Source organism: Meles meles, chromosome 13 (genome assembly GCF_922984935.1).
Source record: "Meles meles chromosome 13, mMelMel3.1 paternal haplotype, whole genome shotgun sequence".
Lineage (NCBI taxonomy): Eukaryota > Metazoa > Chordata > Mammalia > Carnivora > Mustelidae > Meles > Meles meles.
The window spans coordinates 39,328,132-39,399,179 of record NC_060078.1 but is presented as its reverse complement, the minus strand read 5'-3'; the positions used below and the strand labels follow the sequence as shown (position 1 = coordinate 39,399,179).

Below are 71,048 nucleotides of genomic sequence, written 5' to 3'. Positions count from 1 at the left end.
TGTGGTAGGTCAGTTAGTCCTGCAGCATGGGTGACAGTGTCTGAGGGGGGCCTTTGGCCATTTGCACACTCCTGGAATCCCCTCTGTCTCCAAGTTCAGGAATGCTTGTGGCCATTAGTAGCACTGAAGCTTGAAGGATCTCTGATCCACTCGTGATGATTGCTTAAAACAAAACTCTATGCCCAATGAATCTGACACCTCCAAACACTCATTCTGACAACTGCCCAACATCGATAATTTTACAGAAAGCAGAGTTTCAAGAGTCAGTTTGTCAGATCTCATAGGGACAATTAGGAGATCATCTCATGAAGACTCAACCAAAAAGCAAGTGTGCTCACTTCCTCTAATGTAACAGCCTCCTAGGATCCTCCCCCAAGCCATGCTTGCTTCCTGATCACATCACAGGCATTTTTCTCTAAGCATGTGCATCCAACTCTCTAAGTTGAACAGTCATGTGTGAACTTCCTATCATGAATCCTCTTATAAAACTATCCCTCTGCCAAGTATGGACAAAAAAAATTTTTAAAATAAAGATTAAAAAGCAGTTTGAGGGCACCTGGGTGGCTCAGTGGGTTAAAGCCTCTGCGTTCGGCTCAGGTCACGATCTCAGGGTCCTGGGATCGAGCCCCTCATTGGGCTCTCCGCTCAGCGGGGAGCCTGCCTCCCTCTCTCTCTGCCTGCCTCTGCCTACTTGTGATCTCTGTCTGTCAAATAAATAAATAAAATCTTAAAAAAAAAAAAAGGGCAGTTTGAACTTGAGAAACCCAAGTCATGGATCCAGAAATGTAAAGAAAACACAGTATAAAAAAAAGAAAGAAAGAAAAGAGGAAAACACGGCCTAAGAATGTTTATGTATCTGACCACCCAGTTCTTTCCTGGTTATTAACTTATTCAGATTTTCTACTTATTTGTATGGAATCACTGATTTGTATTTTCCTCACGATATTTCTAGTTCATGAAACTTCTACAACAGAATATCATTACTCCATTGTATTTGCCTATACTTTTATCCTTCCAAGCTACTTAGGTCTTCCTGTTGTCGAGCAACCAATCAATCAAGTGATTTATGGACAATAACAGAAGAGAAATATGATAATTGTGTGTACAAAAATATCACAATTCTAATAATTTCATACAGCTGATGATTCACCAATCATTTCCAAAATTGTAGCTGAGATTTCGTTCATGATGGGGCACATGGCAGGCTCAGATGAGCACGTGACTCTTGATGTGTGAGTCCTGAGTTTGAGTCCCATGTTGGGTGCAGAGCTTACTTAAATAAATAAAAACTTATAAAGATATTGGCTCATGCAACAAATAGTTGTGAAGCAACCACTAAAGCTGTGAGGTATTATGCCAGTTGGGGGGACCCTATCAAGTCCTTTCTCCTGCACTTCAGACCTGTTTGTCCCAACTGTTCACTTCTTATCTCTTCCTGAAGGTTTTTTTTTTTCTTTAAATATTTTATTTATTTATTTGACAGAGAGAGAGGTCACAAGTAGGCAGAGAGGCAGGCAGAGAGAGAGGGAGAAACAGGCTCCCCACCAGCAGAGAGCCCGATGCGGGGCTCGATCCCAGGACCCTGAGATCATGACCTGAGCTGAAGGCAGAGGCTTAAACCACTGAGCCACCCAGGCACCCCTCTCTTCTTGAAGGTTTAACTGGCAAACCAAACATCGTGTGTCCAAAGTGAAACTCCTAGTGCTTTTGTCTGTCATAAAACCTCCATTCCCTGTCCTTAGTAATACATGTAAGTCATACCTCCACTTCCTTGTTTTTTACTTTGGTTCATTAGCTTATTTGGACATCAGATGGAGAATTGAGTTCATTATGCTCCTCAGTTTATGGTACATATTAATCTTCAGGTGGGGAAAGTTCCCTCTCTTGCTTGATTGATTTTTTTCTATCTCCATTTTTTTCATGCTTATTTTTCTCATGACTATAGACAACCATCTTAATTTTCAAAAAATACCCATATTTTTATGTGATTATGTTCTTGGAAAATGACCGCTGCTACTTTATGTTCATTTGTCTTTAATTTACCTAAATGATACCATTATATATCTCATTCTGTTTCTTAGAAACAGAAACAGATATTTAGCAGAGAAGAGATAATAAGTAGCCCCCGAGGAAGGAAAAAACACTGAAGGGAATTGTCATCTGGTTAACTTAACTTCCCCTGATGTCTCATTAAACTTCTTACAGTTGAGTCCTTTGTATATCTGTGTCCAATAAAAAGCAAATTTTACTTTAAAAAAAAAAAAAACCCTCCATTCCCAGGCCTTCCCTATATTAATGCAACTTCAATCTTCCATTTGCTTAAGCCAACATTTTGGAGCCCTCTTTATTGCATATGCTATGAGACAGAATGCAGAGCTCTCTTAGCAAACAATCGAGTCTTTCCATCTTGTCTGTACTACAACCAGGGGCCTGGTCCAAACCACCATTGTCCTCCTGATTCGAGATAATTGCAAGATGTTCTTGACTGGTCTCTGCTTCCAAACTTGCCTCATATGTGTCAGATTCTCCCAGGAAACATAGAACATATTCATACCCACATTGAGATGAACAAGAAAATGACCCAGATGTCAATACTTTGTCCCATGTGATGAAATACTATTAAGCTTTTTCTAATTCCTTGCATTCTCCGTATTGTCTGCAAAGATATAGCAAAACTTTGAATATTTCACTTACATCAATCGCATATATTTGACAATACAGTTGTTCAGCCAGTTTTTTTCGAATGATAAAATCAGGGTAAGGAGTTTCTTTGAATACGTGATTAAGTAGGCACAATTCATCCTTAGTGAATTTGCGTCTTGGTTTTCTGTTTACTCTTCTCACTTTTGTTTCTTTTACTTTGTTATGACCATCTTCATTTGGGAATCCTGAAAAGTCTGTAAATGGAAAAACAAAAGCATTGGGGGAATACTGATAGTATCTAAAGGGGAAAAAAGGATCATTCACTGGCTAACCATTCATAAAATAAAATTTTTAGAAAGTAAAACCCTACCTCATACCTATTTATAAGGTTGCTAATGAGTTAAATGCTTATCTTTGAGCCAGGATATGGAAGAGTTTCTTTAGCCCAAGAGTCATACACTATAGGGGAAAAGACAGATGAGAAAATGTTCGGCCTCATTAGTAACTGAAGAAATACAAAAATAAGCCAGCTCACACCCATGCAATAATGGGTGTGATATAATAATCTACCCACAATGTAGATGTATAGGGGTAGGGTGGGGGAAGGAAAACAAAGATTAAATAGGAAATCTGCATTCCCATGTTGGTATACTTTGTTGAAAACTGTTCTAAGAGACAAGGAGGACATTATATAATGATAAAGGGTCAATTCACCAAAGAGCTAAAACAATTCTAAATATTTATGAACCAAACCTCAGAGCTTCCAAATATACATAGCGAGCATTGACAAAAATTGAAGGAAGAAACAGGAAACACAATAACAACAGACTTCGATGTTCCAGTTTCAATAATGGATAAAAAAAACAAACAAAAGAACAACAAAGAAAGAGGGGACTATTTGAACACCACTATAAGCTAATGGGACATGACAATCCAGAACACTCTACACCCAATAGCAGAATGTATGTCTTTCTCAAGCACACAAGAAGCATTCTCTGGACCACATGTCAGACCACAAAATAAGTCTTAAATTCAATAACATTGGAATCATACTCCTCCCCACTCCCAAGCATAATGGAATGAAACTAGAAATCAATCTCAGAATGTAAACTGGAAAATCCACAAATCTGAAAACTAATCAATACATTCAAACAACCAAAGGGTTAAAGAAGCCACAGTGAAATGAGAAAATACCTTAAAAATGTATTTTTACATTTTACATTTTGGTGTTACAAAAATGTAACACCAAAATTTATGGGATACAATGATAGCATTGCTAAAAGAGAAGTTTACAGTTCTAAGCAAGCATATTTAAAAAGATCTGAAATCAACAATCTAGCTTTATACCTCAAGAGACTAGAAGAACTAAATCCAAACTCAGAAGACAAAGGATCCAATGAAGATGAGAGCAGAGATAATGAAATAGAAAAAAAAAATTGAAAAGCAACAAAACAGTTGTTTTTCTTTTGAAATTGATAAATGTTTCCCTAGATTAAGGGAAAAAAAAATAAACTCAGAAATGAGGCCACTACAATTAATGTCATGAAAATAAAAATGTCTGTAAAAGAATACCATGAAGAAATGTTTACACGAACAAATTGGATAACCTAGAAGACATGGATAAACTTCTGGAAACACACAACTTACTAAGACTGAAAAACACTGCTGAAGCAAATGAAACAAAATACAACAAATAAACAGGTATATCTGTGTTCATGGATTGGATGCCTAAATACTGGTAAAATGTCTGTACTATCCAAAGTGATTTTTTAAAAGATTTTACTTACTTATTTGATAGAGAACAAGAGAGCACCAGCAAGGGGGAGTGGCAGAGGGAGAAGCAGTCTCTCCGCGGACCAGGGAGCCCTATTCGGGGCTTGATCCCAGGACCCTGGGAATCATGACCTAAGCTGAAGGCAGATGCGTACCCAATAGAGCCTTCCAGGTGCTCCTACCCAAAGTGATTTACAGATTCAATGCAACCCCTCTCAAAACTCCAATAGCATTTTTTTGTGTGGAAATAGAAAAATTCATCCTAAGATTCATTTGGAATCTCAGGAGACCCTGAATAGCCAAAACAGCCTTGAAAAAGAACAATTTGGAGATCTCACACCTTCTGATTTCAGAACTTACCACGAAGCTACAGTAATAAGAAGTGTGGTGCAAACATAAAGACAGAGAGGTAGACCAGTGGAATCGAATAGAGAGCCCAAAAATAAACCTCACATATATGGTCCAACAATTTTTGACAAGGGTGCCCAGATCGTTCAAGGGGAAGGCATAGTCTCTTCAACAAATGGGGTTGGAAAATTGGATATCCACCTGCCAAAAAATGAACTTGGACTCTTACCTTACATCATATACAAGCATTCAAAAACAGATCAAAGATTTCAACAGAACTAAAAAACAGAAAACTCCTAGGAGAAAACGGGGACGAAATCTCATGACATTGGATTTGGCAATCATTTGTTAGGACATCAAAACCACAGGCGACAAGAGGGGAAAAAAAAATCAGACTACATCAAAAATTTAAATTATGTATCAAAAGACAGTCAACAGATTGGAAAGGCAACCTAAGGAATGGGAGAAAATATCTGCAGATCATATCTAATAAAGGGTTATTATCCAGAATACATAAATAACTCCTTCGACTCAAGATTAAAACAAATGTGATTTAAACGGGCAAAGGACTTGAATAAATATTTCTCCAAAGATACACAAATGGCTACAAGCATATGAAAAGATGTTTAATTTTACTAATCACTAGAGAAACACAAATTAAACCCTTAAAAGAAAACTTTCATCATAGTTTGTCTCTGCCCAACATGTGGCCTTTATTTTTTTTAAGGATTTATTTATTTAAGAGGGAGTGTGTGCGAGTGAGCAGGGGGAGGGCAGCAGGAGTGGGAGACAAGGAGACTCCCCACTGAGCAGGGAGCCCAAGGCAGGGCTGGTTCACAGGGCTCTGAGATCATGACCTGATCTCATGACCAAAATCAAGAGCCAGAGGCTTAAACGACTGAGCCAGCCAGGCGCCCCCCAATATGTGCCCTTTAAACTGTTGAGCACAGTTTCTACTTTCTACCAGACCCAGTTTCTGCTTCTGAATTCCTGAACTCACCAGAAAGTTCTTTTTCTTCCTTCTCACCTTCATTGTTTCTTCTTTCCCAGGTGAAAACATGGCAATGTATTATTAAGAGCAAGGCTAATTTGCGACAACATGGATGGAACTAGAGGGTATTATGCTCAGCGCAATAAGTCAACCAGAGAACGACAATTATCATATGAGCTCCCTGATATGAGGAAGTGGAGATGCAACGTGGGGGGTTTGGGGGTAGGAAAAGAATAAATGAAACAAGATGGAATCGGGAGACAAACCATAAGGGACTCTTAATCTCACAAAACAAACTGAGGGTTGCGGGGGGAGGGGAGTAGGGAGAAGGTGGCTGGGGTTATGGACATTGGGGAAGGTATGTGCTATGGTGAGTGCTGTGAAATGTGGAAACCTGGCGATTCACAGACCTGTGCCCCTGGGGCTAATAATACATTGTATGTTAATAAAACAATTTTTTAAAATTATAAAAAAAAAAAAAAAGAGCAAGGCTAATTCTCAGAGAAGCCCCTGGCATTTGGGATCAATGCTTTCTGAAAAAGTGACTCATACCCTGCCACATGGAAGCACTGTCTCCCACCTACAAGGTTGCCAGCGGCTCCCTCTAGTCAGAGAACGAAAAACTGCCCCCACACATTTCCAAATACTGGCCCTAGGGACTCGAGTCCTTCCTTACTGCTGCTGGATGAGTTACTGGACCTCTTTTGTGTCTCCATTTCTCCACGTCACAGGGTGTAAGCAGATCTATAGCATGGAGCCATGAAGAAAAAATTAGATGTACAATTCATCCAAAGCATTTTGAATAAATCCCGGCTCATATTAAGAACACAATAACTGTTGGCCCTTTTCTCCCAGAAACTCATATAGGGGAACGGTGTGACCATATTGAATTCCAGACCACCTATAACCCAGAGCCAAAGATGTTAGCTAACTGGAAGCAGGAGAGAAAGGAAGGCCACAACAGAGCATTCTGGAGGCTGATTCCTAGCCCTGGGTCTCCATCCCTATCAACACAGCAGATGTCAAAAAAGCCCCAGGCTTCCCTAACCTGGTCTGAAATAATCCCCAAAAGACCTACAAAGGCCACGGATAGCTTAAAGAGAAAAATTACCCTGGAATTTCCAAATCCAACCTTTTCATCTAAGAGCCCCTCCCTACTATGCGAGTGAAGAGACAGATGCGGAGTCTGTCTGCAGGGAGGGGATCGTCCAGGGAGAACAACTGATAGCTCGTGTGTAACACGCAGACACTTCCACTTGTGGGAATGAAGACTAGATTAGCGGCTATAGGGGAAAAAAAGTCCAGTGGACAAAGCAGGTCTTGAAAACACTATTAATGATGGTAATTTTCTTCCTGTTTCCTGTGTTTCCTCAGAAGAGTATTAGAAAAGGAGGGCAGTACGAAGTGACCCCTGCAAAACCTGGAAGCTAATGAACCCTCAGCAATGTTGTTCATCTCCTCTGTGCTGAGCCCAATCCTACAAATCAACAGAAAGGGCCAGAGGGAATCAGGGAAAGGAGCCCCCATTTCTCATTTTTTGTAAAATCCATCTCTCTGGGCCAAACCTTTCCTGTTTTGGGGTGACGATGAGCATATCATTTCACCCCTTGAGACAGTGCTCTCCCCAAAATTATTTGCTCCTGGTGTCATAATTCCTATTTAGGGTGCTAGGGAAGTTATTATGCACCTCGGTTACCTTGGGGAGTAACAGAAGTTGGAAGACGGTAAGGGCGTTGCCCAAGGGCAGGAGCAAAAAGAGGCAGAGGCTGAAGGTCGAATCTGGCTTTCACAGCAGACACACAGGGCTGGGCTCCGCAAACCGTCGGGCCTCGCAAACCCCAGGGCCTCAGGTCAGTAAGGAGCCGAATGGATTCCCACATTAACCAGGTCCAAGTTGGCCTAAGCCCAAGGGGCAATTTCCTTCATGGGAAATATAAACAAAGTAGTTGAGCTCCGGAAGTTTTATTTAAATCTTTGAACCAAGGCTGGGAGGAAGAGGCTGGTGTAAAGTAAAAGTAAGCACTGTTTTTAAAAACTCCATCACTTTCCTACTCACTGCCCTTGAGACGAGTCAAGGATCTCCAGCTTGAGGGCTTGTTCGGAGCTTCTAGCAGGGGTGCCCACCCACTGGTACAGCCTTCACTGAAGAAGGGCCCTCCTCCACCGGGGAAGGCGGACCTGTCCAACGGAATGCGCAGCTTAGGGAGGGACGCACATGGAGTGTTTAAGGGAGGAAGGGGCACATGCCTGGCAGCCAGACCAGCCAAGAATCAAGCCTGGTGATCAGTGGGGTGAGAGATGTCAGCCCAATCACTCTCACATCCAGAATTTTCCTCCTGAGCCTCTGGTGTGAGACTCCAAGTTCTGCAGGGTTTAGGAACACACGACACTAACAACGGACCGAGAGAGCACTCTGTTCATGGCAAAATGGTACTCAGGGCCTTTGGTTAGGGAGACCATCTGGAGATGGCCAAGACTTGGGGCAGGGGGTAGGGGTAGATCTGGTTTGAGGTTTGACCACATTCCCTACCCCCTGCCGCTCACCACCAATCTATATAAAGACTTCCCAGTGTCTCTGAAAGGCAAAAGGGCACACTCATTAAAAATAAAACCTCAGGGACGCCTGGGTGGCTCAGTTGGTTAAGTGACTGCCTTCAGCTCAGGTCACGATCCTGGAGTCCCACACTGGGCTCCCTGCTCAGCAGGGAGCCTGCTTCTCCCTCTGACCCTCTCCCCTCTCATAGTCTCTGCTCTCTCTTCTCTCACATAAATAAATAAAATCTTTTTAAAAAAATAAGCAAAAAATAAAAACTCAGTAAAAGCAGCAAGCAAGCAGACTTTTTTTTGTATCATCACAGACCCTTAGAAGCAGGGCTCTGGAGTCCACCTACCAGTGCTCTGAGGCTGATGGCCCACGGGGCAGGGCTGAAGGCTACTGTCCTCCCAGGCCACACTCTGCATCTTTGGCTGCTCTCCCAACGCTGGGCTGAGGGCCATTTCTACAGCAGTTTCATGGAAGGCTCCGCATCCTACGCCACCACTGCTCTGGGATCACTCTGATGCAGTTTTGCCGAGACAGGGATGATGATGGGACCCGTGGACTCCTGGGTCCACCAATAGGTATCTGAGTGGCCTCTGACAGATGACTCACACGTCCCTCACTAGCGTACCACCCAAAAGACACAAGGTGCAGCTGAACAGACCACAGAGCCTTCTCGCCTCCTTTAAGTGTTCATCTAGAAAAAGAAAATCAAAGTCAAGATCCCCGTATTTTCTGAAGTTACTTTCTCCAAGAACAGGAGGGTCAATCAAATCTCTTCTACATCCCAAGCTTGCAAAGTTCCAAATGATCTCTGAACTTCACAGGACATCAAATGCTTTGTGAAGTAGGAAAAACGGAAATCCCAGTGCCACTTCATTTCTCTTGGGCCATTTTTTTTTAACTTTTTAATCCCATTAAGTTTTCACCATACACGAAAATTAAAATACATGAAAATTAGAAGAGTCTGATGAACCCAGCGATCCCGTCACTCAACTCTGCGATCCAGCAACACGGCCCATCTCATTTCACGGAGCAGCTACCCCTTCCACTCGTCTCAACAGCCCCTCCTTATTCCGAAGTGAAGCCTACACATACTGTTCCACCCTGAAATTCTTCTGTACACCTAAAATAAAAATCTTTCTCCAAGACCAGTTCCTTATTGTCTGTTATTTATTCAGGTTGGGTCTCCTTTTCCTAAATCCCCCCACCCCAAGTTTTGTTGAGATATAATTGACAAGAAATCCCTTTTATGTGACCAAAGGTTCATCTTGAAATATCCAAGCATCTCAGAACGTCCCACGCCTGAATCTAGCCCAGAGCACCACAGTCACATCAGTGACAGGAACTGTCCCCGGCCTCTAGGCCTGCACTTTGAAAAAAGGAAAGCTCAAAGCCCTACGACACACTAGAACATCAAGGAGGCTGCCTCTCGCAGAGAAACTCACCACTGGGAGCCTTGTCCAGCCTCTACTCCGGAGCCTTTCCGAATGATAAAGTGACCGAGAGCAGCTGAGCCGTGCTAATAAGCCCCCGACGTGCCCACCCTAGACCCACCTTACAACGCAGCCCCGCCCCGGACATGCCTCTGGATCACATCCCCAAATCCGCCTTTTCAAAACCTGATTTCATTCTTTAAAGCACCACCTGAAGCTAATTTTATTTAATCCTCATAATACCCTGACAAAACAGGCCTTATTTTTTCCCCACTTAGACCTGAGGACACTGGGGGCAAAGAGAAGTTTAGACCCCAGGGTGAGCCTCTGACAGGGGCAGTCTGACCTCTGACCTCCTGGTTGTCACTATCACCTGATTATGTGACAGAGGGCTGGCCGCGTGAGGACAGAAGCTTCAAACGGTTCACACACAATCCACAGTGCTTGGTCTAACCCCGACACGGGTGAGATTGGAGGCAGGAGAGACCAGAGATCAATGCTGAATAAGGATTATGCGCGTTAGATCATTTGCTAATTCCTCTTAATCCCTAAGGCAGTCCTTTGAGATAACAGAAATCTCCATTTTACAGATGAGGAAACTGCAGGCCACTGGCATTTTCTGCACAACTGTACAACCTTCCCAAATGTGTAGGAGAAAGTTTTTTATGCTCTAGGTGTGGGCAACGCAAGGTCTATTTGACAGCTGTTTCAGATTCTTTTGTCAGAATTCAGAGGGGCGCCCATGGACGCCTGTCTATTTGACCAATCTGCTACAAATTTACATGGCAGGCCCAAAGAACAGATTTTTCATACATTAACTTAAATTGTAGAGCCCACTGGCGATAGATATTCCTTATACTCGATATACACATGAGAGGACTCTGAAGCACAGAAAGGTCAAACTCTAAAAATAGGGAAATGCCTGTGAAACATAAAGTAGATAATAGTAAGGGTTTTAATTGGGCAAATTAAGGGGCTCGCAGTTGGCTCAGTCCATAGAACATGAGACTCTTGATCTTAGGGTCATGAGTTCAAGCCTCACAATCAGCAGTTCCGCTCAGAGTTTAGTAAAAAAAAAAAAAAAAAAAAATAGCGTTAATTGGGCGTATTAATGGCTGAGGTGGAACTGGAGCCCAGTGTTTCTGACTTGATCCCAAAGTAGATCATGCCTCACCAACCAAAGCGAAGAAAGCATGAGGACCAACAGACTCGAAGGGCAGATGAAATCATGGGAGGTCATGTGAGCGAGTTATGGCTGTAGATGGGTCCTCTGCTGGCTTTGATGGCTCCCCCAGTCTGTTGGGGGCAGTAAGTGGATGCTCTGAGGTGGTTGAGGGACTATGTGCGGAGCAGGAAGGGTTGGAGGAGTCTGGAGACTATGAGAACAGAGCAAACCAAAATAAGGTTGTACCTAAACTGATTTTTCTGGACTTTTTTTTTCTTCCCAGTAATACGAAGTTCAGTTCCAAACTGGTTTTTGTTTTATATTTTCTCTCAGAACTTTGCATTCACAGGTGTCCCCTACCTGAAGCTGCTTCCCAAAAGCACTTTTACCAGACATCTCACTTCCTTATATGACTTGCCTTACATTCTTTCTCACCTCCAGTCCATCTGGCCTCTGCTCCCACTCCAGTTTTGGACGTCACTGGCAAAGTTCAACAAGTCAGCCCTTACATTGCCCAATCTTATGGTTAATCTTCCTCCTTAAGTCATCAAACATTATTGGCCAACCTTTTTTTTCTTTTTCCTGAAAACTCTCTTGCTTCCAATTCTTTATAATAAGCTTGGCCTCAAGGGATAGCCACTGAGTCCTTTTGAACTTTTTAAAAAATATCGCAAAACAGTGAGAGCCCAACACACAACAGGTGCTCTGCATGGAGGCCCGTGATATGGCTGTGAACTTGCACATCCAGTCTCTGTGCTCAGAAAACCAGCATTCAGGTGAACTTTTAGTACTTAACTCACAATTATCACCAGCAAGGCAATGTTAGAACATACCAGAATGCCTAACAGGCACTTTCATGACCTGGCCACTACTTCTTTCAGCTGTTCATTTTTTTTTTTTTTAAGATTTTATTTATTTGACAGAGAAGAGAGAAATCACAAGTAGGTAGAGAGGCAGGCAGAGAGAGAGGGGGAAGTAGGCTCCCCGCTGAGCAGAGAGCCCAATGTGGGGCTCCATCCCAGGACCCTGGGATCATGACCCGAGCCAAAGGCAGAGGCTTTGAGCCACCCAGGGACCCCTTCTTTCAGCCTCGTCTTAAAGACTCCACGGCCTCCTGCAAACTCTTAGCTCCAACCAAGCCAGGCTACTTGTAGCCACTGTGACTACTCTCTGCCTTCCTGGCCTATAGATCTGCCTCTTGAACTACAAAAGTTAAGTTTCAGGCAACTTTAAAAGAAAATAACCAAGGGCAAGGGCAACTGGGTGTCTCAGTCTGTTGAGCATCCAACTCTTGATTTTGGCTTAAGTCATGATCTGATGGGTCTTGAGATGGAGCCCCACATCTGGCTCTCTGCTCAGCAGGATGTCTCTTGGAAATTCCCTCTCTCCCTTTGCCCCTTCCCCTGTGTTCTCTCTCTCTCTAAAATCAATCTTTTTGGGGAGCCTGGGTGGTTCAGTGGGTTAAAGCCTCTGCCTTCGGCTTGGGTCATGATCCCAGCGTTCTGGGATTGAGCCCTGCAAAGGCTCTCTGCTCAGTGGGGAGCCTGCTTCCCTTCCTCTCTGCCTGCCTTTCTGCCTGCTTGTGCATGCACTCTCTCTCTGTCGAATAAATAAATAAAATCTTAAAAAATAAATAAATAAAATAAAATCAATCTTTAAAAAAAAAAGTTAAACTTAAATGCCCCCCAAATATGGTGAGTCCTGTTTGCTTACACCAAAGATGAAAGATTTTCCCTCTACACAGATATGTGAAACAGAGTATTTCATTCATTCATTTACTCCATACACATTTCTGAACCCCTTCCCTGCACCACAGTCTTCTTTGCAGAGATCAGCAACAATGTATTCATTATATCCAAGTCTGGGTCACTTTTTCTTTGTTTTTTTGTGTTTTGTTTTGTTTTTATTTTTACAGAGACATTGCATTTGCTCTTAGGTGATACTCTTTTCTTTTTCTTTCTCAATGTATGTGCTCAAAATGAAATTATTAGGTATTTTCACTTCCTTCCACCTCCTTCCCCATACTGAAGTACTGGTTGTTCATGAGAAGTTGATCTCCGTCACATTGTATACAACGTGCAGCAGTATTAAAAATAAAGAGTAAAATTATTTACAGGCGTGAAGATACTTGCAAAGGCTAACCAGTCCTGGAAATCAACACCTGGATTTGTGGAATAAAAAATAAAGGTTTGCAAGACGCCAGGGTGGCTCAGTCAGTTAAATGCCTGCCTTCAGTTCAGGTCACGGTCCCTGAGTCCTGGGATGGAGTCCCGTGTCAGGTCCCCTGCTCAGCGGGGAGTCTGCTTCTCCCTCTACCCTTGCCCCTGCTTGTGATCTCTCTCTCTCAAATAAATAAATAAAATCTTATATAAAAAAAATAATTTCCTTATTTAGGTATTAAAGCCACAGTCCATAAACTTGGTGAATTTGGCAAACTGCTGATCCAGCAAATTGGCTTTGAGCATTTTGGGTCTTGTTGACTTTACGTAAATTGCCCATTCAATGAACTGAATTTTCTCAAACTGAGTTTTAGCCATTTGCTCTCCTCTTCCTCTCATAACACAGCACTTAGCTGACTGACGTGTAACAACAGTAAGAAGACTAACCATGAAACATTTATGGAATTTTAACTTTATACCACTTTTAAACTAACCACTTCCCAAGCACATATAAAAAAAATCAGAGTCCCTGTAATGCACGCTGGGTGTTATGTAAGACTGATGAATCACTGACCTCTACTTCTGAAACCAACAATATGTTACATGTTAATTAATTGAATTTAAATTAAAAAAATAATGCATCAATATTAATTCATTAATTCTAATGAACGGACCATAAAATTGTAAGATATTAATAATAAGGGAACTATGTAGGAGGGTGGGGGATAGGGGGTGAATATGAGAAACTCTGAGAACTATCTGCTGGGCTCTTCTATAAACCTAAAATGGAATTTAAAAAAATAAATAAAGAGATAATAAATAATAAAAAACATTTAAAACACTGAAAGAGTAAAAATAACAAATAATTATTTGGAAAAAAAAATAGAAGAATCAGGGTCCCACAGGCAGGATCCTGCACAAAATCTAATCAACAGCAATTAACAGCCTTGTCTGAAGAGTTGTGCGCAGGACAAACACACCCTCCTACCCCCTTGCCTTCCCCACACCCTACCTGTTATCTCTGCCCACTTCATTCATTTGTTAATTTCATGGCCTGAGGACATCTCTGTTTGCCACCCCTGAATGCGGGATATCAAAGTTTAAAGCAAATGGTCAGTTGGTATTAAAAGATTAAGTTATGCTGCTCAGAGTAAGTCTTTATTGATTTGCCTGTCTTCCGAGAACTACACTGTCCCCACTTGGACTGCATTTGTCTTGTTTACCGTCGTATCCAGGGCCTAGCACTGTGCTTGACATCAGAAGGGTCTTCAGAAATATTTACTATTTGAATGAAGATGGAACATTTTCTCCATCCCCATACTACTACTTCATTTATCTTTCAACTTCCCTGCTTCCCTTGCTTCCAATTTTACTTCCATCCAACGTATACCATCTTCACTCCACAGAGTGAAAAAAATATATATTTTTTAAAAATTTAAAAAAATCTTCACTGACTCATCTTGCCAAAGGGATCAAACTCCTCGGTTTGACACCTAATGACATTCACGGGACCCTACATGCCTTTCCAGCCTCCCCTTCACATTGTTCCTTCTTGCAAAAACAACAAATTGCTTCTAATTCTCAGGACACTCAATGCTCTATCTGGATCCCAGATGTTTGGATTCCCCTCCCCATTGTGATCCCCATTGCTTTATCACCCCCTGCTCACCCATCTCATCAACACTCCTCCCGGGGTACTATTATCTCTGTACTTCACGGTCCTGCAGTGGTTGTGTATTTGTGTAGGGAGGAGAGTAGAGTTTAAAAAAAAATCCCCAAATAGATCATAATTCCCCAGTCATCATAATTTAAGGACTAGTTCATTTTTTTCTTCCTTAATTTTAAATGTTACCTTTAACATAAAGTAAATGGTTTGATATATGTCAGATCTATCTCTGGAGTATCATTTTCCATTGATTTATTTGATTTGGGTCTTAAATTTCAGATGTTTTAGATTATTATAGTTCTTTATAGTGTGTCTTAATACATGGTAGGCCAATCTTATGGGAAAAAAATAGTATCTTATTTAGGCTTCATTTTGCACATCCCAATTGCCACAAAGGTTGAGCATCTTTTCATGTTCCTTGGTCAGTCGAGTTTTCTCTTTTAAGGACATCTGATTCATGCCCTTGACTTATTTATTGATGATATATATAGAAACATTCCTTCTTCCAAGTCTTTCAACTTTATGATGCCATTCATAAGAATGAAGTTTTTAATTTAGATGCAGTTAAAATTTCTATCTTTCCCTTTATCATTTTTAATTTTAATATTTTGCTAAGAAGTTTCTTTCCCCATATTTTCTTCCTTGTCTTCAATGTGTAGGTACTAATCCATCCGAAGGAGAGAGAGAGACACTGTAAAGGATGAGAGATTTCTTTGCCAACCCAGAGAGGATGGCAACATAGGACAAACAGAGGATGAAAACTTTAGCTACTTGTGTCTCGTGTGAAGATGGTGAATTAGAAAAGACAAAATCCTTTTTTTTTTAAGAAATATTTGTCTTTTTCATAGTTTTTTTTTTTTTTTTTTTTAAGATTTTATTTATCTGACAGGCAGAGATCGCAAGCAGGCAGAGAGGCAGGTGGATTGGGGGAGGGGGGGAAGCAGGCTTATTGAGCAGAGAGCCAGATGCGGGGTTTGATCCCATGACCCTGGGATCATGACCTGAGCTGAAGGCAGAGGCTTTAACCCACTGAGCCACCCAGGCACCCAAGGACAAAATCCTTTTGAATCTCAGCTGACATCTCCAGTTGACTGTGGGTTCTTTATGGGTTGACATAAACAACTCACATCTGACTGCCGGTGTCCTGGTACCTTCATCTGGATTCCTTTTGTGCACATGATGGTGAGAACTGTACTTTGTAGAAAATTGTAGGTCGAATTTGATAGAGATTGCATGTGGGTAGAAGTGGTAGTGGTGTAGAAAATGGTTGGGGTCTGGAGCCGATGGCCAAGAAAGAATTCTTAAGACATGTTTGGTGCAAAATGCAGTTTTATTAAAGCATGGGGACAGGACCCTTGGGCAGAAAGAGCAGCAGTGGGGTCAAGAGGGTGGCTCATTATATACTTTCAAGCTGGGAGGGGGTCAGGGACAGCACAAGCCTCCAAGGACCCTGAAGGGGCTAGCTACAGTTAGGAAAATATTGTTTACTATTTAGTAAAAACTCTGTTTTTAATTAAAAATTAAATTTTAATTAAAAACTTCATTCTTATGAATGGCATCATAAAGTTGAAGGAGACCCTTCAGATGTACATCAGTGGGCCCTAAGCTTACAGGATGATTGTTAACCTGTATCTTGGGGGGCTGAGATAAAAAAAGTTTCCAAAGGAATTTTTGTATTCAAGTAGACTCTCAGAATCCTGGATGTTGGGCTAAGATTCCCTTTTGCTCTTTGTGAAGGATCAACATGGAGGCAGCTGAGTCCCTAGAGGAATGTCACTCTGCCTGTTTCAAGCACTTGTCCATGGGTTCTAAGTAGTGAGGAAATCTAATAATTTCTCTTCTGCCTTTGTTTCCTACATCAGTAGAACATAGGAGGGAATGGCCCAAGGAGGGCAGAAATTAAGCCACGGTTTAATCCAAAAGATAAGAAGTGATGTTAATCAATAGAACTCTTGGCAGCTGACTAGATATGAGGGCAACCAAAAGCAGGGCTTGGGGGGCGGGTCAGGGTTCCTGAAAGAAGGAAATCAATATGAACATGATCAGGGGAGCCTTGGTGAGGACTGACTCTGAGGATAATAGTGGAGTTGTCTTTGGAGTGTGTGTGACACCTTGTAGAGATGACCGGCAGGCAAGTGGAGGGAGGCTAAGTCTGGAGACATTGTTTTAGTCATCTAGATGGAGGCCAAAATTGAATCCCAACAGTTCTATAAACACAGGGAGAAGATCATACAGAAAAATCTGTATCAAGGGGACAAGAAGTAAAAGAAAAGCTGAGAAAGCAGAGGTATTCAGAGAGAGAGGAGAACCATGAAGGTGGCGTGATGGGAAGAAATTAGGACTAAGAAAAACTGTTTAGGATTGGTAACCCAAATACTGACAGGCATTGCAATTTATCTGGGAAATGGACTGTCTCACCTATTCTGGAATTCATTCTATTAAACATAGCACCCAACATACTCTTGTAAAAAAAAAAAAATAAGCAAAGAGAGAACCTTATGTCAGTGTCTCAGTCGTTAAGCATCTGCCTTCGGCTCAGTTCATAATCTAGGGTCCTGGGATTGGGCCCCACGTCGGGCTCCCTGCTCAGCGGGAAGCCTGCTTCTCCCTCTCCCACTCCCCCTGCTTGTGTTCCCTCTCTCACTGTCTCTCTCTCTGTCAAATAAATAAATACAATCTTTTTAAAAAGGTTATGGAAATACTCCACACTTGGTCCAATCCACAGCATGGTCCTGAAGAGTGCCAGAACACTCTGCTGTCACTTGATTTCCAGTATTTCACTTACATGACTTCTGACATTTCTCTGTGCTGTTTCTTCTTCTTTCATATAAAGGGCAATAATCTACCACTTAGACTTGTTTTCATAATTAAACCAGCTAATCCTTTTTTTAAAAGATTTTATTTATTTATTTGGCAAAGAGAGAGATCACAAGTAGGCAGAGAGGCAGGTGGGGAGGGGGGGGAGCAGGCTTCTATTCCGGGACCCTGAGGTCATGACCCAAGCGGAAGGCAGAGGCTTAATCCACTGAGCCACCCAAGCGCCCTAAACGAGCAAATCCTTCTAAATACAGTAGTTAGAACGATTTTTCCAGCAGAGTAAGCACTCAGTAAATACAACCTGTTTTTTGTTTTTTGTTTTTTTAATCAGCTATTGTTTCTACCCGCTTTTAAGGTCCAAGAGAAACAGCTTTTTTCATGAAGCCTAATGCCTCCCGGCTCACATAGATGCTACAGTATTTACCACAGGGCCTGGACGAAAGGTTCAGTAATTATAACCAAAACTATTATAATTATAACCAAAACTCAGAAAATATTATACGCCAGACACTTTTGTGAGTGCTGTTATTACAGGTATTGATTTGTTTAATCCACCAAAAGCGCTGAGGTAGGAACGGATAGGATATATCCCCATTTTACAGATGGAGAAACTAAGGCCCCATATCAAGACTTAATATTTAAGCTAACTGCAGTTTCATTCTCCCCTCCCCTTATGTAATCTTTAACCAAACAAGGGAATTTCTTGGGCAACACTAGGAGATAATCCCTCTTACCCTTTAGCTGGGCGATACTCCCTAAAACAACGCAATCCTTGCTAATAAATTCATTTTCTTATACCCTCTCTCTGCCTTTATTAAAAAAACAACAAAACACTTTCCTTTCCGCAGCTCAGCAGAGCTCCTTTCTACTTGCTAAATGGTTGCTGCCCCATTCATGAATCCTTCTCTAACGCCAATTCGATCTTTCAAATTACTGTTTAATTTTTTTTTAAGATTTTATTTATTTGACAGACAGAGATCACAAGTAGGCAGAGAGGCAGGCAGAGAGAGAGGAGGAAGCAGGCTCCCTGCTGAACAGAGAGCCCGATGTGGGGCTCGATCCCACGATCCTGGGATCCTGACCTGAGCCGAAGGCAGAGGCTTTAACCCACTGAGCCACCCAGGTGCCCCACTCAGTTTAATTTTTGTTAACAGTGACTAGTGTACGCTTAGGCCCAAATGCGTAGGAGAGCTAGGACTTAGACCCAGGTCGTCTATCCCACAGGCCCCGCTCCTAAATCCCGCGCAGGGTGGTTCCACACATCTTCATTAACGGAGAGGCAGAGCATCACTTCTCCCGGACTCGGTTATTGGAGGCGGAAGTATCATCTACTCCAACACCTTTCTCCTAAACCCGGGTAAGTGCCACTCACAGAGGGGAGTCTCCCAACCCGGCGGGCCAGAGCCCAGCGAGCCCGGTTGCCGGTGTTCCCCACCCCGCGGGGGTCTTAGGGTCCAGGGAAGGAGGCGGGAGCGGGGAGCGGGGAGGAGCGCCCGCCGGAGCCCCGCCCCGCCTGCCCCACCCCCGGGCCGCGGAGAGCCCAGTCTCGAGTTCTCGCAGATGTGCCGCAACAATGGGGACGGCGGCGGGCGGTAAGGCGTACTTCCAGAGAGGCAGTCTGTTCTGGTTCACTGTCATCACCCTCTCCTTCGGGTATTACACGGTAAGGGCAGCTCCAGCGGAGCGCAGTCCGAGAGCAGCGGGCGGTCGCCGCAACGCGGAACCCCCGTCAGCAGACCGAGGGGTCGCGCAGGCGCAATTCGGTTCTGCGCGTCCGGAGCCCAAGGGGAGAGAGGACCAGGCAGGGGAAGAAGACGCCGGCGCACTTGTCTGCGCCTTCCGCCTCTTGCCGCAGTCCCGCGAAACCAGTTGTTCAGGCTTTCTCGGTATGGGAGTGGGGGCGGGCACTGCTCCCCATCCCAAGACTCAGTAGGTCTTTCAAGATGGTGGTGACGAGGTCCGAGGTCGGCAGGCCTGCTGCCGCCTACTTCCGTCCGGCAAGACGTTTGCCTTCGCTGGTCACCGTTCTGGCACTGGGCTATTTCGCGGTGAGGCGTGCGGCTGGCGTGGCGCATCTCTTTTGGCCCGCCGGGCCCTCGTAGGGCGAGAGGCGCCCTAGTAGCGAGGTTTTGCGGCTGCGCCCTCTGCGGTTGCCTAGGTTACTAGCGTGCGCGGGAGGTCGGTGGGCTTGCTGGTTGGTTTCTGCTCTAGCGTCTTTTCCTTTGCGTCCTCGTCTCTCCGCGGTCACTACGACTCAACCGAGAGAGAGCGGAGTTCGCCGAGGGGGAAGTCACGCTGACAGGCTGCGGTGGGCGGGGTCGGGCAGGATAGGGGTTCCGAAGCAGAGGGCGCGAGGCAGTTGGGAAACGGGGTTTGGAAAATGGGGTTAGACCTAAAGGAGGGATAGGGCGTTTGTCAATGTCGTGGCGTAGATGTGGAATTAAGAAGACAGGATCTCTGCTGAGAGGAGAAGCGACTTTTGTCCGGCTGACAGAGTTCGTTTAAAGGATGATAGGGAAGACACCTGAAAAGTAGTTGGGAACTAAGTTGGGGAGCGACCTAAGTGAAGAGAGGCTCATCTGTTTAATCTTGACCAGGAGATCCTGGACACTGGGGCTTAGAAATGTGTTGCCGGGTCCGCAGTGGTGTTTGCTGTCAAGTCTGCTCCGCTTGGCTCTGATTTCCTCATACGTAAAATGGTGTTGAACTGAAATGTTTCAAAGGTGCGTTTCTGTTCTACGATTCTGTGTTCCTGACCAGAAAATAGATGGAGGAAAGCTTTGGGGACTGCAAATCGGGATACCATGGAGCTGGCATTATTGGGATATTATGAAATTGGGTAGCATTCAATTTAGGATATTATGGAGCTAGCAGGTGCTGCCCCTTCCTTTTGGTTTTGGAGGGTGCAGTGATATTTTATGCTTTCTTTAAATTTGAGATGCGTAAGACGTAATGGGAGAAGGAGTACAGCTCTTGGCTGAGATCTGAATGGGACAATAAATTTTGGACCTGTTGGCACTTAATTCTCAGAAAAACCTCAGCTGGCAGTGATTATAATATAGAGACTAAGGGGAAGTTGCTCAGATGACAAAAACCTAATGGGATTAAGTATTTGCTATTAGCACTTCACAAGCTTGACGTTCTTATTTTCCAACTCTGTGAAGTGGATCATTCCCAGTTTTATTTTTTTTAAGATTATTTATTTATTTGACAAAGAGAGAGGTCACAAGTAGGCAGAGAGGCAGGCAGAGAGAAAGGGGGAAGCAGGCTCCCTGCTGAGCAGAGAGCCCCCTGTGGGCCTCGATCCTAGGACCCTGAAATCCTGACCCACGCGGAAGGCAGAGGCTTAACCCACTGAGCCACCCAGGCGCCCTCATTCCCAGTTTTAGATGTAGAAGTGAAAGAAGGAAAAAGGATTTGAAATTAAATTGTTGTTTGGCTCAAGCCATAGCTTCTGCAATGAAGAAACTATCCAGGGCACAGGAACCTAAAGTTTATTAACAATCTGTATAAAATAATATTTTGGGTGGAATTCACTTAGTATAGAAGTCATCCAGCCTGGGTACTGAGTCTGAAAACCATATAGCTTCCTCCCCATAAATCTCCCCCTGGAATAGCTTTTATAAAACAGCAGAAGTGGAGAATGAAAGCACAGATGACTTGGTTCAGAGTTTGTTTCATCACTAGTTTTTTCTTGTAGAATCAGGATTGTTTCATAGTCTCTCAAAAATAAACATTTGCCGATATAAGTGACTTAATAGGTATTTTGTGTTTCTGGTTCTCTTGCAGTGGGTTGTTTTCTGGCCCCAGAGTATCCCTTATCAGAGCCTCGGGCCCTTGGGGCTCTTCACTCAGTACTTGGTGGACCATCATCATACCTTCCTGCACAATGGGTAAGAGGGCTCTGGAAATGGGATGTGGACCCTGCAGCTCAGTCTTGCTGTATATCTAGAAGGCCTACACTTGCCTTAAGCTATGTGAGAGTGTTGCTGGTTCATATTAAGGCACCTTTTTGAGGTTTCTGTGTTAGATTTCATCACCTTAAACTAGGCTGACTTTGTTTCAGGTATTGGCTTGCCTGGCTGATTCACGTGGGAGAGTCCCTGTACGCCATGGTTTTGTGCAAGTAGGTGTTTTTAATAGCGCTTTATCGTTTTTCTCTTGGATCTAATATAAGTTGAGAGTAGCCACATTTAAATAATCATCCAGCTGGGGCTCAGGAGCCTGCTGTGGGGAAGAGAGTATAGTTGGTGGCTTCTCTCCCAGGCCCCCTCTTTTTCCTATTTGCTAGCAACAGCAGCTTGTGGCCCATTGGGGTGGGAGCAGTTAGGGGAAACAGGGTCAGGCAGCTAGGAGCTATGGATGTTGCATACCAGGTGGTGGCTTTTTTTTTTCCCCAGGGGTCCTGGTGGAGTTTTGAGAAGCCAGCCATCATTAGGGATCCCCCTTCTGTAGTTCCCTTGATGGTTCCTTCAGATGCTTCCTCCAGCCCGCCACGGGCTGTTTCCTTTCGGGATCTCTGATTGGGGGGAGTTTTTCCCTCCCTCCTCCCTCTTTCCTTCCTTCCTTCCTTCCTCAGAGAGAGCGAGAGAGCACAAGCATGGGGAGCAGCAGAGGGAGATGGGGAAGCAGGCTCCCTGCTGAGCAGGAAGCCCTCTTTTTCCATGTCTGGACCAGTGAATTTACCTCATTCATTTTTTTGGTGGCGCAGTATTCTATGATGTGGATGTGCCTTAGTGTATTTCACACCCCCTCCCCATAGACTTTTAGGTCTCTCATTTTTATTATTATAAGTAATACTGCAAGAACATGAATTTCTCATACATCATGGCCCTTCCATTGTTGCTGATTAAAGGAAAAGCTCTCAACATTTTGCCTCGTGTTTTTTCTAGGGTCATGCAGACCACCTCTGTCAGAATAAGGAAGTTCCATCCTATTTCTGAGTTTGCTGAGAACTTATATTCAGAACGGAAGCATTTTTCAAATGCTTCTGCATTTATCAGGATGATCATATGATTTTTCTCTTTTAATCTATTAGTACAGAAAATTGTATCATTTCTGCATATATTGTTTTTAAATTTTGTTTTAAATTAGAAGTCATCCACATGAGACTTTATATACAGATGAGACTAGCAAGCCATTCACTGTAGTTGGGTCATTTTCTTTTGAGCTTTGTTTTAAGTGGTTTAGCTTGAATGACTGCAACAAGGTGTCAGCCTTTTACTACGTACTTCGTGTATGTTATTTCATAAATCATCTCAAAACTTGCTGAGATAAATACTGATCTTCCTATTTTTCTTTTTCTTTTTTTTTTAAGATTTTTTTTTTTTAATTTATTTGAAAGAGAGAGCACAAGGGATGGGGAGGGGGAGAAGCAGACTCCCAACTGAATGGGGAGCCTGATGAGGAACTCAGTCCCAGGACTCTGGGATCAGGATTCTGAGCTGAAGGCAGACACTTAACTGACTGAGCCCTGATACTCCTGTGTTTCAGAGGAGGAAACAGATTCTGAGAGAGAATGAGTGACTTTCCTAGCGTCGCAGCCAGTTGTTGACAAGCTAGAATTTACATTAGCTCTACTTTCAAAACACTTCATCTAAAGCCATCCTGGTTCTGGAGCTTTTTAACCTTATCTGCTCTTCAGAATCTCATGAGAAATGGTTTAATAATATCGTGCCCTAGGCAGTAGCCACACTGCATCCGAGGGAAGAGTGTACCATCCTAAATGCACAAGAAAAATGAAAATAAACCGTGCGAGTTTAGAAGCTGGAGGAAAATAGCAAAATAAACCTAATGAAAGTAAATAGAAGGAATACTTTTTTTTTTTTTTTTTTTAATGGAAGACAATAACTCTTTCGAAACCGCAACATTAAAATTCTGGTGGCTGAGTTTTTCTTTTTGTTTTTTTTTTTTTTAGGTCTAAAGGCATCACAGATGGTCGGGCTCAACTACTCTGGTTCCTACAAACTTTCCTCTTTGGGATAGCATCTCTCTCCATCTTGATAGCTTACAGACCAAAACGCCAGAAACAGACTTAAAGAAGATATCCAAAAGCTTTCTTTACACTTTTGACATTCAGCTGCACTGTTTTGGGGTGAGGAGGGGGATGCTGAGTTTACTTATCTTTCTACTTTTCCAGCAATTTAAGACCCTTTAGTTATTCATTATTCTTTCATATGCTCTGATTGAGCTTGACTAGATGGTAGGAGAGGATTTAAACTTCCCAGTTCTGTAAACTCACCTGTTTGGCCAAGGGCTTCCAGCTACCTTCTTGAGGTTCCTGGCGGTGTTCGTGCTCCTTGTGTCATCTGGTTTAAGCTTGTACTAAAACGGCTTCTTGGTATAACTTTGCTCCCACCTTCTGACCGAGACACCATACCCTTACTGCCCCATCTTAGCTCTCCCTTCTCCCAATGTTTTCCACCTTTCCGAACCAAAACAGAGTGACATTTCCACAGCACATCAATTCCACACGCACTAGGCACCTGGGAAGCAGGATCTTATCCTCTCAAACTTCATCTCTCACACACCAAGAAAGATAAGGAAGATAAGCAAGTGCATGGAATGGGCCAGGCCCAGCAGTAACCTGGAGGCACAGAGGACATGCTGGGTACCTAGAGGAGAGGATTGGAAATGCCTTCCCTGATTGAGCTACCCAGAAGCCATCCTTCTCTCCGCATGGCCCCAAGGACACAGCACTCTGTGGTGTGCAGGGGTCTGATGGCCACTGCTAGATGGCTCCTTCCAGTCAGGATCACATCTTAGCCTTGATTTTTTTTTTTCAGCACCTGTCCCATTGCCTTACACGCAGGTGTTCTGTCAGTGTTTTCTGAACCACAGACCGAAAACTGTATTAACTTTCCATTTGTTCAGTATCATTCCAGTGGTTCTATGAAAACTATAGAACCTACTCAGTGTATTTCCTTCTCAAAGAAAAGCACAGGACTGCCCTTGACTGGTGGTGCCCCCTTTCTCAGGGTCCCTGGTAGGAAACCTGTGTCTTTTTCACACTTTCCCATTCTTAGTCATTTTCTCTGTACTCTGTATCATCTCCCTCCAGCTCTGGCTTACTCAAACACAGATGTTCCTGAGCTAGAAATTTGAACTGGAAGCTAGTGACTACCTCTCCCATTCATCTGGGTAGAACTTTTTAACTACTGACTGGTCAGGGCAGGAGGGTCACTGACTCTGTTCCCTGACCTTGGCAGAATGACTCTGTCACCTAGGAGCCACTAGGGTTCGTTGCTTGGAGGACCACCTAGGCAGTCCCTAGTTCTCTAGGGACTAGACCGTATCTTCCTTCTATGATGCAGTAGGGCACGTTTTCTATTTTAAGCAAACATTTTTGAGAGCCCTTTGCCGCCAAAAAGAGACCCCACGTAAAAGTACAACCCTGAAACATTCTGGACTATGAATTACTTTTGGGGGAGATGACTTTCTATAAATAAATTTCAGTTTTTCCTGTTTTTCTTGTCATGAAGGGATTGCCTTTTGGTAGAGAAAAAAATTTTTTTTAAAGATTTTAGTTATTTGACAGAGCACAAGCAGGGGGGAGTGGGAGAGAGAAGCAGGCTCCCCACTGAGCAGGGAGCCCAATACGGTGCTCAATCCCAGGACCCTGGGATCATGACCTGAGCCAAAAGCAGACACTTAACCCACTGAACCACCCAGGTGCCCCAAGAAGAAAATTTTTAACCATCGAGTTAAACATGGAAATCCAACAGAGTTTTTAAAAGCATGGTCCTCTTGAAAAAGAAACAGTAGTGACAGTAATATGAATGGTGACAGCAACACTATGGCAGATTGAGTGAAATGAATTAACTTGAATAAATGCTGTGAATTGTCTTCTCTATTCAAATGCTTTTTTTGTATGTCCATTTTGTTATACTGTCATTTGATTCTGCTTTTTTCCAAGTAGATTCTAGTATGGAACTGTTTGTACAGTTCAAATATCAAGACTTTTTTCACTGATAAGATAGCATGCCCTTGTTGTAGAGCATGTGACCCTCATTGTATTTACAGAGCTGCCCCGAGCCCACTTCACTCCACGCGCACTGTCTCACGGGTGGACATGAGTGTCTCCTTTCATTGCAGCATTTGTCCTCCTTTCGTTTTCATTTGTTTAGCACCTGATGCAATCCATGCAGCAAGTGAGAGGAGTACTTTTACTTCTTAAATGCCAGAAGTATAAAATCCTATCATCTCATTTGGGGTATTATCATGACTTAAGCAAAATAGAATCTTTTTTTTTTTTTTTTTAAAGATTTTATTTATTTATTTGACAGAGAGAGAGATCACAAGTAGGCAGAGAGGCAGGCAGAGAGAGAGGAGGAAGCAGGCTCCCTGCAGAGCAGAGAGCCCGATGCGGGACTCGATCCCAGAACCCTGAGATCATGACCTGAGCCGAAGGCAGCGGCTTAATCCACTGAGCCACCCAGGCGCCCCAGCAAAATAGAATCTTAATGAGCAAATGGTGAGGGTCATTTTATAGTCCCATAAACTGCATCCCATCGAGGTGAAGTAAGCCATCTCAGAGTCCAGACTCCAGCTGGAGGTTGTGTTTCTCCCATCCTCTGCAGCCCAGGAGCGTAGACGTTAAGTCTGTGAAGCAAAAAATGAACAGAAATGGAGACATTGTCTTTGTACTGAAGCTGTAATGGGGATGTGGGAGAAACATCCTTGTTGAGTTCAAATAAGAAAAGACCAGAGGCATCTCAGTGGAAGCAACTCAGGAAGGCAGACAAATTAAACTATTTTCTTACCTCCTGCGCCTACCCCGAAGATGTCAGGAGCCCATATGGTTTGGAAGAACAAAAAAGAAAAGACTGATGGAAAAACCCATGACTAATGACCTCAGCACTTCAAGGGTAATAGGCCAGTGTGCAGTGTTTCCTTGTAAACATCCCGCTTGTTCAGGACCCCATGCGAGCCACGTCTAAACATGTTTTTTAAGCCAAGGTTTTAAAACAAGGCTTGGGCTTAAGAGGTCGTATTCCAGGTATGTAAAGAGGTTCTTGAGCAAAACAACTTGCCATTTGAGAGCCCTACATATTTACGTGGAGGGTCTGAAAACACAGAAGAGAAGTTGGAGAACCTGCCTTTGATAGAGAACACAATGTGGTCACATTTTTATCTCTGCCTGGGCCCTTTCTGGAGCCTTGTTAATCAAAGCTCTTGGTTCAGCATAAATGTCAGTTATCTCGTTCTCTTATTGGCACAGGCAAAAAGTTGCTAATAGGGCAGCCGAGTAATAAATCTGTAAATGTATGAGACCTCTCTACAAGGTGGAGTATCCACATCAAATTGGGAATGTTGGACAGTGAGAAACTATAATTTTATTTCACACTTCTCTATGACGAAGAATCTATCCTGATCCCACATTAGATACTTGAAGATTGTATCCAAAATACTGTATCTGAAATTTCTTCTTTCTTAAAAATAATTTTGTCAGAGCGAAAGAGCACAAGCAGGGGGAGTAGCAGGCAGAGGAAGAAGCAGGCTCCCTGCTGAGCAAGGAGCCCAGTGTGGTACTTGATTCCAGGACTCTGGGATCATGACCTGAGCTGAAGGCAGATGTGTAACAGACTGAGCCACCCAGGTGCACCCCCCCGCCCCCGTATTTGTAATTTCTATAAACATTTTAAGGTGGCTTCTAAACTTTCTTAACAGGATTGAGTATATTCATTGCCTCATTTTTGTTTGTAGTGAATCAAGAAGGTGGATTAGGGAAAATGCGTTTGGCACCCTAATACTATTCAGGGAAATGTTCATGACGGTGTCAGGGGTGGGACAGTGCATTGTATGCATGGAGGTCTCGGTCCTTGGATGCCCCATGAAAAGATTTACGTGGGTTTCCATGCTCTAATAAAGACAACCAGTGGGATAGTAGCAAGCACAAAGCAGTTTATTACAGTAAAGTGTGCTCTCAAGGTGGGAGAGCAGGCGGGTTCCTTTAAGTTGTTTTGGAATTGGATATTACTGGATCTATCTGGGCTGCAAAGAGCTGTGAAGTACAGTGGGGTGGTCTCTATAGGAGGCTGCTTCCAGTCTTTTGGGAAACTCCTCCCACAGTTTGGGTAGGGAAGTTTTTGACCCTGCAAGCTTGGTTCCAGAATGGTCTGGGGAGGCTTTCTCCGGGGGCGGGGGGGTGGGGCTGTACCCGCAATGCAAGTGCATTACAATGAGTCTAGGGGTTACCTTGGGGCAGAAATGGAAGAGGAGAGCACATGTTCTGCACCTGTGGCTCCTGATCTATCAAGCCCAAGGTCTTGGAAGCCACAAGGTCAGGATATTGAGCTCCCAGGCTTACCATGTGTAGCATTTTTAATCACCATCCCTGCCTCCAGCTCCAGTCTCTATCATTCCCCTTCAAGGACTTGGGACTTGGCTTCAGGGGCATTTCTTCCACTGCTCAGATCTAGCTTTTCTCTAAGGAAAGAACTTTTCACTTTTTCTTTGTACAAAGCTGTTGAACAAGATGTTCCTAGTAAACAGAAATTAGTTAATAAAAATTGCCACCAAAATTTGAAATCTTGATGTTACTATAAATGAGGGTAATGGCATCTATAATATAGAGAAGCATTCCCTAGGCCTCAGGCATGTGGGGACCACCCCCACAACACTAGTCAGGTCTACACTACACCATGAGACCCTCCGTAAGAAGAAAAAAAGAGGCCTAGTTAGCTTTTTATAAGGTTTCTGTGCATATCAATGAGACAGGAAAAGGACTCATAAATAATTTACTCATAGATACACTGAAAAATACAAAAGTATATTATGTTATATATTTATTATTATATATCCACAAATATACCTTTTTAAGGATATTCTAAAAAAAGAAGGCAACAGGGAAAATCCAATCTTATTCTTTTATCTATCCTTTATTTACCCTTTTATTTACCCTTACCAGTAACAGATATCATTAATTTTGATTTATCTCTCCTGTGTGTAATTTTGCAAATGAAAGCAAATACATATTTTTATTTTGCCTTTTCCTTAGGTGTCAGTTCCTCCAATAGATACCCACCATGGAGTAGATTTTCCAGACAAAAATGGGCCAAGGCTCTTTCACAAAACATCTGACATAGGATTTGGGGGGCCCATCCCCAGGAAAGTGGTATGTCGAGCTAAGAATGAAATTTTGAAAAACTTTCCACTTTTTAACCCTCTAGAGTCCTCTAAAATCTCAATGAAATGAAACTGTTCCCCTGATATAACCTCAGAAAACATAAGTTGAATGAATTTATTTTAACTTTCTTACGACTGGGAAATGAAATAATCCAAAAAAAAAAAAAGACAAGATCTAATAAAGAAAATGCTCCTTGAGGCGCTTGGGTGGCTCAGTGGGTTAAAGCTTCTGCCTTTGGCTCAGGTCATGATCCCAGGACCCTGGGATCAAGCCCCATATCAGGCTCTCTGCTCAGCAGGGAGCCTGCTTCCCACCCCACTCTCTGCCTGCCTCTCTGCCTACTTGTGATCTCTGTCAAATAAGAAAAAGCTCCATAAGAGGTAATCCTGCAGGGGTGCCTGGGTGGCTCAGTTGGTTAAGCATTTGACATTAGTTTCAGCTCAGGTCATGATCTGAGCGTGGTGAGATCGAGCCCCACATCAGGCTCTGCACTGAGCGCGGAGCCTGCTTAAGATTCTCTCTCTGCCCCTCCCCTGCTGGAGCTCTCTCTGAGGGCGGGGAAGAAAGGAGGGAAATTTGCAGGTACTTTACTTTCCAAAGTAAAAAACATAGCAACCCTCTGAGAGAACCGATTGAATAGTAAGTCACATTGCAGTCCTTTATGATGTTTCTGCTGAAGAGTGAAAGGCATCACAGTGGAATGGAGTAGGGTCCTTGGCTTTTGAGTGACCGCTCTGTTCACATTGTTACAGTACTTATTACCTATGTCACCATGGGTGAGTTTCATCGTCCCTTTGAGTCTCTGTGTCTACTCCCTTATTTTATTTCCTCTTATCCCCATGTCCCCTCTGCCCCCATTCCCAGGCAACAATCCCCACCTGTTGTCGTGCATATCTTCTTGCAAAATGTACATTGTTGTTTTGTGAGCAAGTATCTTTAATGTTAATGAATCATATTGTGAAATATTAGGACTTAAAGACCCAATCATGTTGCAATATGTCAATTACCACTAAAATCTGGCTTCTTGAGAAGGACTTCAAGGACAGTGTGAGTTTGGTAACTTAATCTGATTTTCATTTACTATCTAACAATTTGCCAACAAAAGCTGAGTTGCTCACATTCCATGTTGCTCCCTTGGAGGGGGAAAAAAATCTGTCTCCAATACAGTGTGAGAAGCAGCTGGAACCTATCTGTCTGTGAGTAAGACAGGTAACAACAGAAAAAGTCCAAGCTGGCCAACTAGCAGAGCTCAACTTGGATGCCTCCAAAAATCTACCTTAATTTTGCTCAATTTAGAATGGCATTAAATGACACAGGATATGAGCTAAAATTATGCTTGCAGTCCACTTGTAATCAGAATGCTGGAAGAGGTTGCCGAAATTTTCAGCGGGACACCCCACTCATTTTACATTAAGAAGAAACTGAGTGCACGTGACCACCAATGTCAACCAGACAATGTGAGGGCAAACCTAGGTCTCTGAATCCTCCATATTTCACGAAGCTGCCTGCCAGCAGTGTTGCATGAAAGGTCCAAAGTCTTGTTCTCAACAGCATGCCTCACCGCCCAAATATTTTACACATATTGTCCAAGAATGGTGCATGAAGAGTGAGAATTATTTCCATCCCTGTTAGCTGCCCTAAACCCCCACATCCTGCCCATGGATGAGTGCCTGCCTTTGATACTGTCCCCATAGCAATGTACAAACACTGCGAACACTCTGCAGACCTAGGGGTTTTCTTGCCATTGATGGAAGATACAGCAATAATATGTTGCATATGTCGATGGAATGGGGGCATTTATAGCATTGACCAAGCTTTCACATCTGCAGTCTTGGCGGGCTTGCTGGGCTTATGCTCTGGGTATTACAGAACATTTCCTAGGAAACGGAAAATAAATCTATTATGGAATTCAGTGTTCTGTGTGTCACTAGTGTTGGCCTGGTGGCCTGTCACGCCTGTTGCAAAACACACTGTTGGCCGCAGGCCTGAATTCCTTAAGGGGTCCCATGATATCCTTTGAAGCTGCAGGGATCTCACAGAATGGCTTCTATGTTGATAATAATAAGAACAAATGTTCACTGAACATCCCCGGTGAGCCAGGAATTATATTTAGAGCCTTGCTTGCATTCTTTCCTTTAAACCTCACTAACCCTTAGGAAGTAGGTGCTGCTCCCATTTTCCCAGTTAGAAAACTGGGGCCTAATGAAATTGTGTAGCTCTCTAGCAGAGCGGGGGAGTGACAGAGCCAGGAATCAAGCCTGGATCCCTCCGAGCCCAAAGCCTATGCTTGTAATGCGCATTATGGCCCTTTGTTTCTGGATGACAGATGTAAACATAGCATGAAAACATTCCTTGGTGTTAATCTGTTCACAGTGAAGTACACGGCTCCATGAAATACGTATTCAAAATGGACTCCACCATCTAATTCCTTGCTGGAAAGTTTTCCATCTGTACTTCAAGCAAGGGATCCATTTGAAATATCTCTTTGAAATGGCATCAAGTTGGAAAGACATTTCCATCTGAACATGAGTCTGACCAAGGACTGGCTAGAAGCCCCTGGGAAGACAACCCCAAGCAGGTCAGCTGTAATCAGGACACCCAGACCAGGGGGAGCAGGGAGGTAAATGGACACTGGCCTTTGTGGCCTGTAAGCCAGAGACCAGGCATCTTCAAGTGGCATCAAGGTGGAGATTAAGAGGCCACTGGGGCTAGAGGGGGCAGGGCCCAGAAATAGAGCAAAGCGGAATCATCCCTGTGATACTGGGGCAGGGGGAAGGGATTGTCTTGCAGAATGTAGCAAGGACAACTTGACCTTCATCATTTAGAAGTTCCAAAATAGTTCTTATTCTGGGGTCCACAGACGTATCAGTGAGCCTTTAATATTGCCTGGGATCCGAAGAGACCGCATGAACAGAGAGCCTGGGGCCTACAGGAATTGTTCTTTGGGCAGGGTGGGGGGCACTGGTGGATGCGACACCAAGGCTCTCGGATGCACTAAGGAAAATGGACTTGGTAAGACCAGAAGGCAGAAGAGGATAGCAGCTGCCAAATAACTATACTGAACAAATCATTTCACCTCTCGAACCTGGGTTTCTTCTTGAGGTGGTTAAACTAGATGATTTATAAGTTTCCAGCTTTAAAATTCCTTAAAATTCCAGAAGCACTATTCAGTAGTGAAACAATTTACTTGGATAAGGAGTGAGTTCCCCATCACTGGTAGTATTCAAGAGGAATGAGAATAGCCCCTTGTCTGGTATGGCTCTAGAGAGAATTCCTACGTTAGGTAGGAAGTTAAGATTTGACTTTGAATAATAAAAACAATATTATTAATTATTAATATTATTAATGTTAACAGTAATGTTAATTATTATTGATTAGGTAATATGTGCCCAGCACTGTTCCAAGCATTACACATATCTTATCTGGGGTATTATTAGCATTTCCATTTTGCAGAGGAGACTCAGACCAGAGATAGCAAGTTGCTTCCCAAAGATCTCACTTTTAGAAAAAGGCAGAGCTGAGATGGAGGAAACATGTTGCTCTGACTCCCCCACATCTTAACCACCACCCCTCATTTTGCCTTCAACCTTTGTGGCTGCTGGGATAGGCAGGCCTTCCCCGGCCTGGGTCGTGAGTGTGAGGTGATGCGGTGCCTCCCACTGGAGTGGGGTGGAATGCAGACCGCAGGCTTGCCAACAAGGCTGCTTTCCCAGGCCTTGCTGTAGAGAGCAGGAAGGAGTGGCCATCGTGCTGGGAACCTCAGATGGTCTGGGCTCCTCTCATCCACCACCTCCCTTCGCAGAGGGGAAGACTAATGCCCAGACTGTGAGCTAACGATTCAAATGCACACAGCAAGTAAGGGGCAGAGCTGGGAAACCAGCTGCCTTGCATCCTGCCTTCCAGGCCAGTGCTTGACGTTTTGTTTGGTTTTGTTTTTAGGGAAGCGCATTACTGTGGGGGCTCACATACGTCACTGACAGTCCCTCCGTTCTGAGATCCGAAGAGACATATTTTCTCATGAAGGCACACAGATCAACCACAGCAACCTGGGGATTCACCAGCCTGGTAATTATTTAAAGATCAGTTTCTGTCTATTCTAAAAATTCTTATCTAATCTTCTCCCATACAAGCAAATTTATCTCTTACTGAGCCCGAATCAGCATTTCTGCTTTGAGGCAAATTTCCTTACTAAGAATGACCCAAAATGACATATTCCTGCCTATCATGCTTTGGCCCCAGCCATCGAGCCACCACAATTCTCCCCTGTCTTCTGGGCTTACCTGCTGGGGCTGGGACTTCCTGCTCATCGGCAGCCCTGAGGGGACAGCCATCGCTGGAGCACTAAGTCTACAAACTACATTTATACCTCAGTCGGAAACCTGTGACCTACTCTCCCATTTAAGCTTCACAACACACAAATTCTTCAATACATTTTAGGTTCATAATGGAATAAATGGTTCATAAAGTTTCATAAAAAAAAATCTGTGACTGGTAGGAACAGTTTAAAACTCTCCACTCATTTACCCTTTCAGTCCTAGGGAACTGAGTTAAAAGCAGAATTATTCCAGGGTAAAGATACTTGCCTATACTCTCTTTTTCCTTCTTTTTTCCCTCCCTCCTTCGCTCCTTCCCTCCTTCCCTCCTTCCCTTCCTTTCTTCCTTCCTTCCCTCCTTCCTTCCTTTTTATGTCCTCTTAGTTCAGTGGTTTTCAAATTTGGGGTGCAAAATTCTCAATTTCAGTATGATTTAGAGTGTCCAAGGCCTGGTAACTTTAGGTCACAAGCTGGCTTGAGGACCAGCCCCTCAGCAAGTGCCTTTCTGTAGCCCAGAGCACATCCACAGTTGAGAGCAGGCTTTGCAGTCCACGGAGATCTTGGGCAGGTTTCTTATCCCTTCTCAATCCCATTTGTAAAATGGGGATGATGACGGGGCTCCCTCACGGGAAATGTTTGGTGAAGGAGGCATTAGTAGGTCTGGGCCTCTGTGCCCTGGTCTCTGGCACCTGCTGCATGTCCCTCCTCGCCCTCAGATGAACTTAGAGACTTTTGTCAGCATCACCCCCAACTGGTGTCATGGCCGCCTCCACCTGCCCTTCAAGCCCAGGGATTGTGCCCAGTGCCACAAAGCCAGGGCCTAAAGCCCTGTTCTCCATTGCTCAGTGGACCAGGGAACTCTCAGAGTTTAGAGAGACAGGGTTCAGTCCCTCCTCTGCTCTCCCAGGATGCTTTCTTTTTGCAACAGTAAGTCTTGGACATGATTCCATGCTGGCATATGTAGATAGAGTTCATTCATTGAAAAATTTCCTTAGAATACCATATACCATTTTTGAACGTTCGTTTCATTATCTAAGGACTAGATTCCTGGAAGTAGAATTGCGGAGTCAAAGGGTGTGCACATGTAACATTGTTGTAGACATTGGCACATGGGTCTACGGCCATACCACCCTGAACGCGCCCGATCTTGTCTGATCTCGGAAGCTAAGCAGGGTCGGGCCTGGTTAGTACTTGGATGGGAGACATTGGCACATGGCCCTCCACAAATGTACAAATCTACATTTCCTACCAACAGAATATGAGACTTACAACCCAATGTAAAGGCAGAACCATCGGGAGAACTAAATCTGAGTGATGGGTCAGTACTAGACCCATCCGAACTGGAAAGGATGAAACTTCAGCCCAGAGGGTGGGAGGAAAGGCTCTAAATTAGTCTGAGGGTGGGCAGAATGGAAGCATCCCCCCAGCAGCTCACGGTGACATAGAATGGATTACTTAAGAACCCCAGGGTTGGAGGATGCTTCCCACTGTTGAGAAGGGAGAAGAAAAACCTTTATCTCAATTCTGCAGCAAGGGGATCACAGCCTTTGGTTCTCAGTCCCTTTTGGATCAAGGACCCCTTTTAGGATTTGAAAAAATCATGGAAGCTGTGCCCTGAGTACACACACATTCCCACCCATACATGTACATGCAACTTTGCATATAATTTCAAAGTGCTAATCCAAAATCTCAGTGTGCATAAGACACCATGCAGAAAGCCCAAATTGACATTTTGAAGGCTATTCTAATCCTCCCAAACAGGGCCATCATCGCCTGCTAGTGCCAGCTGTCCCACAGCAGCTCACAGGTTCATAAGTCAGCCCACCTGAGCTCAGCAGAGACCAGCGGAAGAACCACTCAGCTGAGCCCAGCCTACACTGGTAAACAGCAGAGTCATGAGCTCAAGAATATTTGATGTTTAAAACCATCATTAAGTGTGGAGATGGTTTATTATAAAGTGAAAGCTAACTGATACAGTCTCCATGAAGAACACTTGGGGATACCCTGGGGGGCACAAAAGAAGACTGGAACAAATGCAAAGACATTCTATGCCCTAGAGTAGGAAGAATCAAGATCATGGAGATGTCAATTTCCCCTAAATTATTCTATAAATTTAATAAGCTCAAAGGAAACACAAATGGGAACTTTTGATAATCAGAAGAGCTCATTCTAAAGTTCCTATAGGAAAATAAAGTCAAGAAGAATCAGGGGAAAATCTAGAAGAGAAGAGGAAGAGGAACTAACCCTATCAGATATTACAGCACAGATATTACAGAGCTTCAGTAATGAAAAGCAGGCTCACAAATATACCAACATATCAGATAAACAGAATAGGAAATCCAGAAACAGATCAAAGTTTATAGAGGAGTTTGATATATCCTGAAGGTGACCTTTTAAATCAGTAAAGGAAACAAGTGTTGTTCAATTAATGTCACTGGGGAAACTAGATAGTCATCTGAAAAAATACAAAATTAGGTAATCACATTTACCTCAAGATTCCAATGTAAAAAAAGAAAGAAGGAAAGAAAGAAAGAAAGAAAGAAACCATGAAGAATTAGAAAAAAGAATCTATGTGCATGTTGTTTTTTTTTAATAAAAACAGCCCCACAACATTTGCTATCATCTGATAATAACACAGAGGTAATAAAAACAATATGAACGAGTGTTTTAGAACTATACTCCCAACTAAGGACACCAAAAAAAACCAAAAACAAAGACAAAACAAACAAACAAAAAAAAACCCTGTTTGCCTTCTTGAGAATCTCTCACTTCATCCATCATTTCTAGTTGGAGATACTTTCAAGCAGGGTAGTATCTCTTTTGGCATGATCCAACCCAGTTGTTTTCTCAACTTTGTGTTTGGAATGAATCTCTTCTGCATCATCTAATACAAAGTCCATATATTCATCAAAACCAATGGTATGGTCCTCTATCTGAACATTTACTTGCTTGTAAAGCTACAGCTGAATCCGAGATCTATTTTACAAGTATCTGAAGATGAGGTTGATGGGCTGCACCTCACCTTCCACCCTTTATGGGCCCAGCTGTGGTATGCCGTGGGGAAACCTGACAAAGAGCACACTCCTGTGTAGTTTTTTAAAGGCTTAGAGTGGGAAAGGTTTGTCTAACTATGATATAAAAGACAAAAGTTGGGCACCTGGGTGGCTCAGTGGGTTAAAGCCTCTGCCTTCAGCTCAGGTCATGATCCCAGCGTCCTGGGATTGAGCCCCGCATCGGGCTCTCTGTTTGGCAGGGAGCCTGCTTCCTCCTCTCTCTCTGCCTGCTTGTGATCTCTGTCTGTCAAATAAATAAATGGGAACATTAAAAAAAAAACAAAACACAAAAGTCATAAAAAGATATTAAATAGAAATAGTGGTAAGTTATATTATGTAAAATTTCTAAATTCTATGTTAAAATTACCATAAGCAGACTGAAAAAACAATCATGAAACTGGAATAAACATGTGCAGTTCATATCATAGACAAAGGTGAACTTCCTTAATATGTAAAGAACTCCCACAATTCAATAAGAAAAAGCTTTACAACACAATAGAAAAAGGAGTAAGTGATATGGCTACCTAGGTCACAGAAAAGGAAATACAAATAGCTCTGGATTTTTTTAAAGGACTATTTATTTATTTGAGACAGAGAAAGAAAGAGAGCATGCATGGGTTGGGGGAGGAACAGAGGGAAAGGGACAAGCAAACTCTGCACTGACCTCAGAGCTCGACGTGGGTCTTGATCTCAGGACCCTGAGATCATGACCTGAGCCAAAACCAAGAGTCAGATGTTCAACCAACTGACTGAGCCACCCAGGCATTACAGTTCTGGATATTTTAAAAGATACTCAACCTCACTCATAATAAAAGAGATTCAGGTTAAAATTATCCTCAGAAAATAGTTTCCCATCTATGACGTTGAGGAAGATACTTTAACACACTGCTGATGTGAGTGTATGCTGGAGTTACTTCTGTAAGTCAATTTGGCATTACCAAACAAAATGGCAATGCATATAGTCTCAGAACCCGAAATACAGATATATTCTGATGCGTGTGAATAATGCGTGGACAAGGTTTTCACAGCAGCATTATTTGTGATAGGATATAATAAAATCTTACGCAGCTGTAAAAGAAAAAGAAGTTCTTTTATGTGCTGAAATAGAAGATCTCTAAAAAATAAGTGGAGATAAAGTGTACAAATATGCTAATATTTGTAATGAAACAATGTATGCATGTTTATTTGCTTATATATGAATAAAATAACTCTTGAAATGTATACAGGAGCATGCATTTTTATTCTACTTGTGTGTGTTTTTTCTTAAACTTACACATATTTATCATCAAATAAGCTAGCACAGTCTCACATGTTTAAATTCGTAAGTGCAAATCTGTGTTTAACAAAAATTATATTGTTATGCTGATGAATTTTATTTTCAGAGTTACATTTTGTAGTTTATCGGCTTGAAAATAATTTCTAGGATCTTTAGGCAACTTAAAACCTTGCGCTGATCGATTTGACTTGTGTCTGTTCACTGGGTGTGTAGATTATTTCTAAGCAAAATGGGATACTGAGACGTGCATCCTAAGCATAATTTAAGTTTATGTACTTTAGCTTCTTTTTCTATATGCTACAGATAGCCTATATCTTTGGGTCTTTTAATGAATGTATTCATTTTTGCCACTTGGAAAAGCTGTACTATAGGCCATGCATGTGGTGGCAGAAAATTGTATTTGTGTCCTTGTGAGTTCCCTTTGTCTGCTAAAAAGCTAATGGTGGACAGTGGATCTTCACGAGTATTCCAGCCTCTGGTTTTTCTCTGCGAAACAGAAGCTGCTTTGCTCAGAAGTTATAATCAATGAGCATGATTGACTCTATGCTGAAAAGCAATAGTTTCAGAGAAATGCAATTGTGTGTGTTTCTGTTTTACCAGGAAAAGAGTAGTTTTTTCCTAAAAAAGCAGTATTTACGTTGGTTTGGGGGGGGGTGTTCATTTGTTTTTGGTTTGCTTGTTTGGTGAAACTCCCTTATATTCTTCAAGCATACTGAGGACACAGACCAGCTTTTCTTGTGGGTTATAGCTAGTGATATTTACTGTCTTGGAAACCGAAACCGAAAAAAATGTTAATGCTTATTTAGTAATTCATTTGAAAATAGCAAAAATGAACGTGTTGCAAGTTAATAGCATCTTAGCAGTGTTAAAAAATTAGTTCTGACCTCATGGGTCCTCTGAGATCAATCCTAAAGTGTCTGTGTGTTGTAAAATATGAAAGAGCATAATGAAAGACTTAAAATGAATTTTGTTTGCCTTGGTTTAGAACACCTGAGTCGGAGACACTATGAAATGTGTTTAAGATATTAGAAAAATTTGCTTAATGTTGATGGCCCCGTTTTCTTGGTTTCCTGTTTTATTGTTACCCAGGATATAAAGAGTTATTCTTTTCCCCATGTGATCTACCTAGAGAGCAAAGACTCTGAGTTTTATCAGAATAATTATATGACTTTTACGTTGATTTTTTTTTAAAGATTTTATTTATTTATTTGACAGAGAGAGATCATAAGTAGGCAGAGAGGCAGACAGAGAGTGAGAGGGAAGCAGGCTCCCCGCTGAGCAGAGAGCCCGATGTCGGACTCGATCCCAGAACCCTGAGATCATGACCTGAGCTGAAGGCAGCAGCTTAAACCACTGAGCCACCCAGGCGCCCAACTTTTACGTTGATTTTATTATGACTTTTATTATTTAAGAAAACTAGGTTTCTTGCTTAGAAGAGAGCTAAAGTGCTTTACAGTCATGTCATTTTCTTTAGTGTCACTTTCAAGTAGGTAGACAAGTATGACTTCTCAGGTGCCCGTGATCCTACTTTAGTAGTGTTTCAAACTCCTCCTGGGTTCTGGCCTTCCTCAAATCAATCCTAAATGTAAAACAAAGTAAAATTGTAAGGATATCTGAGACCTCGCAGAAAGCCCAAGGAAGATCACAAAAGATTTGTTACTTCGCCTTATAAAAAAAGAGGTGCCAGAAACAATTAGATGCGTTTGATGTGATACTATCGATGGGTTACGTGGGAAGAGATGAAATTGTTTTTGATCGGAAGGGGAGGAAACCATAGGAAATTTTCTTTTAGTGGAAAACGATGCACTGCCTGTAACACCCTGTTCTGCATTTTGGTTTTGATTCCAAGAATTGCTGTTTTGCAGTTCTATAAAATGGAGGTAACTGATCGTGGTGAAATGGATTTCTCGTCCCTAGATGTTCACATGCTATCCCGACGAGTAGAAGTTTCCACTCTGGAAGAAGGTGGTTTTGCTTTCATTCATGAATTTCATTCAGTATTCCTTCACTGCTATCCACTTGTGCTTTTAAACGTCTCCTTTGAACCAATCATCATCGGCCTTGTTCCCTTACTGAATCAGTGAAATAAAATCTTTAACACATGTTTGGGTTCTATCTGTTTGAGAGACACCATTTCCCCTTTTTAAAAAAAAATGTAGGAGCGCCTGGGTGGCTCAGTCATTAAGCATCTGCCTTGGGCTCAGGTCATGATCCCAGGGTGCTGGGATTGAGCCCTGCATTGGGCTCTCTGCTCCTCGGGAAGCCCGCTTCTCCCTCTCCCACTCCCCCGCTTGTATTTCTGCTCTCACTGTCTCTCTCTGTCAAATAAATAAAATCTTTTTTTAAAAAAGTATCTTTTAATCATAAGACAGAAGCCCTGCTCATTACCATTCATTACAAAAATGGTAGCCTGAGGCATTAGAGTTTAGTTCTCTCCCTAGTCCTCCTTGAGAACACCTAGAAGGCACCTGAAAGATCAGTAGCTGACATTGACCTTTACTGAGGTAACCTGGCCCATCCCAGCATAGGGTAGCCTTGGGCAAGTCACTTCCTTTCCCTACACCTCCACACCCTTCTAGTTGGGTGGGCCTAAAATAATCCCTTCCCACCCTACAGCCCTAGCTAGAGCAGGATCAAGGGTCCTAGCTCTGGAACAGAAGTCTAGACCTCAGCGTGCAGCTCGGGCGGGGGGCCGAGCGGAGTTGATAAAGGTCAATACCAATTTGCATGATCTTTCAATTACAGCTCAGAGGCTTTCTCCACTAGAATGAAGAGAAAGAATTAAACTCTAATGCCTTAAGTTTCTCTCTCTCTCTTTTTTTCTTGCTTAAAGATTTTATTTATTTATTTATCAGAGAGAGAAAGAGAGAGAGCAGCAGGCAGAGGGGGAAGCAGTCTCCCCGCTATGTGGGACTCAATCCCAGGACCCTGGGTCAGGACCTGAGCCAAGGGCAAATGATTAACCCGCTGAGTCACCCAGGCCGGAGTTTAGAGACGACTTGTATTCTGTTCGGTTAATGGAGGTTGCTCCAGCAGCAGAGCTGAAATGGAGACAACATGAAGTTTTTTAAAAACTTTTTTTTTTGGTTTTAAGATTTTTAAAAATTATTTTATTTTATATTTCTTTATTTGTCTGTTTGTTTGTTTTTGAGAGAGAGCGCAAGCCCGAGCAGAAGGGGCAGAGGGAGAGAGAATCTCAAGCAGACTCTGCTCAGTGAGGGGCTGGATACAAGGCTCGCTCTCACGACCCCGAGATCAGGACCTGAGCTGAAACCAAGAGACTGCCTCCACCGCTCAACCGACTGTGTCCGCCCGGGGCCCCTCAGACTTTACTAAAGTATGCCTGTGTTCATTTTAAAACTGGAACCCACCCGTGCGCTCAGCACCCCAATGGCACTGCAGAGCACTGCGGGTCCCTGGGGAGCCCTTCTGGTCTTTGCTGTCACCTGCCAACCAGGGTCCGAGTTCTCGCAGCGTGGCTTAGGTTGGCCTGTTCTGGTAGTTCACGTAAAGTGAACCACACAGAATTTTTTTGGTGAAAATTTCTTTCGTGAATTGTGTTTTGGCAAGATTCATCTGTGTCGTCCCATGCTGGGGCCGATCTGTCCACGACCTGGGCAGCTGTCGATGTGGATTTGGGTAGTTTCTGCTTCTGGACTGGGGTGATCGTGCAGGTCTCTATTCCCGTCCGTGTCTTTTGGTGACGGTGAGTTTCCGTTCGGTGTACACCGGGGAGTGGAAGAGCTAGATCATATTTATTTCTGCATCTGTCAGTCTGCCCACGTATACGAAGCTGTGGGTTCATGCTGGTATTTCCAATTCCGGTCGAGCACAACAGGGGGAACCGTTTCCTTATTTGCAATTCCTTTCTTTGACAGTGAGAAACCTAGATCCTATTAAATACATTTACTTACTTGCTCAATCCTAGAATACCCATAAAAAAGCCTGAGGACTGCTAGCCCATATTCTTTAGGTCTGTCAGCTGAGAGGCCCTAGAAGCAATGATACCCCGGTAGCAGGGAGCACACCCAGCTCCCAGATCCTAGTTTCTAAACACCATTGTCCAAGACAAGGAACCCGGCTTCCTTGGAGAAGTGACTGAGTCCAGGTTGGGAGCAATGGGAATATGAGATGAGCCCGAAACTTCCCGTGGTTGTTAGGAAGTAAGGAAGTACTCAGAATAGAATGGGAATATTTCAGAAAGACACGGGAGCCAACTTGAAGATGCTCCTAGTGGCCATATCTGGGACAATTTGCGCAACAAAGCAAATGTTAGTAATGGATTATAACCCATAGAATAAAATAAAATATCCGTGAGTCCACACTGAAATAATTGAATAAATACATAAATGGGAGAGAAGAGACAGCTCTTCCTTACAATTGAATTTCAATTAATAAATTCATAATTATGGAGATAGAAAATCACCTTTGGAAAGCCAATGGTAATAAATACTGCAGGTAATAACCAGCAATGAATGCTAAATTTAGCAGGCTAAAAGTATGATGATAAATAGGACAATTGTATAGTCTCAGGGTATCTCCCCATATAAGATACTTGTTAATTACAAAAGGAAATGCAATAATTTAGAGTGGAGAAAGAAACCTGGCAGACATTACCTTTACTCATCATGCTTCCACGTAAGCATTCCTAGTAATGAAGCACGACAGTACCCCATGTGCCTCCTGATCTGATGAACTGGGAAGGACACGACATCACTTCTGTGGGACTCTCACCAACAACGCACAACCTCAACCTCAGATAAACATCAGACAGACTCAAGATGAAAAACATCCTATAAAACAATTGGCCAGTACTCTTCAAAAATGTCAAAGTTATGAGGGAAAAAATAACTGACATGGGCTCTTAAGATAAACCCTCAAAGTTCAGAGACACACAAAAAGAGCAGCTGTTTTAGATTAAAGGAGCCCAAAGACCCATGACAACTGAATGCACGGGGGATCTTGGAGGGCACCCTGGACCAGAATGAGAACAGTGGGGGAACAGTTGGCAACATCTGAGTAAACCCTGTAAATTCTTTAATTCTATTACATTAATGTTAACTTCCTGGCTTTCCTAATTCTTCGGTCGTTATTCAAGATGTTAATATTTGGGGAAGCTCTCAAAAGCTCTGTGGGAACTTGCTGTATTATTTTCCTAAGTCTAAAATTATTTTAAAAAGAAAAGATTTTTAAAAGAAGAAGGAGATTGCATGTGATTATGTCATGGTTCAGCCAAAAACCCTTCCCGCACCTCTGCCCAGAGCATAAAGGCAGAATCTCCAGAGAGTGACGTTCAAGGCCCTCCACAATCAGGCCAAAACTTCCCCCCACTGATCTCAAAGGCCTGTACTAACACTGCTTAGAAAAGTCCTCATGTTTAAAGATGGCCTTCATGGGGCCAGTACTCCGAACCTTTCCCCGGAAGCAGCCTCTGGGGCTGGCTCTTATTTGGTCAGCAGTTGACTTTCCCAACTCCCTGGAAACCTTGAACTCCCTCCGAGAACGCCCGTAGGCCTGTCAGGCAGTGCTCACACCCTTTCTATCCTCAGGAAACCTGCGAAGAAGGCAAGGCACCAGCAGGGGCAGGCTCCGGAGCGCTCGGGAAAGCGGGAAAGCGTAGGAGAGGCAGGCAGGGGAATTCACAGTCTCTGCTGGGAGGGGGTGTTCCTGTCATCCCCGCTTTCCTGGTGAGGAAATTGAAGCTTAGAGAAAGGAGGTCCTCTCCCTAAGGCTACACAGCCAGTGAGGACAGAGTCAAGGTTTAAACCCACTTCCTTCCCTCCCCTACTGACGGATTCTAACTGAAATGCTCTGAGTAGTCATCTGGGCAGGGTCCCAAGACAGTTTACATTTTACCCCAGCTCCAGCCTGGAGCAGCAAAATGAGATCTCTCTCGAAAGCACTGGGGCGCCTGGCTGGCTGGGTCGGAGGAGTGTATGACTCTTGATCTCCGGGGTGGTGGGCTCAGGTCCTATGTGGGGTATAGAGATGATTTAAGGAAAGAAAGAAAGAAAGAAAGAAAGAAAGAAAGAAAGAAAGAAAGAAAGAAAGAGAAAGCTCTGCAGACAAGATTCTCAAAGAGCTGGGGCGCCTGGGTGGCTCAGTGGGTTAAAGCCTCTGCCTTCGGCTCAGGTTGTGATCCCAGGGTCCTGGGATTGAGCCCCGCATCAGACTCTCTGCTCCGCGGGGAGCCTGCTTCCTCTTCTCTCTCTGCCTGCCTCTCTTCCTACTTGTGATCTCTCTCTCCTCTGTCAAATAAATAAATAAAATCTTTAAAAAAAAAAAAAAAGATTCTCAAAGAGCTGGGGGAGATGCCTGCTGACCCCCACCCACCGAGCCATGGAGGATGCTGGAATGGTACATTGTCAATGCATTCTCGGGGAGTGTCAATGCCTTTTGCGATGACCTGAATGGACATGGAGCAATATGAATGTGTAAAAATATCTCAGAGTTGAGCAGGCGCGACACCTTGCCAGACCCCCTTGGGCTTCAGAAAAGCCGGATTCAGGGCTTTAGAAAACAGGGGCTGGCAAGCTGCCCTCGCCAAGCTCTGGGATGACGGCAGAACCCACCCCCTACAGCAGCAGCTGAAGGTCACCGAGAAACGGAGCTCACAATGTTTCCAACTCTGCTTGATACAGTTGGAGTCAGTGCAGGTCAGCTCTCGGGCTGTGATTATTGATATTATCATTGTTAATATTCAACTTCTCCCCTCCCCCATTTGTCTCCCTATACTCTGCAGATTTTCCCATGTCCTTACATCTCCTATCTGGGAAGATTCAGGACTACATGCAAGAAAGGGAGCAGAACTAAAAACAAAAATTCTTTTTCTTTTTTTTTAAAGATTTAATTTATTTATTTGACTGAGAGAGATCACCAGTAGGCAGAGAGGCAGGCAGAGAGAGAGAGGGAAGTAGGCTCCCTGCTGAGCAGAGAGCTCCATGGGGAACTTGATCCCAGGACCCTGAGATCACAACCCAAGCCGAAAGCGGCTTAACCCACTGAGCCACCCAGGAGCCCAACAAAAGTTCTTATATTTCCATTTGTCAGTTTCCACCTACCCCTATCCCCACCCCCACCCCCCCGCCGCTTTCTGCCCTGCGACGGAGACATCCATGTCCCTACCTCATTGCTTCGCTTCCTCTCACCACAGCTGGCTTGCGTGGCACTGGGCTAGCAGCCCCCTCCAACTATGTGGAGAGGATGTGGCCTGGCTCACGCAGCCCTGAGCACTCTCCTGGACCACACCTTGCCTGTGCGGAGACAGGAAGACAAGGAGGCTTTGTGTAACCCAGCTCCAACACTTGTAGCCACTGAGGCCCTTTCCACTGGGCTGAGAGATGGCCAGCCCCCATTTCCTGTGTCCCTTGGCCCCTTGCCTTGGGTGCGGGCCATTGATCACGCGTCTGCCCAGCTCCCCTCCCTTCATCCCCGGCAGCACAGCCACAGTAGAAGGCCCACACATTCTGCAGTGTGGTCTGTGGAAGTGTGGGCTCCCTGGGAGCAAATGCCCACATTTCTACATGGGACCTGTGTGACCTTGGGTCACCTCTTAACTTCTCTCCTCACTTTGCGGATCTTGACACAAAGGGCCAGGTTGACAGGAAATCTTGAATGAAAAGGGTCTGCAAGTTACAGCCCTTCACCTATACGGGATCCTATGGGTGTTTCCCCCCAACTACTGAGAACTTACCCCTCTGAACCCCCAAATACCCCATTTGCCCTTTACTCACCTCCACCTAGACTTCTAACTACCTATTTACTGACTGGAGAGTCAAGAGGCCTGATATGACTTAAAAGCATGGATTTTAGAATCAGATCTACCTGGCTTCTCACCTGGGGTCGGCCCCACTCTGACCTTGACCAAGCATATCTTATTAGAAAAATGGAGGTAAGCATACCCACCATATAGGTTTATTGGCACAAGGATTAAATGAGAAAACCCATGGACAGCCTTTGCCTAAGACCAGGTTCCAAGGAGGTCAGCAAGTAACAGAGTAAGGAGACACAATGACACTCATTGTCATTCGCCCAGCTGGCCTCCAACTTGCCTTGAGGCCTGGCATAGGGTCCATGTGTTTCCCTAGTTCCTGGCACTGATGCCAATTTACCCCATTTTTAATTTTTTTGGTTATTTCCAGAGAATGTTGGAAGGAGGATATTAACAAACTGTTTAATATCATCTAGCCCAGAAGTTTTCCTGTGCGTGTTTCAGCTGATTTCTGTTGGTATGTGGAACTAAACTGATTTCCAGACACTCATCTCAGTCCAGCCAGTTCATGCAGTAACTCACGTCGTCCTGCTTCTGCTGGATTTTCTTTTTTTTTTTTTTTTTTAAGATTTTATTTATTTGACAGAGATCACAAGTAGTCAGAGTGGCAGGCAGAGAGAGAGGAAGGGAAACAGGCTCCCCGCTGAGCAGAGAGCCTGACGCGGGGCTCGATCCCAGGACCCTGAGACCATGACCTGAGCCGAAGGCAGAGGCCTCAACCCATGGAGCCACCCAGGCGCCCCTCTGCTGGATTTTCTAAGAAAGCAGTGGACCCTTCTACTATTAGCACGTTTTGTCGCATTCAGAATGCCTCTTCATTTGTGCTTCATTGAGTGGATCACACTGTGCATAAATAGTGACTATAGTTATGTCTTTTTTTTTTTTTTTTCCATTGCATAGAGCTCAGTGCAGGGCTTGAACTCACAACGCTGAAATCAAGACGTGAGCTGAGACCAAGAATCCAACGCTAAACCAACTGAGCCACCCAGGTGCCCCATGGTTTCGTTTTTACCTTATCCCTAGCCTAAGAGGGAACTCCTCTCCCCTCTCTCCCTTGGGTATGTGTGAAATGCTTTTGTGAAGCAAACATGGCTAACTTGTTAAGGAAATGTTCCTTTACTTCCTTTATTTCTACCTCTCAGAATTTGTTGTTGTGTTTTAGTCTGGGATAGCTGTTTAATTTCATCAAATAATAGTTTCAGTACTTGTTGAAATGATAAGGTTCTTTTATTTTTCCTTCTTTGACCTTATGCCAGACATGATGGCTAGAGATTTTTCCAGAACTCTACTTGGGAATGAATAGCTCTTTTATTTTATAGTCAGATTAGTGGCTATGCAAGAAGGAGTGTTAGGATATGTAGATGCCCATTTGGGGAAAAAAAAATCTAAGTTTGAATCTTTCTTTGCAACCACATAAAAATTCTAGATGGGTCAGAGATTATACTTTAAGAAATGCTCTATGCGAGTTGGCAAAAGTATTGGAAAATATTTTTGTAGTCTTGATGTGAGAATCATAAACAAGTTGTAAAACCCAGAAGCCATAAAAGAACAGACTGAGAGACTTGGTTACCTCAATATCTAAAAGGTCTTTATGATGAAAGACACCACAAAGAAAGTTAAAGACAGAGGAAGAATGGAAGGAAACATTGCCAACACACATCACAGGCGCTGGATTAATAACCAGAATGTGTAAAAGGAGGGAAAAGAGAAAAAAGTATTTGACTAGGCAAATAAAGCTCAACTTCACTCATAATATGTAGGATGTAATGAAAACAAGGTCACATTTTTCGTCTTCAGATTTTCAAATTTTAAAGAGATAAATATCCAGCGTTGGAGAATGTGCCTGGCTGGTACATCTGGGGCTTTGGCACCCCACTCCAGAAGTATTTTATGTCAATGGCGCCCCCTGCAGCACGGCTGCGACATTAACTAGGAGGGAATTGGGTGCGGCCCCCCCCCCCCCCCCCCCCCGCCCCGCCCTGGGAGCAGAACTCAGTGCCTGCCTCCTCCCTTGGAGGTCAATAAGAGTTTTTGGCATGTCCACCAAAATGTCAAACTCCCTCTGCCTTGAAAAAAAAAAAATTCTTTTTTAGGAATCCAGCTTTCAGAAACACATGAGTGGGCAATGTACATAAAGATATATAGGAAAGGATGTCCATTGAAGCCGCTTTATACTGGGGGGAAAAGGAAGCAAACCATCGACAGAGGATTGTCTGGACAGATAATGGTGCGTCCGTTCATGAGACATGTGGCAACTCCTCAAAGGAATGATGTGGATTTATGTGTACTAACAGAATGACCTTCAACATTAAATGTCATGATTAAGATGAATATGAATGCGAAAGCGAATCCCCAAAATACCTATTATTCAATCCCACGTATATATGTTAGTGGGCGAAAATGCATAGACCAGGAACTGGAAGTCCGCCATGCTGGGGGAGCTGGACTGGACTGTCTGGGCCCGGGGCTGGGGGATTGGTGACAGGGAGGAGTTTCAGGTTTTACTCCGCATGCTTTATTACTTCGTGACTCTACCACCACGAGAAAGTATAGCGTATGTGTAGTTTTCTTTGCAGATAAAAAAATGTTAAGAATCCCTGTGGGTTCAGTTTTTCTTTGACAACTTCCCACCTGGCTGAGCTACTGAGGAATGTCCTACTGAGTGTGAGAAATTGTTGCCATTCTGAAAAATGTCTTTCTGAGCTAGGTCCTCTGGGCCTCCTTATCCCCAGGAGAGTTTTAGATCCAAGTCCGCTGAGTCAGCCCAGGAATCTCGGTGCCTGTGACTGTTCTCTGGAGGAGGAAGTGAGGAGTGACAGTCCCTGGCTAGGGTGGTGGCTGTAGAGGGCAACTGCACAGCCACAGGCGGGGACTGAGAGGACAGCGAGGTGGCCTGCATCTGCGAGGGTTCCGGGGAACCCCAGTTGGGGATGCCTGGTGATACGGGTCGTGCACTCATGGACAAGAGCAGTGAGGCCAGCCACTCAGAACTCTGCAGCGCAGAGGGTATGGCTGTAACTTCTGGTTTTTGTTTACACTAACAACAACTTATTATTATTTCTTTTTGCACTTTTTGCGTGGGATAGTGTTCAACAATTGTGTTCTAAACCGGAGGGGACGTGGAGATTTGAAGTTCACGGAAAAACTCACCCACCTCTTATTCTGGGTTTGCTTAGATGCGGAAAGAAAATCCGGCCCTCGGGGACCAAGTGTAAATCTATCCTTACGGAAGGGCTGGCATGCAGAGGTGGGAGAACTGGACTCAAATCCTGCCTCCGCATTTACCAGCCACGTGACTATGGGCAAGGTTCTTTTTTGGGGGGGATCAGTTATTTAATTAGGTACTTCGTAAGAAATTTAGAACACCAATTTGTAAGGGTAAACTCCATTTGTGAGAGAAAACACAGAGCGGAGGTAGCCCTGAAGCTGAGGAACAGCCTTGATTTTTGGCAGAATTTGTGAGTCCACAGCTTTCTGATCAACCTTGCGCTGCTCTGTAATCTCGTAGTTCTCTTTCTCCGTGTGGAAGATCTCACCCTCCTGGTGTCTGGGCTTATGCAACTTCTTCTTGAAATAAGCATCAGTGAGATGTTTGGGGATTTTCACGCTGCTGATATCAATTTTGGTAGAAGTGGCAATGACGAATTTTTGGTGTGTTCTACGCAGAGGAAGTCGATTGAGGGACAGAGGTCCAGTCACAAGTAGCAAGCCACTGCTCAGCTGCTTCAGGAAAACTACCCTCTTGCCTCTGTGGTGCCCAGTGAGGATGATCAAAATGGTCCCAGGGGTGATGCTAGCTCAAAGTTTTCTCACGTGCTGACCGAAAGGTTTTTTGCCATAGCTTAACAGCTTTCGAGGCACGTCTTCAGTAGGATAATACCTAGGCATTTTGCGAAGTTTAACCACTCAGGTACCACTGTTCTTGTCACCACCAACTGGTTTTGTGATGGTAGCAAGAACCTTCTCCTTCTTTTTCTTTTCAACGCTGGATTTAGCTTCCTCTTGTACATGGCCTTTCTGGAATACATAGCCGATCGGGAGATATCTGCCAATTCCTCTGACTAGGAAAGGGTTTCAGCTGCAGTGGGGCTTCCCCTTCTTCGAGGTTTTAGCCTTCTGGTTACCCTTCTTAGCCTTATGGGCAAGGTTCTTAACATCTCAGAGCTTCCATGTCCTGATCTGCAGGAGGGACATAGGATGCACCCTTCATGGAGTTGCAGTGAAGACCAGAGAGGTTGTCTGTGTGGAAGTAAGCCATCAAAGCTGAGCTGCGGTTTGTTAATCTGACCGTACTTCTAGAACATGAACCCCTGGAGGCAGACATATGTGATGTTGAGAATTACTTCTCTCCTTCCTCCTCCAGGCTTCATCTAACACTAACTAGTACAGAGCTTAAGTATTTGCTGAACACTGTGATTCTGACTTTTTAAAAGATTTTTTAAAAATTTATTTATTTGACAGACAGAGAGGGAGAGCACAAGCAGGGGGAGCTGTGGGCAGAGGGAGAGGGAGAAGCAGGCTCTCCTCCAGGGTCATGACCTGAGTGGAAGGCAGAAGCTTAACTGACTGAGCGACCGAGGCACCCCATGAATCGGATTAGGGCTCTGGGTCTTTCCTAGCCTTCAAGCCATTTTACAAGTCTGTAAATTGTAGAGAGCAATTAAAATAATTCTCGTCTACAGATATTCAAATGATTCCTGTTACAGGTTCAGTTACTGGGTATGTGTGTGTGTGTGTGTGTGTGTAAGAAGCCAGCTTTGTGTGTGTGTGTGTGTGTGTGTGTGTGTGTGTGTGTGTGTGGAAGAAGCCAGCTTCACCTCCGCCCGCCCTTCCTTGCCAGTGTTCTAGATGTGTGTCTGTTGTTCCGACTGGTTGTCACCTCTCCCTGGTTCCCTCGTGACCAGCGAGCTAAAGAAAATCTCGAGCATATACTCATTTTATATCTGAATAAAAGTCACGATTTTCCTTTTTTCTTTTCTTTTCTTTTTTTTTTTTTTTTTTAAGTATCTTGTAACATTGCTGGGACCCCATTAGCAGAAAAGAAGTTTCTGTAAAAGGCAGACACCACCCCTGCGTCCCTCTCTCAGGGCCAGACACCGTCCGATGGAATTTATGACCTGTTTGTCGGTGGACAAACACTTCCACACTTCGTGCCCTCGGGGTGCAGGTTCGTGGGCTGGCGCTGCGAGTGGAGGACTTCAGTGTGCGGGTCTGCGAAATGGGCTCCTGAACCCCTAGTGCTGGGAGCGGTGGCCCGGAGCCCAGCCCTCGCCCCCTCCCGCTCTCCGGCGCCTGAGGACGGGGGGGGGGGGGGGGGGGGCCGGCTGGGGAGGCGCCCAGGTTGGCACGACGGCCCCTCCGCCCCGCGGGGTCTCCGGAGGGGGCGGATCGCGCGAGCCGGAGAGCCCGGAGCCGCCTAGGAATCTTGGCTCGGGAGGCGAGCATTTCCTGCGGGCGGGTCGGCGCGGGCCTGGGGGCGCGGCGGCGGGGAGTCGCTGTGCTGCGCTCCGCCGGCCGGCAGCATGCGGCCCCTGCTCTGCGCGCTGGCCGGGCTCGCCCTGCTCCGCGCTGCCGGTGAGTGGGGCCGGGGGCCGTGGCCCGGGGTCGGGGGGCAGGGGTAAACCGAGCGGGCGGAAGAGCGGAGAGCTGGAGAAGCCGGGACGGTCCCAGGAGGGAGGGTTGAGAAGAGACATGAGAGCGTACAGAATGAGTGGAGAGACTCGAGGGCCGAGGAGAAAGAGGAGACAAGGATCGCAGGGAGGGAGGTTACGGCTGCAGGGTGGGCACACATCCCCACAGCACCCCCGGGGCCAGCTGCCTCCAGAGAGCCTGCAGAGGCGCCCAGGCCTGGGTCATGGGCACTGCCTTGGAGCGGAGTTCCGGCAGGCGATGACCCAGGCCTGGCCCAGCACGGCCCGCGAGCGGGCAGGCGGCCCCGGGAGAAGGGCCACGGCTTCACCTGCCCTCTGGCCCGCAAGGGCTCTGCGGTCTAGGTGAGCAGGTCAGTCTTCCTGCTTCCGGAGCTCTTCCCTGAGAGCCTGAGCTGCCTTGAGTGATAGGGGGCTGGGGCTTAGGGTGCAGGAGGGAGAGGCCCTCTGGTGCTCCCTCCGTCGGGGGCCTTGCCTGGCACTGTCAGTTCTCCCCTCCCCAGACAGCAGCCTTGGTGCTGCCCCGTCTTAGGTGAGGCCCAGATGGGCGTCTGGAGAGAGACTTCTTACTGCCAGATGCTCACGCTCCACCCCAAGACCCTGCACATGGCTGGTACTTCACAGTTTAGAAGCCACACTCCCTTTTACCCAGACTCTCATTCATGCAGCCCTCAGCCAGCGGGGCTGGTGCTCCTCCCAGCAGTACTGGTGAGAGGAAGGCTCAGGTCTCCTGGCAGAGCCAAGCCAGAGGCCTCACCAGGCATCCAGGCCTCCTAACCACTCAGGGGGGCCCTTGCCCCCTCCAGGCTTCTCACCCATCAGCCCAGAGTCAGAGGATGTGAGTCACACAGGTGAAGTGCCCCGTGCTAGGACAGAAGCCTCCTGTCCCAGTCCTTTCTGGGCACGGCCCTCTGTGGGAGTCAGCACCCAGGGGCAGGGTGGAGGCCAGTGCGGATCCTGAGCAACCCCTGGCTGAGTTTCTTGGGTGAGGGAAGGTCCCTTCCCTCGGGGACGCTGTCTCCTTCTCTGTAAGTTGGGGAAAATGATACCCACCATGCAGAGGGGGCTGCAGGAATGGAACGAAAGAAATCCCCAGCATGGAATTCAGCACACATTGGCTCCCGGTCTCATCCCCTCAGCTTCACTGATCTCTCTGAGCCTCAGTCTCCCCACCTGTTAATTACGGAGGACCAACAGCCTCCTCCTGTGCGAAGAGTGGCTGGGACTGTGCTCAGCACGGAGGACACAGTGCAGGTCCTTCTCCCCCCCTTTCCTCCTCCGGCCCCTCCTCCGGGAGCCCAGGGCACAAAGCCCAGTCTGTGCTCCCCGAGAGGGAGGAGCTGGCTGCCACCCACAAGTGGCGGACTTTCTGGGGCCTCCTTAGTCGTGACTGGTATATACACTTCAATTTAAAACCCGTTTCAAACATGACTTCCTTTCTGATGATGCACGCTCCTAGCTACAGATTTTTTTTAAAAGGGGGAAAGTATTAATGTAATCTCAGCCTGAGTTCACACATTTTTGTGTGGAATCTTTCAGACTTTGGGCAACTTACTATTGTTTTCCTTAACTTTTGATTATGAAATCACCTGGAGGTAAAGACAGACCAGCACGGTGAACCCCCCCGTGTACCGACCGCCCCACTTCAGCAATATTGTTTCATGGACAGTCTTGTTTCCTTTGTCACCCACATTCTCTCTCCTTCCTCCAATAATCTTAAAGGAAATTCTAGGCATCATATATTTTCATCCATAAATATTTCCTTAAGTATCTCTTTCCTTAAGTAATCTTTTAAATATTTCCTTAAGTAATCTTTTTCTTCTAAGTTTTATTTATTTAAGTAATCTGTATACCCGTGTGGGGCTCAAACTCACAACTCCAAGATCAAGAGTCAGATGCTCTCCAAACCGACTCTGCCAGGCATCCCAAAGATGAGTAATCTTTTCATAAACATAACTGCAATACCATTATCATACCCTAAAAAATGGACGATAATTTATTTTTCTTTTCCAAGATTTTATTTATTTATTTGACAGTAAGAGAGACATGGCAAGAGAGGGAACACAAGCAGAGGGAGTGAAAGAGGGGGAAGCAGGCTTCCTGCTGAGGACCCTGGGATGATGACCTGAGCTGAAGGCAGAAGTTTAATGACTGACCCACCCAGGTGCCCTGATATTTTCTTTTTTTAAAGATTTATTTATTTATTTGAGAGAGAGCAGGAGGAGGGGCAGAGGGAGAGTGAGAGAATTTCAAGCAGACTGTGCACTGAACACAGAGCCTGTTGCAGGGCTTGAAACCGCGACCCCGAGACCATGACCTGAACCGAAATGAAGGGTCCGATGCCCAACTGACTGAGCCACCCAGGCTCCCCTGGACAATAATTTCGTATATCATCAAATATCTGATCAGTGTTTAAATGTCCCTAATTGTGTCATGTTGTTACATTTGGTTTTGTTTTATCCAAATAAGGAACACACATTGCTTTGGGCTGGTATGTCAGTTGGTTTCTTTTAACACGTAAGTTCTCTTTCCCCCTCTTTTTCTCAAAATGTGTTTATGGAAACAACTGGGTTGTTTGTCCTAAAAAGTTCTCCACATTAGATTTCAGCTGATTGTATCTGCCAGAAGTCCTCTAAATGTTCTTCTCTCCCCTGTATTGTCTATAAAATGGTAGTTAGATCCAGAAACGTCTGTTGTTACGCAAGAATGTGTTAAGATGATTTGTTGCTTTAACTTGCATTTCTTTGATTATTACTGAGGTTAGACTTTTTCTTTAAATGCATTGGTCATTTCTACAATTCTTGTGAATTGTCTTGGGCTTCTCAGTTGTGGTACTGGGGTTTTTCATATTGATCTGTAAAAACTCTTTACATATTGATGGAAACAAATTGCTTGTGATATTTATAGAGCCCTTTTTAAAAGTGAAGGTTTCTGCTGAGTTCCTTTACTGTTTTCCCATCAGAGGAATCTAAGGTCCTAGCGCCTGGTCCTTTCATTAATTGTCACCCATGCCTTGAGGCCCTTTGGGCACGCTCTCACTGTCTACCCCTGCTCCAAGCCCCATGGCCATCTGTCTGTCATTGGAATCCTGCTTTCTGCTTCGAGTGAAAGAGGAAGATGCTGAAGGACTGTTGTGAAAATCAGCATTTCTTTTTACACAAATGGATATTGCAAACCACTCAAAGACAATTCGGTCAGAGGCATGCATTTGGACTCTGCTGGGGCCCCAAGGCAGCTGCAAAGGTATCATTTGAACAGGTCCCCTTGGCCCCATACCTGTCAAGTCCCTAAATTTGTAACTGTGTCCAAGTTTGTTTGCTGGCCAAATGACAGGCCAGTAAGTTGAGAGGCAAGAAGTTGGGGTAGGAAAGCCAGTTTATTTGGAAAGCCAGCAAACTGAGGAGACTGTGGACTATCAATGGTCCCAGAGAACCACCTCTCCGAGTACCAGAGTTGAACTTCTTTTATGTTAGGAACGGGGGAAGTGGGAGGGGATTGGAGTCATAAGATGACTGATGTCTGTAGACACCAAAAAATGTCATGTCGGGGCGCGTGGGTGGCTCAGTCGGTTTAGTGTCTGACTCTTGATTTCGGCTCAGGTAGTGATCTTGGGGTCCTGGGGTTGAGCTCTGCACTCAACAAGGAGTCTGCCTGAGATTCTTTCTCTCACGCCCTCTGCCCCTCCCCACCAACTCTCTCCCTCTATCTAAAACAAATAAATAAATCTTACCAAAAAAAAAAAAAAAGGAAGGAAAGGAAAAGGTCTTCTAACTTCTTTGTCCCTGCTCAGTTGATCTTTGCTTGTAGGAAACTGTGTATGTCCTCCCTGTAAATCTTAACATAGTCAACTCTGTATGCACTTCGGTACCTCCTCCAGTGAGATAGGTTTCAGGTAAGAAAGCAGTTTTTGTAAATCTTGGTGGTAGCAAAATTCCTTTAATGACTAACATGCCCACGTGCAGAAGTTTCTAAGCTGTAGGTCTCAACGGCAGGGAAATAGAAGCAATGTGGAGTGAGACATGCTGAGTTTCTCCCTGTTACAGAGGAGGCAGCTGAGACCCCAAGATAGGAGGCCCTTAACTTACAAAAGCTCACATCACTGCCAGTGCACAATATAGACCTAGTAGGCAGGTGTGATACAAATCCTGTCCCTCCTGCTTACTAGCTATGTAAACTCCAGCATGTTATTCATGAGTTTTGGTTTGATCTTTGGTTTTCTAGTCTGTAAAAAAGGGAGGTAAGTGTTCTAAGCTCTTGACAGAATCCGATGAGATAATGTACATAAGCACTCAGCAGAAAGCTTGGTGCACCGTGAGCGCTCACTAATCCACAGTAGCTTCCAGTATGAAGTATGGTTCTGCCCATTGTAAAGGTGAAGAAACAGAGTATGGTGAGTGGGACTGGCTTCTAAGAGAGCACCGAGAGCCAGGTCAGCACTGAGCCCTCTGTGTCCTTGTTGGAGAATTCCTCCCAAGCATCCCTTGGATCCTTGTAAGGTTTATTCCTAGAATAGATGCCTTTCCATCGTGAGAGCTGGTTGAAGTGATCCAGCAGAACGTTGGCTGCATGTGGAGAGGAGAGGCAGAGCCCTGGGGAGCAAATCCCTGCCTTGCTCCATCTTCTGCTACCCTGGTGGATGCCCCCCAGGGCCTTTGCATGTCACTTGGCAATTGCAAGGCATCTTCAAGGGCACAATTCCTTTGAATCAGCACAGCAATCCTGCAAAGTAGATCTGGCAGTGCAGATCCCTCGCTCTCTGCAGGGGAGGCAAAGAGCCCTGTCAGTAAACCCAGAGTTGGACTGCGTCTCTGACACCCAGCCTTGGTGCGCTTTTCATAGTGTGCGGAGACAGCTTTATTCTGGATGGCTTCTTAGACCTTCCCTGCCTTGTGGGCTTTTGCAGTTTACCTCTGAACTCGTACATGAGAAAAAAAAAAAACAAAAACAACAACTCATGTAAAGTTCAGGGGGCCTTTTGGGATAGTAGCCCAGCTTACCTGCTGTAATCAGATACTAAATGTACTGGAATGACCCTGATGTGCTCTCAGAGGGACCAGCAAGACTCAGATCCAAGGAGGACAGGAGGATGTGTCTCTCCCCAAACCAAATCCAGGTGTGCCTCTGAATCTGAGCTCTTTGTTGGGGGGACTCGAGGTTCTCTCTCTTGGCTCAGCCATAGAAGTTGCACATTACTGGCATTCTTCATGTAATTGTTTGCAAGTAGTATTCTGCTTAAAAAAAAAAAAAGTTTAAAAACCACCAATGGTTTTAAATGAATCGTAAATTTTGATACAAATATTGATGTGGTAAATTTTATTATTCTATTACATTGAATGTGACCAAATACAATTAATCCCTGAGTGACAAACATTGCTGGTCAACGCAGAGTATGTCTTCAATGACTCAGGAACCATGGCAATGTACAGAGTTGCCTCTGAGAAATTACGTGTCATCACAGAAGTCATTTGAGTTGTAATTGCTTTCTTAGTGTTTAAGTCCTAGACACAAAAGGTCTCCTATGCTGTATGTGGGAGAGGCCATACTTCCCGCCTCAGAGGATGGGGACCTGGTGGCCATGTCTCTTTAACTGGCGAAGTGAGCCCAGTGTCTCGCGGGGCCTCTGGCCTCCACCGCAGCCTACTCTCACCAGAGCTCTGTGTTCCACCCATGGCCACCATCCAGGGTGCACATAGGCCCCGAGTGGGAGCCAGGCCAGGGAAAACAACCTGGCCTCCAAGAAGGTCTCTTTCCCAACTGGCCGGGGCAGGGCAGGCGGGAGCACAGGAAGGAAGGGAACACGGGGAACCACAGCTTGGCTGTTCAGGCAAGATTACCGCCACACTGCAGCCTTCCCCGCTCACGAGCATCCCAACAAAACTGTGAAGCAGGCATTATCCGGGGCCCCTTCCCACTGAGGTGCTCAAAGACATGGAAGACACCCAGCTCGTGACGTGTGGGACCTTCTGGTCCAAGAAAGAACTTGTCCTTGACTCACAACAGTTCTGTCCTTGTAGCTAATTTATGAGGCTCTCAGCAGGCCCCGAAAGACAGAACCACAGCCCGCATGAACTGCAGGGGCCAGGAGGGCCGGGCCTCGGGCCTCCCCACCCCGGGTTAGGAAGGAGGCAGCAGAGGCTCCGGGAGGAGAGGAAAGTTTCCCACAGGCCCACACCAATCCGGGCTGAGTAGGGTGAGAACAGGGGCCCCCCAGGGAGTTTCCGGCCCTTGCACAGTGGGGTCAGTGGTGGGGTGAGGGCCTGCGTGGCCGAGGGAGCCGCAGCGCAGCCTTACGGTGAGGGCCCCGGCCCAGCTTTCTCTCACCGATGAGCTCACGGACACTTGTGCAGCAGGGCCCAGGCCACAGCTCTGTCCAGATGTGAAGGATTAGTGCTATGTGATGTGGAGAGTAACTTCGGCCAATCCTTCTCCCTGGAGGGGTTTTGGAGCCAAGTTAGACCTCATTGCCGACATGTAGAAAACAGGACGTTTTAGGCGAACGGAGGGGAGTAGACTCATGTTGTTCATGACTTACAGGCCTGGCAGAACCCCGCACTTGGCCAGCCAGGTCAGACTGCTTCCTCCCGGCCCGAGCTGGGTCTGGGAGAGGGCAGGCGAAGCTCCGGGGAGAGATGTGGCCAGGGGCCCGTGGACAGAGCCTGTGGAGGGCGTCTGTGGACCAAGACCCCCAGTGGGCAGACCCCCTTTTCACGGACAGACCTCCTTGTGGGTGAGAGGAGCTCCTTTAGCCCCTAGGAAGTCCCTCCTCTCTTGGCTGGGCTCCCCGTTTCTCCAGCTGAGACACATGAGTCAAGCTTCTGCATCCCTTCACTGCAGCCGCCTCTAGCCTCTCCAAGGCCCAGAACAGAGCACAACCCTCCAGGTGGGGTCCCTCAGGCCACCCCCGCCTCATCCTGAACTTTCCCACCCACGCACACAGCCCACGATGGCTTCTTCTTTTTGCTAACAACCCCACCAGACAACTGGCTTTTATTATGGAACATATCAATCCAGATATACAAGAGTAGAGAGGAGTGGAGTGAACTCTCATGTCCCCATCACTCAGTTTCAACAGTTATCAATCTTGGCCAATTTTCTGTGGCCACCCCTGTCTCCTGCCACTCCCATGCTAGAGTACTTTGAAGTAACTCCAAGACATGCTAGCATTTCATCTCTAGAAACTTCCATATGGATCTCTAGAAGACTCCTTTAAAAAAAAACAAAAAAACACCAGTGCTCACTCCAGCCACACATAGATGAAACAAATAATAACCAAAGTACCATGTCATGTCCATCCCCCAACCCAAAGTCAACAAGACCATTTGTCTTTTTGAAGAAGCTTTTTGAAATTTAGTGGAAGCAAATAATGAAAAGGAAACTATAGAAACAAATTGATCTCCATAAAAAATGCTCAGAGTGGAAGGACGTTTGGTCTCTGCTCTTGGTTCACTCCCCTTCGTGGAAGACCTGGGATCCAGATAGAGTTGGAACATCTCAGGACGGCGTGGGGGTGGGGGGAGCGCTCTGGCAGAGCTCTGGAGGCCAGCTTGCTGAGGTGGGGTCAGGAGAGGGCCAGGGAGCTTGGGGTCCAGTCATTTCCTGACCATGTGACCTTGGACAGTTCATTCAACCTCCCAGAGTTACGTGTTCATCACCAGCAAAATGGCTCACCATCGCTGTCCCTCCCTCAAGAACCGCCAGCCTTCTGGGTGATTCTGTATGTCCCTTTGGGCAGCCCAGCCAACACCAGGGTCTTACAGTACAACAGTTTTGCGCCTAAATAGATTCAGTCCAATAACCCTTGCCCCCACTCTGCCTCAGACGCCCACATCCATGAGCACAACGTTCGTATTGTCACCCGAAGCTGTTCCACTTCTCAGAGCTGAAACTGCAGCGTCGGTCACCACTCATTCCTTCTGTTACTCCGTCATATACCAGGACTTCCAGTCCTGTCAGCTCCTCCATTTCTCTCAATTTATGGGCCTTCTTGTTGGCCCCCTTTCCTTCATCATCCAAGCTAGACTCCAGAGCTCATCCCCTTAACTCCTTGCTGGCAAAATCCTCAATCCTTTGCTCCCTTGATCTCCCCACACTATCTCTGCAGACCCCTGGCTTCTGCTCCATCCAGCCCCCCGTCCTGGCCGCTCTGTACCCAGGGTGGCTCGCTGGGGGACTGGTCTTTCCAAATATCCCCCTGGAGTGGGGTCCTTCAGCATGGGTTTCCTCCTCCTCGCCTCCTTTTGAGGCCCTCTCTGTGGTCGAGCACCCTCCCCAGTGATCTGCTGATAAAGTGGCTCGAGAAAACGACGACAAAGACAAAAAGAAGTCATTTGCCGGTTTCTGTGATGTAACTCCTCTCACCGTGCCTCCCATTTTCACGGCTGTGTTTAACAGCCCCCTCACAGAATTCCCGAAAACTTCACAACTAGCTTCCTCTTTCATAAGCCAACGTGAATTTCCAGCAGATGGTTCCCTTCCCACTTCACGGACTAGAGGGAAGCGAACAGGTGAGAACTCAGTCTGCGTCCTGGCCCTTTGAGGAGAGGTCTGCCTTTACCACTTCTGTGGGCCCCCTCTTCCCCTCCAAGCGCCGACCCCCCCCGCCCCCCACTGCTGGGCTCCCAGCCTGTCCTCTCCTCAGCGCTCCCGCCCTTCAGGCTATCAGCATGGTTGTTTCTTCAAAGAACAGAAACAGCAAGAAACATTCTGTACACCATGTGATCTGATCTCCCTTCCTTCACAGCCAAGCTTCAGGGAAACATTTCCCAGGATCCACGTTTCTGCCCTTGGACCTCTCTTTCCCTCCTGGTTCCACGGCATCTAGACTTTGCTTTGCCTCCACTGCTCTGTGAACAATGCTGGGGTGGGATTTAGCAGTGATTTTTCTCCTCGCTCTGTCTTTCCATCCTTACCTCGCCAGACTTCTCTGCTGCTTTAGCCCTGGCTGACCACCTCGTCCTCAGTGAAACTCTTCGCTTCGCTATGTTTTGGAGACAGTAACCTCCTTCCAGAGCGTCTGGGTTCTCCAAGGTTCCAGCCAACTCTGATGCCCCATAGCTGTCTTGGGGCCACCAACACTGAAACCTGAGCCCAGAACATGGACCCTGAGACTTCCGGTGTGAGGGCTGGTTGGTGCCAGAAGAACCAAGGAGGAACCAATGTAGGGGAAAAAGGGATGAACCAAGAGGCGAAGAGGACGAACCTCAGGTTTTCCAGACTTGCTGTGTGACGCTGCCCATAGCATTGCACCCCTCTGTGTATCAGCTGGGGATTGTAACTGGGTTGTTGTGAAGTTTGGTTGAGTTCACACATTGGTTTAGCGTACTATGCGGACCACGGTTACTACTCATCAAATGTTGGATGTGACTGACTAGTCACCAATGTCAAGGCGATGGCTAAAATATCTCCTCATCCTCTATTCCTACTGCCCTGTCTCGCTTCCTCATGTCTCACACTGACTACTGCAATAACCTCTGCCTTCTAAGATAAATCCCTCCAATCCATTCTCTGTATTTACAGAATTCATATATGACCGTGTGACTCTTCTGTTGAAATAAACCCCAAATAAGCATCATGGTTTGTTTATTGGGGCATCTGGCTTTGTGTCCATGCTCCCTCTCCTCCCATTCACCCTGTACTTTCCAGCCACTCCAGCCCGCTGAGGGTTTGGGCATGATACTGTGCCATTTTATGCCTTTCTCTCTTCGCACACGCCATTCTGTCTGTCTGGGATCTTTCCTCCCTTCCTCACCTTACAGAGTTCAGGCAATATCTCCTTCAAGAAGCCCACCTGGGTATGGGAAGGGACCAGGGCCATAGACAAAAGTGAGTGATTGGGTCACCCCATCCTCATACCCTGACCCACATTCGGGCTTCCTTTGCTTCTCTTTGTGACTGTTTTCAGGACCCACCTCGTGGAGCCCAGTGCTTGGCAGGGGTCTCTGGTATTATAGGATATGGTGACGAGGCTTGTTTTCCCACAGCCGCTGAGCCCTTTGTGCCCCTCCGTGGAGAACCGGCCTGGAACACAGGGTGTGACAGATACATGGCTGTCCACGACCGTTTAGACGTCATAGAGGAGGTAACCAGGGTGGTTTGGGAGGACAGGCAGTTTCGGGACTGCCTGCCAGACTGGTAGCTTTCTAGGGCTCAGGAGAATCTTGCTTTGGAAAATGGGGGAAATCCAGGCCAGTCCTGCTCCCTGGCCTCCATGTGAAGCATCTCCCTCCCTCCCTGGGCTGTTAGGCTCACCAGCCCTTTACAGACCCTGTCTCCCCACGGGCCTTGCTTCCACCCAGCTCGAGATCATGTCCTTACACAATGAGCTGGTGGACATTCAGTCACCGTGTTTTGTCACTCAGCCATGGTCTGTAACACCAGTCTATGACTTGTGTGGGAAAAGATCTATACTTTATTTTCACAAACCTTTAACTGAAATTTAGCATTCCATTCATTATAAGTACAGACAACAAACCGTAAATGTATTTACCAGTACGGTGACTTTGTTCTCAATAGAAATCACAGATAATTTCATCCCATTATAGTTGTGAATATATCAATGTGTTATTCATCCTAGTCTGTATGTCAAAGTTACAGTAGTTGTTAGACCTGTTGTTAGATTACGTTATTTCATGAGTTAATAAATACATATATATATATTTTTTTTTTTAAATATTTATTTGACAGAGAGAAATCACAACTAGGCAGAGAGGCAGGCAGAGAGAGAGGAGGAAGCAGGCTCCCTGCAGAGCAGAGAGCCTGATGCAGGGCTCGATCCCAGGACCCTGGGATCATGACCTGAGCTGAGAGCCTGATGCGGGGCTCGATCCCAGGACCCTGGGATCATGACCTGAGCTGAAGGCAGAGGCTTTAACCCACTGAGCCACCCAGGCGCCCCAATACATATATTTTTACATCAAAGATTTAACTTTTAGTACTTGAATAAGGTTTTAATGCAATTTGTGTCTTGGAAATCCCACATGCTTTATTTTTTTCAATTAAAGTATTTTTCTGAGAAGCGGTCTGTAGGTTTCACCAGACTGCTAATGGGGTTCATTCAGGAAGAAGTTAGGAACCCTGACAAAAGAACGTTTCAAAATCCCAAACCTGTCATTTGGCAGAGTGGCCACCAGGGGGCGGGGCGACAAAAAGAATGGGCTCTCCCGGTAAAGTCCAGCAAGGGAAAGAGGAATCCCAGGGTTGCTCTACGCCAAACCTGTGTGATTGAGTGCATTGACTCCTGCCAGGGCCAGGAGCAGCCTTAGAGAGTGAAGCCCTAGGATTCTAACATCTGGGGAACTGAGAGGCCTCCAGGGCCAGAACCTGAACAAGGAAGACTTAGGTCCTCCTGGCACTCAGTTCTCTCCCTGCTGCGCCCCACTGGGCTGCCAGGTGTCCCTTAGGATATGGCCAAAGAAGCAAGACTTAGCACCACTCTTGTGCTCCCGCATGCCCCGCTGCCATCTCTCTTGTTCTAGACGGTGGAGAAGACGGTGGAGCACCTGGAGACGGAACTGAAAGGCTTGCTGGGCCAGCTGGAGGAGCTGGCCTGGAACCTTCCCCCAGGGCCCTCTGGCCCCACCCCTGACCTCCTCGGAGATGGTGAGCGGCTGGGGCGGCAGAGGACAGCTTGGGTTGGGGATGTGGCCTGGACAAGCCGGGAGAGGGCTTGGCGCCTTCTGGAATGGAGTGGGGAGGCATCCCCCAACTCTCCCTGCCTGTTCTCTGCCCTCAGTCCTGCCTGGGGGCGTTGCAGCCGGGCACCTTGGTCAGGGCTTTTGGAAGAGCTGGCCCAGAGTTCCTGCCTCCTCCCCGGGCCATTTGCCGGGCTCAAAGCTCCTGCGCTCCTCTCAGGTCCCTTGCAAGGACCCCATCCTGGGCCACCACAGACCCCTCCGATGGGGTGTCAGAGGGGGTTGCCCCCTGCTCCCTCCCTGTGCCCTGTGTTCCCTGGCATAGGAGTTCTGGGGACTGGGAAGGGAGGGGAGGGGAGGGCAGGGGGCCTGCAGCACTCCTGAGCTGCCCCCTCTCTTTCAGATCACTTTGGAACCCCCGAGCCTGAGCTGCCCAGCAGCTGGAAGTGACACGTGTGTGGCAGCTCTCCTCTGAGAACAGAGCTGCACCTCTGGCCTGCCTTCATCAGCTCGGTGCAAAATAAAGGCTCCTCCCTTGGTCTCCCCTGTGTCTGCTGAGAGTGACCCCTATAGCCACGGCCCCTTCTCCATCTACTCTCAGGCCCTGGGGCCCATGTCCTCCTGTGGGCTCAGATCGGGGAGACCTCGGGCGGTAAGTGTTCCTGCCCTCCTTACTTATAGGGGCAGACAGGGCAGGAATTGGTTCAAAGATGAAGCACCTGAGGCCCAGAATAGCACAGGGGCCCTCCAAGCAGCCTCCCTACTCAAAATGCGGACATAGACGAGGAGCAGTGAGATCACCTGGGAGCCTCTCAGAAATGCAGGACTTGGGGCCCAGACAGAACTCCCGCATCAAAATCTACATGTCAGCGAAAGATCCCTAGAGGACACGTGTGCAAATTTGTGTGCAATTTTAAAAAGTTTTCTACTGAGGTAAAATGCGCACAACATAAATTTCAAAATTTTAATCATTTTTGAATTGTACAAATCCAGTGGCTTCACGTGGCTGTATGCTAATTCCAGAACATTTTCATCATCCCCCAAAGAAACCCTGTACTACTTGTAAGCAGTCACTTCCCATTCCTCCTCCCACCATCCCTCGGAAGCCACTAATATTTCTCTCTCTATGGACTTGCCTATTCTGGACATTTCATATAAATGGAATCATTCAACGTGTAGCCTTTGTGTCCAAGTTTTTTCCCACTGAGCACCGTGTTTTCAGGTTTCATCCAGGCTGTAGCCTGTATCAGTACTCCGTTCCCTCTTATCGCTGAGTAACACCCCATTGTATGGATACCCCACTCTTACTCATACATCAGTTGATGGACATCTGGATTGTTTGCACGTTCTGGCTATTATGAATAATGCTATGAATATTTATGTACAAGTTTTTGCATAGATGCTTTCATTTCTCTTGGGTCTCTGACTAGGGATGGAATTGCTGAGTCAAATAGTGACTCTTCGTTTAAATTTCTAAAGAACCACCAAATGGTTTTTGCACAGCGGCTGTACCATTTTTTACTCCCACTACCAGTGTGTATATAAAGGTTTCAGTTTTTCCACATCTTCACCATCTTTATTTTAACCATTGTACTAGGTGTGAAGTGGTAACTCATCGTGGTTTTAAGTGGCATTTCCCTAATGTGGAGGAGCAGCATTTCTTGTGTTTCTTGGCCATTTGTCTTTTTTAGAGAAATGTCTATTCAAGTCCTTTGCCCATGTTTTAAAATTGCATTCTTTCTGTTGCTGAGTGGTAAGAGTTCTATACGTATTATGGATATTAAGCTTTTATCAGATACATGATTTACAAGTATTCTCTCATTCTGTAGGTTGTTTTTTTACTTTATTGAGTATCCCCTGAAATACGAAAGTTGTAATTTTGATGAAGTCCAATTTACCTACTTTTTTTGTTGTTGCTTATGCTTTTGGTGTCATATCTAAGACTCCATTTGTCAAATCCAAGGTCATGAATATTTTTCTTCTAAGATTTTATAGCATTAGCTGTTCCATTTAGTTCTTTGATCTATGTTGAATTACTTTTTGTATATGGTGTGAAGTAGGGTTCCAACTTCAATCTTAGGCTCGTGGATATTCAGTTGTCCCTGCATAATTTGTTGAAGAGAATATTCCTTCACCATGAAATGGTTCTGGCACCCTTGTTAAGCACAGGTTTAGGTTTCTCAATTCTATCCTATCCATATGTCTATCTTTATGCCAGCATCACAGTTTGAATTACTATAGCTTTGTATTATGGCTTAAGTTTTGAAATTAAGAAATGTGAGATCCCTGACTTTGTTGTTCTTTTCCAAGACTTTTTTTTTTTTGGTCTATTTGGGGACCAGTCCCTTGCAATTCCATATGCATTTTAGGACCAGCTTGTCCAAGTCTGTAAAAAGGTAGCTAGAACTTTTATAGGGATTAAATTGAATTTGTAGATCAGTTTGCAGAGTATATGCCATGTCAATAATACTGAGTCTTCTAATCCGTGAGCACAGGCTGTTTCGTATTTTCTTTCAGTGTAAAAGTCTTATACCAACTTAAATTTATCCTTAAATATTTTGTTCTTTTTGATATTATTATAAATAGGATCTTTTAAAAAATTTTATTTATTTATGTGAGAGAGAAAGAGAGCATAAGCAGGGGTGAGGGGGGAAAGGGGAGAGGGAGAAGCAGACTCTTCACTGAGTAGGGAGCCTAATGTGGGGCTTGATCCCAGGATCCTGCGATCCTGACCTGAGCCCAAGGCGGACACTTAACAACTGAGCCACCCAGGTGCCCTATAAATAGAATCTTAATTTCACTTCCAGACTGTTCACTGCTACTATATAGAAACACAACTGATTTTTGTATTTTGATCTTGTTACCTATATCCTGCAACTCTGCTGAATTCATTTATTAGCTCTACTAGTTTTTGTGTGGATAGGATTTATAATTTTCTACATAAGATCATGTCATCTGTGAACAAAAGTTTTACTTACTTCCAATCTGGATGCTTTTTCCTTTTCTTGTCTAATTGCTCTGGCTAGAGTTTTCAAAACAATGTTGATTAGTAGTGGCAAGAGCGAACATCTTTGTCGGATTTCTGGTTGTAGGTGAAAGCTTTTACTTTTTCACCAGTAAGTATGTCCCAGCTGTGGCTTTTCACAGCTGCCTTTTATACAGGGTGATAACTATTCCTTCTTAGTTTCTTTCCATTTTTGTTTGTTTTTGATCATCCAAAGGTGTTGGGGTTTCTCAGATGCTTTTTCTGCGTCAATTGGTTTTTAATCCCTCTTCATTCTATTTTTGTTTAATTAAAAAAGGTTTTATTTACTTATTTGATGGAGAGAGAGCACAAGCAAGGGGAGCAGCAGGCAGAGGGACAGAGAGAAGCAGACCCCCTGTGGGCAGGGAGCCTGAGGCAGGACTTGATCCCAGGACACTGGGATCATGACCTGAGCTGAAGGCAGACGCTTAACCAACTGAGCCACCCAGCAACCCCCCTTCATCCTATTAATAGGGTGTATTACGTGGATTGATTTTTGCATATTGAATGATCCTTGTGTTCCTTTGATAAATCTCACCTGGTCATGGTGGTTAATCCTTTAAATACACTGCTACATTCAGTTTGCTGCTATTTCAGAGAATTTTTGCACATTCCTTGTGATCTCTGTCTGCTTTGGTGTCAGGGTAACACTGGTCTCATACAGTGAGTTAGGAAGTATTCTCTCCTCTGTGTTTTGGGAAGAATTTGAGCAGGATTGTTATTATTTCTTTAAAGGCTTGACTGAATTCACCATGATGCCTCCTGGCCCTGGCTTTTTCTCTGTTGAGAGGCTTTTATTACGGATTTAATTTCTTGTTACAGGTCTATTCAGATTTTCTATTTCTTCTTGAGTCAGATTTGGGAATCTGTGTGTTTCTAGGAATTTTCCCATTTTATCTAGGTTATCTAATATGTTGACATACAACTGTTAACAGTATTTTCTTATAATTTTATAATAGATAAATTTAGATAAAATTTTATTTCTGTAAGATTGTCAGTCATGTTCCCATTTGCATTTCTGGTTTCAGAAACTGAGTCTCCACTTTCTGTCAGTCAATCATCAGTCCAAAAGTCTGTCAATTTTGTTCATCTTTCCAAAGAACTACCTTTTTGTTTCCTTGATCTTATTGTTTCTCTATTCTATCTGTTCTAACTTTATTATTTTCTCTCTTCTGGTTGCTTTGGGTTTTCCTTGTTCTTCTTTTTCTAATTCCTTAAAGTGGAAGGTTAGGCTATTGATCTGAAATCTTTTTTCTTTTTTAATGTACTTATAGCCATATACTTCCCACTGAGCACTTTTTTTTAAAGTATGTTGTTCAGTTTTCAAATATTTGTAAATTTTCAAGATTTCCTCCTGTTATTTATTTCTAATTACATCCCTCTATAGTCATTGAAAATAGTCTGTATAATTTCACTATTCTAAAATTTGTCTATGTGGAGAATTTTCCATGTGCAATTGAGAAGAATATATATTCTGTTGTTGGGCTGACTGTTCTATTTATGTCTGTTAGGTCTTATTGGTTAACAGTGTTGTTCAAGTTTTCTCTTTCCTTGTTTTATCAATTTTGTTTTATCAATTTTATCAATCTTTCCAATAGGAAAGTGAGGTGTTGGAAGTCTACAATTAATAGTAACTATTTCTCCCTTCAAATCTGTCAGGTTTTGTTTCAAATTTTCTGGGACTCTACTGCTAGGTGCATATATGTTTATAATTGTTGTATCTTGATGGATTAACCTTTTCATCAGGATATAGTGTCATTTGTCTGTGAGAGTTTATGCCATTTATATTTAAAGCAATTACTGATAAGTAAAGGCTTGTACCATTTTGCTTTTTGTATTCTATGCTATTTACTTTTTGGCTCCTTAATTCCATTATTGCCATATTTTGTGTGAGACAGATGGTTTCAACTGTACCATTTTGATTTCCTTCTCAGTTTTTTTACTGTTTTAGTTATCTCCTGGGAGTAAATTAACATCTTAATTTTTAAAAAGATTTTATTTATTTTATTTCCTTATTTATTTACAGAGCAAGCATGAACAGAGGGAGGGGCCGTGAATCTTAAGCAGACTATGCATTAAGCATGGAGCCTGACATGGGGCTCAATCCCATGACCCTGAGATCATGACCTGAGCCAAAGTCAGGAGTTGGATTTTTTTTTTTTAAGATTTTATCTATTTATTTGACAGCGAGAGAGAGAGAGATCACAAGTAGGCAGAGAGGCAGGCAGAGAGAGGGGGGTGGGAAGCAGGCTCCCTGCCAAGCAGAGAGCCCGATGTGGGACTCAATCCCAGGACCCCTGAGATCATGACCTGAGCCTAAGGCAGCGGCTTAACCCATCGAGCCACCCAGGCGCCCAGGAGTTGGATTCTTAACTGACTGAGCCACCCAGGTGTCCCTAACGTCTTATTTTAAAACAATCCACTATGAGTTAATACCAAATTTCTTTTTTTTTAAGATTTTATTTATTTATTTGACAGCGAGAGAGAGGGAGATCACAAGTAGGCAGAGAGGCAGGCAGAGAGAGAGGAGGAAGCAGGCTCCTGGATGAGCAGAGAGCCCGATGCAGGACTCGATCCCAGGACCCTGAGATCATGACCTGAGCCGAAGGCAGAGGCATTAACCCACTGAGCCACCCAGGCGCCCGAGTTAATACCAAATTTCACGAGTATATAGCAACTTTGCTCCTACATATCTCTACCACCTTCCTTTACGTTGTTATTATCAGAAATTACATCTTTACACATATTGTGCCCATCAACAGTTATAATTGTTTGGTGTTGTCTTTAATTACTGTTTGGTGTTGTCCTGTATGTTGTCATACAGGGGAAAAAAGAGTTACAAATCAAAAAAACATTAATATTAATGTTTATGTTTACATATATAGTTACCTTTACCCACGTCTTTTCTTTCTTCATGTGGATTTGAGTTACTGCTGGGTATCTTTCATTTCAGCTTGAAGGTCTTTCTTTAGTGTTTCTTATAGGACAGGTCTACTAGTAGCAAACCATTGACCTTTTTTTATCCAGGAATGTCCTCATGTCTCCTTCATCTTTCAAGAATATTTTGCCAGATGTAGGATTCTGGTTGACACTATTTTTTTTCTTTCAGCAAAACGAGTATGTCATCCCACTGCCTTCTGCCCTGTGTGGTTTCTGACAAGAAGTGAGAATGTTAATTTTATTAAAGAACCTTTATATGTGACAAGTTAGTTCTCTATTGGTTTTAGAATTCTTTGTCTTTTGACAATTTGATTCATGGATGTGTAGATTAATTTCTTCCATCAAATTTTGTTTTCAGCCATTGTTCCTTCTGATATTTCTGCTTTCTCTTTTCTCCCTGACTCCCATTACATGCATGTTGGCATACTTAATGGTGTCTCACAGGTCTCTTAGGTTCTGTTAATTTTGCTTCATTGTTTTTCTTCTGCTTCTCAGACTGGGAAATCTCAACTGGTCTATCTTGAAGTTTGTTGATGTTTTCTACGTTCTCCAATTTCCTCTTAAACCCCTCTAGTGAATTTTTCATTTTACTTTCCAACTCCAGAATTTTCTATCTGGTTCCTTTTTATAGTAACAGAAATTTTATCTCTTCTGTTCTTATAGATTTTATTTCTTTTGTGGAATTACAAAAAGGAGCTAAATGGAAATTTGCATTTTAAAGACAGTTAATTTAAAAAGTCTTCATTTGGTAAGTCCCAATATCTGGGTTTTCCTGTTTCTATTCATAGATTTCTTGTGTTCCTATGTATGAGTCATACTTTCTTGTTTGCATGCCTCATAATTTTTTTTTTGAAGTCTGCTCTGAGCTCTCTTATTTTTTTTTTAATTTTTAGATTTTTAAATTAACATATAATGTAGTATTAGCCCCAGGGGGACAGGTCTTTGGGTCACCAGGTTTACACACTTCACAGCACTCACCATAGCACATACCCTCCCCCATGTCCATAACCCCACCACCCTCTCCCTACCACCCTCCCCCCGGCAACCTTCAGTTTGTTTTGTGAGATTAAGAATCTCTTGTGGTTTGTCTCCCTCCCAATCCCATCTTGTTTCATTTATTCTTTTCCTACCCCCAAATACCCCATGTCGCATCTCCCCTTCTTCATATCAGGGAGATCATATGATAGTTGTGTTTCTCTGATTGACTTATTTCGTTAAGCATAACACCCTCTAGTTCCATCCACGTTGTGGATGGTTAGATTTCATTTCTTTTGATGGCTGCATAGTATTCCATTGTGTATATATACCACATCATTTTTATCCATTCATCTGTTGATGGACCTCTTGGTTCTTTCCATAGTTTGGCTATTGTGGACATTGCTGCTATAAACATTCGGGTGCACGTGCCCCTTCAGATCACTACATTTGTATCTTTAGGGTAAATACCTAGTAGTGCAATTGCTGGGTCATAGGGTAGTTCTATTTTCAACATTTTGAGGAACCTCCATGCTGTTTTCCAGACTGGTTGCACCAGCTTGCATTCCCACCAACGGTGTAGGAGGGTTCCCTTTTCTCTGCATCCTCGCCAGCATCTGTCATTTTCTGACTGGTTGATTTTAGCCATTCTGGCTGCTGTGAGGTGGTATCTCACTGTGGTTTTGATTTGTATTTCCCTGATGCTGAGTGATGTGGAGCACTTTTTCACATGTCTGTTGGCCACCTGGATGTCTTCTTTGCAGAAATGTCTGTTCATGTCCTCTGCCCATTTCTTGACTGGATTATTTGTTCTTTGGGTGTTGAGTTTGACAAGCTCTTTATAGATTTTGGATATTAGCCCTTTACCTGATGTCGTTTGCAAATATCTTCTCCCATTCTTTCAGTTGTCTTTTGGTTTTGTTAACTGTTTCCTTGGCTGTGCAGAAGCTTTTGATCCTGATGAAGCCCCAATAGTTCATTTTTGCCCTTGCTTCCCTTGCCTTTGGCGATGTTCCTAGGAAGGAGTTGCTGTGGCTGAGGTTGAAGAGGTTACTGCCTGTGTTCTTCTCAAGGATTTTGATGGATTCCTTTCTCACACTGAGGTCCTTCGTCCATTTTGAGTCTATTTTCATATGTGGTGTAAGGAAATGGTCCAGTTTCATTTTTCTGCATGTGGCTGTCCAATTTTCCCAACACCATTTGTTGAAGAGACTGTTTTTTTTTTCCATTGGACATTCTTTCCTGCTTTGTCGAAGATTAGTTGACCATAGAGTTGAGAGTCTATTTCTGGGCTCTTTACTCTGTTCCATTGATCTATCTGTCTGTTTTTGTGCCAGTACCATACTGTCTTGATGATGACAGCTTTGTAATAGATCTTGAAATCTGGAATTGGGATGCCACCAACTTTGGCTTTCTTTTTCAATATTCCTTTGGCTATTTGAGGTCTTTTCTTGTTCTATATAAATTTTAGGATTATTTGTTCCATTTCTTTGAAAAAATGGATGGGATTTTGATAAGGATTGCATTAAATGTGTAGATTGCTTTAGGTAGCATAGACATTTTCACAATATTTTTCTTCCCATCCATGAGCATGGAACATTTTTCCATTTCTTTGTGTCTTCCTCAATTTCTTTCATGAGTACTTTATAGTTTTTTGAGTATAGATTCTTTGCCTCTCTGGTTACATTTATTCCTAGGTATCTTACTGTTTTGGGTGCAACTGTAAATGGGATTTTAATTTCTCTTTCTTCT

At 44.6% G+C, this 71,048-nt stretch overlaps 2 protein-coding genes and 1 pseudogene across 7 annotated transcripts; 2 read left to right on the top strand and 1 right to left on the bottom strand.

Annotated features, from left to right (window-relative positions):
• The first annotated feature begins 19,050 nt into the window (after window positions 1-19,050).
• Window positions 19,051-60,804, top strand: TMEM254 (transmembrane protein 254). 6 transcript variants are annotated; one of them, XR_006821221.1, is made up of 6 exons: window positions 19,443-19,585; window positions 21,327-21,430; window positions 21,604-21,663; window positions 23,455-23,631; window positions 32,605-32,730; window positions 60,707-60,804. XR_006821221.1 is itself a non-coding variant. In XM_046026884.1 (5 exons), the coding sequence occupies exons 1-4, from the start codon at window positions 19,481-19,483 to the stop codon at window positions 23,573-23,575; spliced, it is 390 nt and encodes a 129-aa protein (XP_045882840.1). In that variant the 5' UTR covers window positions 19,443-19,480; the 3' UTR covers window positions 23,576-23,598; window positions 23,657-25,395. The 6 variants fall into 6 exon arrangements, 3 of the variants coding, with proteins under 3 accessions (XP_045882841.1, XP_045882840.1, XP_045882839.1); XR_006821220.1 differs by lacking the exon at window positions 60,707-60,804 and adding an exon at window positions 39,173-39,378; XR_006821219.1 differs by lacking the exon at window positions 60,707-60,804 and adding an exon at window positions 34,740-36,672.
• LOC123955173 lies at window positions 35,146-49,083 on the bottom strand (annotated as a pseudogene).
• On the top strand, window positions 50,400-64,861 carry PLAC9 (placenta associated 9). Its single transcript, XM_046026886.1, has 4 exons — window positions 50,400-50,652; window positions 60,707-60,804; window positions 62,201-62,324; window positions 62,760-64,861. Exons 1-4 carry the CDS (start codon window positions 50,601-50,603, stop codon window positions 62,804-62,806), a joined length of 321 nt encoding a protein of 106 aa, XP_045882842.1. The 5' UTR covers window positions 50,400-50,600; the 3' UTR covers window positions 62,807-64,861.
• The last annotated feature ends 6,187 nt before the right edge of the window (window positions 64,862-71,048 follow it).

Excerpts from the sequence above, each read along its gene's own strand:
- PLAC9 (XM_046026886.1), top strand. The coding sequence starts at position 50,601 with ATGCGGCCCCTGCTCTGCGCGCTGGCCGGGCTCGCCCTGCTCCGCGCT. Across the intron at positions 60,805-62,200 it reads GTTTAGACGTCATAGAGGAG|ACGGTGGAGAAGACGGTGGA; the intron begins GTAACCAGGGTG and ends CTCTTGTTCTAG. Across the intron at positions 62,325-62,759 it reads CCCTGACCTCCTCGGAGATG|ATCACTTTGGAACCCCCGAG; the intron begins GTGAGCGGCTGG and ends CCTCTCTTTCAG.
- TMEM254 (XM_046026884.1), top strand. The coding sequence starts at position 19,481 with ATGGTGGTGACGAGGTCCGAGGTCGGCAGGCCTGCTGCCGCCTACTTC. Across the intron at positions 19,586-21,326 it reads TGGCACTGGGCTATTTCGCG|TGGGTTGTTTTCTGGCCCCA; the intron begins GTGAGGCGTGCG and ends GTTCTCTTGCAG. Across the intron at positions 21,431-21,603 it reads CATACCTTCCTGCACAATGG|GTATTGGCTTGCCTGGCTGA; the intron begins GTAAGAGGGCTC and ends ACTTTGTTTCAG.